Source organism: Lutra lutra, chromosome 8 (genome assembly GCF_902655055.1).
Source record: "Lutra lutra chromosome 8, mLutLut1.2, whole genome shotgun sequence".
Taxonomy (NCBI): Eukaryota; Metazoa; Chordata; class Mammalia; order Carnivora; family Mustelidae; genus Lutra; species Lutra lutra.
Window position 1 is genome coordinate 43,259,971 of NC_062285.1, and position 72,089 is coordinate 43,332,059.

Here is a 72,089-nt window from a genome sequence, read left to right on the forward strand (position 1 = left end):
AGAGAGCCCAATGCGGGGCTCAATCCCAGGACCCTGGGATCATGACCTGAGCTGAAGGCAGAGGCTTAACCCACTGAGCCACCCAGGCGCCCCGAGTCACTATATTGTACACCCAAAACTAATATTACACTGTATGTTAACTAGTTAGAATTTAAATAAAAATGTTTTTAAAAATCTGTTGAGTTTCTATACATTAATATTGAAAAAGTCTAAAAACAAAATTAAGAAAACAATCCCATTGACATAACATTGAAAGAATATTTCCTGGAGTCAGCCTACTATAGAAAGAGATCTATTAAGTTTGTCACTTAGCCCTATATTTAATAATTTTCTATACATTTTCTCTATCTCCTGAGAAAAATGAAAAAAAAAGCCATAAATAGGGTTCTTGTTTCTTCTTCTTAGTCTATTGAGGAACTTCACCAAACATCTATAATTGAAACAGTCTTCAAGGTCTTTGAAACTTACAATTGTAAAGAAATAAATATACCAGAGACTATCTTAAAATATATGGTAAGATAAAGGGATAAGTGGTTTGAGATGAGAACACAAAGAAACAATAGCTTACCATTATTGTTATTGACACAAATCCCCAGAATAAGGCAGTGATTGACCATGAGGGAATTAGGATATAAAATATTCATGCCAAAATGCAAGGATTATCTCCTTGTTTTTCACTGGGAAGTTTCTGTATTATTTTTAATAGCAGAAAAATGCTGCTGACCTCTATTTGAAGATGGGGAACTAAATAGACACTGTAGAACCTTCCCTTTTGCATCAAGACTTTCAGAATGACAAGGAAATTATTTTTTAAAAATCTATAATGGTGCTCAAATTAAGTGGAAACTCAATAGACCTAGATTGATATACAATTCTTGGGGCGAGATAACCTAAGAATAAATTAAATAAGGAAATCAATACCCAAAATGTATACTTAATAGCATATATATTACTACTGCAACATATGAGTGGTAGTTCCAAGAATGCTTCAAATTTAGCACAAGGAGAAATCCAAGGGCAAGTGGCAGGATAATCACATTCATATCCTAAAGTCAGGTTCACAGATAGTAACTCTAGGGTATCTAAAAGACTTAACATGAAAAATTATTGCAGCATCATGAAAGACAAAACTTCTGAAGAAAATAAATATTATGAGAAAGAGACAATAAACACAGCAAATTAAACACTTTATACCAAGGAAATACTTCAAGAAGGTATACAAGATATATAAAATAACTAAAAGTAAGATATTCAAAGAGACATTAAAGGATATTTAATTAATTTAAAAAACCATAGACCAAATAAAAATTTTCCTTGTTGAAACGGAAAACCCCTCAAAATAGTACTTGAAGGGCAAAACGAACACCTTAGAAAAAATATTCCTGACCTGGGAGACATAAATAGATAATTCTCCCCAAGTACAGTAGATAGGGAGATAACAATGATGAAGAATATAAAAATAAACATGAGAGATATCCATCTAATAGAATTTATAAAAATATTAAATGAGAGAACAGAAGATAAGCAGTTACAGTCATAAGGACAACAGATGAGAAATGTCCAGAATTTAGCAAAAACATAAATCCTCACTTAGCCTTCATAGCAGGAAGATAGATGACACTCAAAGGAAATAGAATCATATTGACAGCAGACTTTTCACCACTAACATTGGCAAGAAGGAAATTAGACAAAAATCATTGTTACCTTGACCATACAAGGAGTTCTTCGACATGACAACAAAACAGTCTGCTGGGATGCCTGGGTGGCTCTGTCAGTTAAGCATCTGCCTTTGGATCAGGTAATAATCTCGGGGTCCTGCTGGAGTCCCTCATTGGGCTCCCTGCTCAGCAGGGAGTCTGCTTGTCTCTCTCCCTCTGCCCCTCCACCCTGCTCATGCTCTCTCTCTCTCCCTTTCTCAAATAAATAAAGTCTTTTTAAAAAATAGTACAAAGTGCTAAGTTGGATCTCATAAAAATTAAAAACTTTAGTTCTTCAGAAGACACTGTTAAAGATTGAAAAACAATGATTTCTAGAAAATAATTGCACATCATATATCCAATAATAAACTTGTATCCAAGATACATAAAGAACTCTGATAACTCAATTAAAAAAAATTTAAAAGGGACAAAAAGATTTGGATAGCCACTTCCCCAAAGAAGATACAAATTTACAGATGGAAAATGAACACATGAAGACAGATTTGACATCATTAGTCAGAGAAATGCAAACCATGGTGAGGTATTAATACACACTGATAAGAGTGGCTAAAATTAAAAAAAAAAAAACTTGACAATGTCACATGTTGACAAGAATGAAGAGCAACTAGAAATCAGAGGCAAAATGGCACCACCATTTGAAAAATAATTTGACAGTTTCTTATAAACATAAACCATATGACCTAAAGATCTTACTTCTAGATATTTACTCAAATGAAAAGAAAATTTACTATTCACACAAAAGCCTGTGCATGACTGTTTATAGTGGCTTTACATGTAACTATCCCCAATGGAAAGAACCCAAATATCTTTCAAATGACTAATGAATAAACAAGCCATAGTACAACCATACAATGAAATACTATGCAGCAACAAAAAGGAACAACTAATTACACATGCTAATATATATGGATGAATCACAAATGTATCATGCCACATGAAAAGAAGTAAGACTCACAAGGTTGTATTTTGTATGAATCTACTTCCATGACATTCTGGGAAAGATAAAACCATAGAGACAGGAAACAGAAGGCATGGCAGAAGAGAAGTTAATTACCAAGGGCCATTTTTGTTGTGGTGAAACAGTTCTGTATCTTGATTTTGGTGGGGGTTATACAACTATAAGCTTTTATAAACACTTGCAGAACTATCCACTAGAAATGGAAGAATTTTACTGTATTTTGCCTTAGTACAGGTACTTTTTTAAAAAGTAAAACAAAGTTTTCAGTAAAAAAAGCATTTTCATGATATTGGAGTAAGTTGTTTCTTAAATAGGACATGCCCACCACTAACTTGAAAAGAAATAAACATAAATTTCCACAATCTGTCCATTGAATGATTCTATTAAGAGAATGGAAAGGCATCCCTCAGAGTGGGAAAAGATACTTATAATTCACATATCTATAAAGGACTCGTATCCAGAACACAAAAAGGACTCCTCTAATTCAAGAAAGAAAAGACACATAACTTACAAGAGAACAATGGACAAAAGACTTGGACAAGCACTTCACAAAAGACTACTCAAATAGCCAATGAGCATCATTGAGGGAAATGCAAATTAAATCCATATGCAATACAACTATGGACCTAAACATAGCAGCTAAAATGAAAAACACCTGACACTGCCAAGTGTTGGGGCATATACAAAGGAAACAGATCTCTCATGTTGGGGGAGTATGACTAATATATCAAAATATATGTACAAAATCATCATAATGGCACCACTTATAAAAGCCCCAACTTGAAAATCACCAACACTAAAATAAATCAATAAAACATGACATATTCAGATAGAGGAATACTCTACAGCAAAGAGAAGGAAAGAACCACAACTACAATCAATGATACTATAGGTGGATCTCACAAAACAATATATAAAACAAAAAATCCAGGTATCAAAGATTACATACTTCATGATTCATTTACATGCATTTCTAGAGCAAGCAAAATATATTGTTAGATATTCAGATGTTGGTTCCCAATGGAGAATGGTTCCTGAATGAATGTACAAATGGGGCTTCTGGGATGTTTGTACTGGCCTCTTCTTGATCTGAATGATAATTACTTGAGTGTATACATTCTGTGAAATTCATAGAATTGAACAATGGGAATTGTGTACGTGTGTATTTGATGTTAACATTACATTGAAAGTTCTATCTACCATTTGATAATGGTGTGTGCTTTTTGTATACATTATGCTTTAAAAATTAATTCAAGGTATACTAAAAATCTACCCAAGAAATGAGAAAAATAATTTAAAGTAACCTAAGAAGTTAGGAGGGGGTGCTGGGAATATTTCAGTCTGAATGCATCCCATCCCCTCTCCACTTTTGTTGTTGCTGTTATTATGTTTAGTTAGCCAACATATAGTACACCATTAGTTTTGATGTAGTGTTCAACAGTTCACTAATTGTGTATGACACCCAGTGCTCATCACAACACATGATCTCTTTAATACCCATTACCCAGTTACTCATCCCTCTCCCTTCTGTAATCCTCAGTTTGTTTCCCAGAGTCTCCCTCTACTTTTAATTTCAGTACATTCCCTTCTCCTGACAACCCAGCAGGTCTTCACAGGACAGATCAGGCTCTGTAATAATCCCCATAAAGAAAATTGATGCAAGTCTGTCACTTCTCCATGATAGTTTTTTCAGAAAGTCCCAGGGTAAGGATTAAGTATTATGTTTTCTATAGAATGCTTGGCTTTCCAGTAACTGTGACCCCACGGATGAAGAAAAGCTCTACTATCTGGCTTGTCTCTTGGGCTCCCAGAATCTGAAAAGGAGCGTTGTTGATTGGCTTTTCCAGAAGCAGACATTGAGACAGAATTGAGGGTGCAAATATTTGTTAAGGATTAATGTCTCTGAGAAGAAGCCAAGTGTCAGGGGTGTGAAAAACAAGATGGACTAAAGGAAGAAATTGAGCAATGATGCAGTTCCCCCAAAATCTCAGTCATCTTGGTAGGGAAGGCTGGAGCAACTGTGGACTGTTTGAGTATCGTAATAATTTGTTCTGAAAATGTTTTCATAGGAGGGATAGAGAATTACAGAAACCACAGGTCCCAATAAACTTATTGGAAGAATGCACTCTTCACGCCATCAGATTTTTTTAATTTTTAGTATTGAGGTATATATTCAATATCATTAATCACCAATGAAATGCAAATCAGATCAGTAATTAAAGGCAAGAATTACCTCATTCATTTTTCTATACTCAGAATTGTGTTTGATGCTCCAAATATCTGTGAAGCAATAAAAAGTTCAAATGAGCAGCAGAATATAATGCAAGTAAGAATTTTAAGCTGCTCTCCCATAAACGGCAATCCATGCCTCTTGCCTGGTTCATCAGAAACATATTTTGAAATTAGTAATGGGCTTAGGAAAGTTGGCCTCAGGAAGAGCCTAAAATGATACTGGTGAGTTCAGGTAATCCAGCAGATAATTACATCTCACAGAGAAATGATGAAGACTTACCTTTAAGCACTTACATGCAGATAACTGTGGGAGTTCTATGACAGTTGAAACTGTACTGTTGACACAGGTTGGTACACAGATTATAAAAAGAAGTAAATGCCACAGAGTTTATGATGAGAGCAAACAGGATAACTATACAGAGGATTTAATAAACTGTGGGAAGAGGTTGGGAAATGCAATGGGGTTGGGAAGAGAGATTGGTAAGGAAAAATGAGAAGTTAGCAAATGAAAGAACAGGAAATATTATTAAGTGGGTATATTTATTTATTTTGAATACTCTTTCTTTGGAGTTGTCCTCCCACCTAAGACCACTGAGTACCTTCACAGAGAGTACCTAATAAGAGAACAGCAGAGATTGTACAAAATACCTAAAACACAGCCTTTCCTTTCCCCTGATGCGACTTTGCTTTTGTCTTCTTAGATTCCAAGATGGCCAAGAGTACTAAATTTTGGGGTATGGCACCTATCATACTGAAGATGAGCAAAGACCCCACCAACTTCTACATAGGTCGAGCACTGTGGTTCAGCATTACTTTTTTTTATATTTCAGTTGTATATGTAGTGCAAAACACCTGGCTTCACCTGGATGTAGACTTCCAGTGCCATGGAAATATCTCCAAAACCTGTCTGGCAGAATGCTACGAGAATCACTTCACGAGGCCTGTATTAGGAGTTTGGTATGTGGTTGGCTTTGCCTTTTCCTCCATTTTTTTTGTGATGGAGTTTTTTGTCTCTCAGACTGTGCATAAGCAAACCAAGATATTTAAGAAGGCATCTTTGGAAAAGGAATCCCATGGCTCTGAGAGAAACGCAGACCACGTAGACACAAAGGAAGATGAGATTTTTGACTTATCCCGGGAGAAGCCCCTCCTGATAATGTATCTTGTCTACTTTCTCATTCAGTGGTCTGTACAGGTGATCTTCTTGGTCATTCTCATTCACTATCACCTACCACTGATTAAAAAACCCATTCAGTGCAGTACCCACATGTGTCATGGACCTTATGCATGCGTGCTGTTGGGGACACAGGAAAAGATGATGTCCATCATACTTCTGGCTACACTCTCAGTGGTTATCATGATGTTTTGTATTATGTTTTTCCTGTATACCATTAACACATACATAGTCATGGGACATAAATCGACCTGAGACATACAGAGGCTCTGTAAAATCCTGACAGTAGCCTTGATGATCAGCACTGATGACAAAACATGGAATGATGGCAGAGGAGGCCTGCAGCAGTCTGATACCAAAAAACAGACATTCTGGATCCTACTTTCACATTCCCAGAACATTCTTATCTTAGAAAAATAAACTCGGAGATGGGACAAGCCTGCTTTCTTCTCATCTGGGTAATCAACTCATTTCCCAAAGGAAAAATTGGAATAGGTTTCAGGGTATTTCAAAGGCAGGAATGTGAGGGCATTTTACTCTAGCAGTTTGATATCCTGTCTATGGTGAAATTTTAAGAACTATTCTTTTTTTTTTAATTTTTCATTTTCATGTGTTTATTAGTTGTTATGTTTTCTTTGGTAAAATGTCTACGTTTTTTCCCTGCTTTTATTTTTTGTATTAACATAGAATGTATTATTTGCTTCAGGGGTATAGGTCTGTGAATCATCAGTTGTACACAATTCACAACCCTCACTATAGCACATACCCTCCCCAATGTCCATCACCCAGCCACACCAGCCCTCCCCTTTCTCTCCCTTTATGCCATGGTTCTCAACTTATTGGAGAGGGAAATATCTTGAGCAGAATAGAGTGGGAAAAGAATTTCTCCCTCCTTCTGTTCCAATTCATTTTTATCCCTTCCTGTCTCAACAAAAGATTTATGGAATCAACACTACCATATTCTGGGAAAAAAAGAAAAATTTTTTGCTCCCTTAGCTTTACTGGAAGCTGGAGGGTGCTAGGCCTCTGAGTAGTAGTACACAGAATTTTAGTTTTTTTGTTCCTCCTTCCTCTGTATTGGCCTCAGAGATTATACTGTGTCTCTATGTGAATATGGACAGTTAACATTTACCAACATGTACCTACCTACTTTCTCTTATTTTAAAAAAAGAAGAAAAGATTTATTTTATTTTTTTAAAGATTTTATTTATTTATTTGACAGAAAGAGATCACAAGCAGGAAGAGAGGCAGGCAGAGAGAGAGGAAGGGAAGCAGGCTCCCTGCAGAGCAGAGAGCCCTATGTGGGACTCGACCCCAGGACCCTGAGGTCATGACCTGAGCCGAAGGAAGAGGCTTTAACCCACTGAGCCACCCAGGCGCCCCCCAAAAAAACTTTTAAAAGTGGGGTTATAGTAGGTCAGCAAAGAGTGATTTTGACATGTTTGGGTGGGTTAAGTAGCGATTTTGACAACATGGTTTTTCCTTTGGCATGTTTAATTGGGATGTTTAACAGACATCCTTACAGTTTAAGGTGACACTTTTAAACTCTGTCCTAATGATGACTTGAGCCCTGCCCCTTAATGGAAGAATCAGCAGAACCTATAGAATCATATTTGGAATTTACATTCTCTATTGTAATTTTGTTCCTGTTTATTTTTAAATTTTCTTTTTGTTTCACTGGAAAGGAAAGATGATGTTCAGTTTTAAACATTTGTATAAGTTGCTTTGTTATAGTAGAACTAAATGTGTAAAAAAAAACAGTGAATTAAGAAGATGTGGTGTGTATATATATATATATATATATATCCAGATATATATCTTGCCATTAGCAATGACGTGGATGAAACTAGAGGTATTATGCTAAGCAAGATAAGTCAATCAGAAAGACAATTATCATATGATCTCTCTGATGTGTGGAATTTAAGAAACAAGGCAGTGGATCATAGGGGAAGGGAGGGAAAAATGAAACAAGATGAAACCAGAGAGGGAGACAAACCATAAAAGACTCTTAATCTTAGGAAATAAACTGAGGGCTGCTGGGGAGTGGGGTGGGATGGGGTAACTGATTGATGGACACTGGGGAGGGTATGTGTTGTGAGTGCTGGGTGTTATAGAAGACTGATGATTCACTGTTATATAAGGTGATGAATCACCCAGAATCACCCAAAATATAACATATAACAAATAATACATTATATGCTATATGTATTATTTGTTATATGTTATATTTTAAACATTGTATGTTTAAAAAGCACATACATTTATACAAATAAAAGGTACTTTAAAAAAAGGTACTATTCTATAGAACTACAATGTGCTCCTACAATCTCACTTTCAACTCAGAAGAATTGAAATCAGGATCTAAGATTTTATTTATTTGAGAGAGAGAGAGAGTGAGAGCACAAGTAGAGAGGAGAGGGAGAAGTAGGGAGCCGGATGTGTGGCTCCATCCCAGGACCCTAGGATCATGACTTGAGCTGAAGGTAGACACTTAATTGACTGATCCACCCAGTCACCTGTCATTGAAAGATTTTAAGCAATAGAGTGACATTTTCTGAATTTATGTTTTCAAACTTTGCCTTTTGGAACATAAGGAGGCCAGAATGTAAATGTAAATGTAAATGTAAATGTAAATGTAAATTGAAGGACCTTTTAGAAGACAATTGGAATTTTTCAGGGAAGGTATGTTGATAGGTTGGACTAGGGTAGAAATAAGATATCTTTTCAGGTCTGAGTCAACTAGTCAGTGCTAGATTGGGCTGGGAGGCCCAGGAAAGGGGGAATCAAAAATGACTCCAAGGTTTTGGCTTGAATAGCTGAGTATGTAATGGTATCATTTGCTGAGATGATGATGAATAGAAAGGAACATATTGAAATGGGAAAGAGAGAGAGAAAGGGAATGTTCCATTAGGGATATAGGAATTTTGAAATGCTCGATAGACAGCCAGTTGGGGGTGTTGAGTAGACAGTTTGGTCCATGAGACTGGAACTTGAATGAAAGTCTGACCTGGAAATATAAGTTGGTGTCTGTATATGGCCTCCCAACTATGCAACTAGATGAAGTCCCTTGCAGAGAGTTTGTATAGGGAAGAGGACCAGAACTGAGCCCTGAAGCCCTGAAGCCCTGAAGCGTTCATTGTTTCAGCAGTGGGGAAGCCAGCCAAGGAGCCAGGGAGAAATTGTCCAAAAGGGAGGAGGAAACTAGGACTATGTGGTGGCAGAAAGACAGTGGGGTCAATATTGAATACAGCTGAGGGCAAGAAAGTCCCCATTGAATCGTAACCAGGAGGGCAAAAGCAGTTTCTGTGGCTTGGTGGGGAAAGCTGAGGAGGGACAGGGAGATGAGGAAGAAGAGACAATACGGTTGGAAGCAGGCCCGTGCAAGACCCTTGCAGAAGAGGGAGGGCTGGTTTACCCATACAGTGGAGGGAAGGGAATTTCAAATTATTACCTCAACTGCTTTTCTTACTAAGTGATGGCGAGATGACTCACTTTTTTTTTTTAATCCATACATTGATTAACATTGGATTGGGCTGTGTACGTGCATATACGGCACGTTGTTCATCATGCTGAGTTCGATTTAGTTTGATCAGTTATTCTTTTAACTTTAAAATCTATCTTTATAGACTTCACCATGACAGTAAACATCTGTTTAGTGCCTGCTGAGATTTCTAGTTCAGCTAATGTTCTAAATTGAAAATGACCAGAGCCCCATCTTGTGGACTTGTTTAGTGGGTGAAGGTACAACTGTGTCCTGTTCTCTATTCTCTACGACTCTCTCTGGAAGACAGTCAAGGCTTTTGTGAACTTACTGGCTATCTGGTAAATGAAAACAAATCCAAACATTTGGCCACTTTGCTTTATTTTTGTTTTGCTTATAATTTCAGAGATTCTATGTTAAACCCCATAACTTCATGGGAGAAATAGAGGCTCCCGGGCTAGCGGTGATACAACTGTGAAATCCAGACTCATTCCAATGTCAGGAGGCTGCAGCAGTTTCTAGAAGGTGTCAGAATTCTAATCATCCCTTGGCTTCTGGAGGTGAAAGCAGGACCTTCCATGACACAGAGGCAGTTAGGGAATTTTCTGATTGTGTAAATAATTGAAACTTTTATAGAAAAATTTTGGAGATTAAAGTTAGAAAATGGAAATCATTCATCATCCAATCACTTGAAAACAGTTATTACCATTTTTGTATATTCCATTTTGGAGCATAGGATTTTGACGCTTATTTTTAAAGCCATTGAGATCATTATATAGAGAGAGCTTTGTGTTTGGTTAAGGTTTGAGGGCTTTGGGATTATGTAGGAAGTTACAGATAATCTATCCATTTCTGTTTGTGAATCAGGAACACAATGATATTCAGACTGGTTTCTCTAGAGCCAGGTAATGAGAATTTATGTCCTTAGGAGTTTGCAGTGGCCTATTTTGTGCAGTGAGATTGTAATAATTTTTTTCTTTCTAACTTCTCATGGCCCCTGGCAAACACTTAAAGTCTTAGGCAATGTGAGATTTCGACTTTGGTGAGTCACTGTAATTTATGGCCACTCTGACCACAGGGAAGTGGTTGTTTTAGATGTTGGTCTTGAACTAATGGTGGATGGTCATCGTGCCTAGCAGGGGCTGGCTTTAGAATTTGAATTACGACAGTTTTATTTTGAATGACACTTGTATTTAATAGCTTTACAGGGTCTCACTGCCTGCAGACAAGGGGCCATTAGAACCTCAGCAACAAGTGCATCTGAAGCAAGGATTCACTCAAAAGGACTAGAACATCTTGATTGGGGATAATTAATTGCTGATTTTACAATTTGATTTTTCAACCAGGTCTGCAGGTCAAGAATTTAATGCAGCTAATTCATGTGTGTGAGCTTGATAACTAGCGTGCAAGTAAAGGGCTTGTGCGGTGTGGGTTGGCTGCTCTCTTTTTGTGCTTTTTTTTTTTTTAGACTTTATTTGCTAAGATTTTATTTATTTGACAGAAGGAGAGCACAAGCAGGTAGAGTAGCAGGCAGAGGGGAAGGGAAGCTGCCTCTCAGCTGAGCAGGGACTCAATCCCAGGACCCTGGGATCCTGACCTGAGCCAAAGGCAAATGCATAACCGACTTACCCACCCGGGGAACCCCTTTTAATACTGTTTGAACTGAATTCAGGAGCCAAGGGAGGAAACTATGGAGGGACTAAGCCATGGATATGCATGGTTTATAAACAGCCTTTAAGATTCATTCCCCACTTTCACATCCAGAGCCTGTAACATCTCAAACCCTAGGATGCACGATCTCCAGTAGAAATGACACAGGGATTTGTCCCACAAGGCCTCTAGAGGCGCACTTCATCAAAAGCCCCTTTATTTCAGGAACTTGCTGAAAGTGGTTCTCCTGCTGAAATAGTTCTGGGGATGAACATTTCCTGGGAAGCTGGGTTCACAGACCTAAGATGTTCCACAGCAAGGAGCAGTCTCCATTGTGGCTCGGGACCAAAAACACCAGTTCCTGGGAGAGAATGCAGGCCCTGTCACCACGTGGGAGCCCACACCGACACAGAAAGATGGCCCTCAAGGGGTCGTGGAAACTGAATGGGAAGAGCTGCCTCTCAGGGTCTGATGCCGACTGCTTCCCTTGCCAGTTTAAAGGAAAAGAGAGAGAGAGAGAGAGGAATATCTCAAATGACAATCCCTGAGAAAAGAAATGAGTGACTCCCAGTCCCTACCACATCCTTGTCCCACAAAAGTGGTAAACTTCATATTATCAAATTCAACCTCTTTTGAGATGTTCTCCCAAGGGTTTTAAAAATTGAGCTATAAAAGGACTCATTTACAGAAACCAGGCTCTGAACTATAGAGAGCAATCAGATGGTTACCAGAGGAGAGATGGTTGGGGGGATGGGTGAAATAGGTGAAGGGGATTAAAAATACTCTTATAAAATTTTTAAAAAAAAGGAAAGAAATAGTGCACTTATGATGAGCACTGAGTAATATATAGAAGTGTTGACTCACTACCTTATACACCTGAAACTAATTTAACTCTATGTTAATTACACTGGAATTAAAATTTAAAAAATAAAATGATTGAAATTAAAAATGACTGAGCCACCCAGGCGCCTGATTAAGAATGAATGAATGAATGAATGAATGAATATATATATATATATATATATATATATATATATATAAAATTCATGGTTTAAAAATGTACATATCAGTAATTTTCAGTATATTAACTATCACTTTTGCCTGTTTACCATTAACTAAAACCAGTAACAAATTCCAGAATATTTCCATCACACCAAAAAGAAACCCCACATCTATTAGTAGTCAGTCACATTTCTCTCCACCCTCGCCACATGGTAATCACTAATCTACTTTTTATCTCTACAGATTTGCCAATTCTAGATAGTTCATATAAATGGAATCATACAGTGTGTAGCCTTTGTGACTGACTTCTTTCACTTCAGGATAATATTTTCAAGGTTCATCCATATCGTAACATGTAGCAACTCCCATTAGTTTTTAGCAGAATAATTTTTCATTGCATAGATGTGCCACATTTGTTTATCCACTCATCAGTTGATGGCATTGGATTGTTTACATTTCTTTTTAGACATTTATTTATTTATTTATTTATTTATTTGAGAAAGAGAGAGACAGCAGTGGGGAGGGGCAGTGGGCGAGGGGGAAGGAGAGAAGCAGACTCCCTGCTGAGTGCATAGCCTAGCAGAGCTCAGTGTAGTGACCCTGAGACCAGGACCTTAGCCGAAAGCAAGAGTTGGGTACTCAGCTGAGCCCCCCAGGCACCCCTGGATTTTTTGCATTTTTTTTGGCTGTTATGCATAACGCTATGAACATTTTTTTTCAAATATTTCATTTATTTATTAGAGAGAGAGAGAGCATGAGAGAAAAGAGGTCAGCGGGAGAAGCAGACTCCCCACCAAGCAGTGAGCCCGATGCGGGACTCAATCCTGGGGTTCCAGGATCATGACATGAGCCGAACGCAGTCGCCCAACAAACTGAGCTACACAGGTGCCCTACTATGGACATTCTTGTGCAATTCTAATTGGTTTTTGGGATCATGATCATGGGCCCCAGACAAGCAACATAGGTTGACTAGCAAAGTTGAAAGAAATATTTTTCAGATACTTTTGAGTTTCTATTATGACTTTTGATGACACTAAGTGCTGAGATTTGGAACATAATTATGCTTGGATTAACTATCCTAAGATTTGGGGATTGTTTTATTTTTGTTAATGTGTAGGTGTGAAAAACGATTGCTGTGTAATTTTATATGCTTTAGATCCTTCATAGTGAGGCTGCTGAGCTGTGTAGTAAGGAAACAGACATAAAATCTGAGGTCCTGAACTGCAGCCACTCTAGAGAAAGACAGTACAGGATGCAGCTGCTTAAAGAATGAAGACATGGAAAATTCATCTAACTGAAATTGAGCAGAATGAGCAGTTGATGAGAATGATTATTTAGACTTTAAACTGAAATTTGGGACTTTAATTTCTTGGATTCGCAATGCACAGGAACAGCAGAATTTTAGCCCTTTCCACTTTAGCCGTTTGGGACTTCAACTAAAAGATTTTGGATTTTAATTTTTTAAGATTTATATCTTTTAATTATATCACCAGGAAATTAACAATGGGAGGGTTTTCTTATTGAATTTAGAAGTATCACGGTATGTTGATATATGATTTTTTGAATATTTTAATTTAATTTGGAATATTTGATTTCATTTTAATGTTTTAATGTTGTTATTTAACCTCATTGCGGAAACTCTGAGAGGCTATGTTGGGCAATATAGCTGGGCAAAATGTGGAATAGGAAATAGAACAGAAGTGAACGTTCATCTTTAAATTCAGAACAGCCACTGAGATCATTCAATTAATATACCATTCTGTCCCATTTCAGAGCCCAGAGCAAAATCTAATTCTATTAGCAGTAGGAAAGGTCCTGGAAAGTCCCAGAGAGATCCACAAATGAGTATGGAAGGGCAGTTATTTTCTTCTAACAAATATTTTCTTCACTATGGTAAATGTATATTAGTTCTATGCTAATAATGCCTCATGGACTAATTTTTAGAAGATATCTTAAAAAAAAATCAGAGACCTACATTTAGAATAAAATTTTTTAAAAATGCAGCACAAAATAAGTCTTCTATTCAAAGGCAAAGGAAAAATACAAGGAATGATGGTTGTATTATCACTTACTTTTCCATCTGGGAGATGGAAATTTTCTTTTGCTGTAGATTTTTTAAGCAGTTAGATTACAGAGACATTCAAATGTGAAAAAAAAATAGTTCTGGATTTTCCTCTCTTAGCTGAATCACTGCTACTTCCACTGCCAGGAGTGTAAAAATGATGATTGGGCTTTGGCCCTTCAGTTTTTTCTCCTTGGGCCAAAGTGGAAGATAAATTTGGCCATTCTTCCAAGTGTGGGCCTTGAGCCCTTTCCTATCAGCATGGGAAAGAGGCTGGAAACCAGCTATGCTCTTTCTGCCCCTGACCTGTCAGCACTGAGGGTTTTCCAGAATTTTCCCACTGGCTGCTACTATGCATACTCTTCTCTGGAAAGGGAGTCACTTTTCCATTCCTGGCATTATATCTTAATTTGGTGCAAGGTTGTGGTATAAAATTGGACCTTTTGTTTGTTTGTTTCATCATGGAAGACCTGTTCTTTACTGTTTTTATTTTTTAAATTCATGTCATTCACTTTTTTTAAAGATTATTATTTATTTATTTGACAGAAAGAGATCACAAGTAGGCAGAGAGGCAGGCAGAGAGAAAGGAAGGGAAGCAGGCTCCCTGCTGAGCAGAGAGCCCGATGTGGGGCTTGATCCCAGGACCCTGAGATCATGACCTGAGCTGAAAGCAGAGGCTTAACCCACTGAGCCACCCAGGCACCCCCATGTCATTCACTTTTAAGAGTGATTTCAAAAGGGATTTCAAGAAGGGCGCTGGGGTGGCTCAGTTGGTTAAGCATCTGACTCTTGATTTCCGCTCAGGTGGTCATCGCATAGGTCGTGATCTCATGAGTTGTGGAATTGGGCCCCATGTCAGGCTCCATGCTCAGTGGGAAGTATGCTTGAGATTCTCTCTCTCCTTCCCTCTCCTTTTGCCCCTCCTCCTGCTTGCACGCACACACTCTCTCTCTCTAAAATAAATAAATAATCTTTAAAGAAAGAGAGAGATTTCAAAAATTTGTGCGTATATGGCCATTTTATCCTGTCTTTAGAACATTTAAAAATGTTTCAGTGTCTCCTTTTTAAAAAGTCTGGCATATTTGTTTTGTTTAGTTAATGTACAGACACCATGCAAGGTTCTGAAGCAGAATGTCATATACATTAAAAGCCATCTCTGGAATTTTGAAGTTAGAGAAAAATTCTGCAAAAAATCCCATTTAGCCATCTAATTCTAGTAGTGTTAGGAAGCTCACGTACTTTTTTTTTTCTTTTTCAAAGATGATTAAATATTTCACAGTCAGAATTTCACATTCTACCTGGCATATGGTGAGTATTCAACAAATGTTGGCTTTTATTGTTACTACTCTTTAATTTGCTCAGCCACATGTGATCATCACACAACGATTTTACCCTATGCTTATGTAATACCTTTTTGCTCTCCTTCTCTCTGCCCTCCCTGACTCTTTCATTCTTCACTTTTTTTCTTTTCTTCCTGCTGTGGTCAGCTCCACAATCATCCTCTAAGTCTGCTACTATTTCTATTCTCATTGTTCCTATCAATAACTCCATCAGGCAGATAGTGCAAATTTGTATGTCTACTTTAAAAAAAGATTTTATTTATTTATTTGAGAGAGAGAAAGAGAGCACATGAATGGTGGGGGTTGGGCTGAGTGAGAGAAAGAAGCAGGCTCCTGGTTGAGAAGGGAGTCTGATGTGGGGCTAGATCCTAGGACCCTGAGATCATGACCTGAGCTAAAAAGGCAGATGCTTAACCAACTGAGTGACCCAGGCACCCCTGCATATTTACTTTCTAGTCTTATCAAGTACAAATGTGTTTCTTCTTCTTCTTCTTCTTTTTAAGATTTTATTTATTTATTTATTTGACTGAGAGAGACAGCAAGAGCAGGAACACAAAGCAGCAAAGTGGGGGAGGGAGAAGCAGACTTCTTATTTTCTTATTGAGGTATATTATTAAATTTAAACATAAACTATTTAAATTACTATATCAACTTACACTAGGTGGTCCTATATGTTAGTATAAATGCAGACCACCCAAATATTATTGCTATGGACTATGCCTTTAGTCTTTCATGGACTGATGTGAAGTACCAGATTGCATTTATAATGCAGGAGAAGGCCTGCTTCTGCTTTCCATGGCACCATTTTGTATTTAAAGTAAGGATGCTTGTTAGTCAGCTCATGGCATTTTCCTTTGGTCTAGTCTATAAGATATGGGGCATTTGGGATAACATTTTGGCTCATGCTCATTTTATTTCTTTGGTCACTCCAGACATTTCTGGGAAGAAGGATTTTAACACTTCTTATAGCATCATGTTTTCTGGAAGTCAACCTATACTATCATGGACTCTTCAAAAATCAAGTCATATGTTGTTTCTAATGCTTGGAATCATCTCTCAAAGACATTTGCTGATTACCATGTTAATGCCTAAAAAAATGTTTTGAAGCTCTTTTCCATGAATGCATTACCTTAGTATTCAGAATTAAGATGTGTCTCTGATTCAAAAATCAAAGTATAATCATGGAAACTATTTTTTCAGGAAATTAGATTTTCCTGGCTGAGATAGCAATAACTCTGATTGTCAAGGAAAACTCTCCACATGAACAATATTCTAAAGGAGGAATAAAGAGGTTTTATCTGGGAATTTCAGAACACTGAGGGAAACGATTGTTTAAGGGAGGCCTGATTTTTGGCAATGATTCTTTAATATATTGAAAAAGTGAGATAAAATTTTTATTTTTACTTCTTCATAACCACAAGATGGCACCAGTTTCCTATTTTTAAAAGTTTGACACTGCTGTTTTTCATTTTTTATGTTTTTTTTAAAGATTGGAAGCTGTTTGGGGACATTTGGTTATAACTTTCCCTCAAATACGGGCTCGTAGACAATAAGGCTAGAGTTACGGCATTAAATAAGAATTTGTAGGTGGAGGGTGCCTGGGTGGCTCAGTGGGTTAAGCCGCTGCCTTCAGCTCAGGTCATGATCTCAGGGTCCTGGGATCGAGTCCCGCATCGGGCTCTCTGCTCAGCAGGGAGCCTGCTTCCCTCTCTCTCTCTCTCTGCCTGCCTCTCCATCTACTTGTGATCTCTCTCTGTCAAATAAATAAAATAAAAAAAAAAGAATTTGTAGGTGGAATAAGATTTATGATATACATCATTTATAACAAAGCTTTAATGTGGAGAGAATAACTCATGAATAAGGTGGGGTACTGCAGTAATTTTGTCCACAAATGTTAAATTATGGAGTAAGTTTCAAACTCAAAACCTCATACTGGCAATTTTATGAGCATTTTCTCATACAAAGTCACATAAATGAGTATAGACCAGCAACTAAAATGCAATAAATACCAGAAATCTATTTACATGCTTTGAGATCTGGCTATGTATAGGTCTTGTCTTCATTACCAGAATTATAATGCATTTGTGAGTTTGAATGGCCAAGACCAAGAATCAAAGCAGATTGTATCTGATTGCTCCCTGCTAGTTTTTTCTAGATTACCCTATAAATAGAATTTAGATTTTTCAAAATGACTACAGAATAAATTTTGGCTAAACATTCCATGGTCACACATTTTTTGTGATGTTGCCTTGAAATAACTTGAAGTTGAACTTGTGAGACTCTAAGCCCTAGAGAGTTTGGGATAGGTCCCAGGAATGATGAGATGGCATTGATGATGCATGTCTGTTATAATCGCTTTCCACATTAGTTTACAAGTGTTAGAACTGTTCCAAAGGACTTAAGGCTAAGTTTATTTTATAAAGGGTCAACCCATTATATTAACATGATGACTGTGCTTTTCTTGTGGAAAATTTGGAAACAGACTAATAATAAAATGTCCCCCTGCCCCCCACTATGAAAACTAGATTGCTTTAACTTGAGAGAATTGATCATAGTCTTACAATAACAATTTCTACACTATTTTACACAGCATTCTCAGTGTATTTAACATTTACTTTGACAGCAATGCTGTGGAAAGAAATGACTGAGTGGTTATGAACCAAAAACCAGGTAAGAAGCCCGACTTTAAGGAATAATTTCTACCCTGTTAATTGTCCTATGGGTCTTAAGGAAATGAGATAGACAATAATCCATTCTTAGTGGGCTAATGAGGCACAATGTCTGAAAAGTTAGCACATATATTGGAACTTCCTTGATGATGAATGATGTCCAACATCTTTTGTGTCCAACCTGTTGGCCATCTGTATGTCTTCTTTGGAAAATTGTCTATTCAGAGCCTCTACTCATTGTAAAATCAGACTGTGTTTTGTTTTGTTTGGCTATTGAGTTGTATGAGATCTTCATGTATTTTGGATATCCGCTCTACTCCAAGTCCTATTTCTATGTTCCCTGTTCCTTGACTGGCACCACCATTCATTTGGACAGGCTAGTTTATCTCTCATCCTATCAACCACTGAATTCTGAAATTTTTACCTTTGAAACATCTTCTTCTGTCAGTTTCTGCCATAGTCTGAACAACATTTTTTTTAAATGTGGAATACAGCATTATTAGCCTTAAAAATGGCTTTCTTGTATGCAATCTGACCTTCACTCTGGCAGAATAACCCTTTCAAATAAGAATCTGTTGACACCACTGATTGGACAAGAAATTCCCCTTTATGTTGAGGATAAAGACTCTATTTCTAAACATAAGTCACCAGTGCCTGTATGATCTGGCCCCTCCCTCAGACTCTGGCTTTCTCCTGCACCACCTCCCTAACTCCTCTATGCTCCAACCTCTCTTGACACAGAATCTTCTCACATGAGGCTCCTTCTGTCTGGATCACTCTTCTACCTCTCTACTACTTACCAAGTTGTCTCCTATCTTCCCGCAATATGAGCTCAAGCTTTAGCTCCTCAAGCCTGCCTTCGTGAACCTGCCTTGCAGCTCTTTCTTGGCGCTTATCACTGGAAATTTAACTTTGCTTCTATTATTATTCTTAGCCAATAATGCCTGTCTTCCCTACTGGGCTCAAGCTCTACAAGGTCATGACTTATGTCTGCCAATCATTAATTCCATAGTCCCAGGCAAGAGAATGTAATAGGAGCTCAATAAATAGTTGTTAGATGAAAGATTGCTTATACTGCTTTACAACTTACTTTTCTATCTAAAAGAAAGCGGTGTGTGATTACTGTTAGGTTTGGACTGTCTTGAGCATTGTTGTGAAGTGGCCAGCAGAACCTTCAATGGCATACATGAAAGGGATGTAGCAGGCTACTGTGTATGCTCTATCAGAGGGGGTTGTGGATAGAATAGCCCAATTTCTCAGAAGAAATAGATATTGCTCCCACCTTATTTCCTCTCTAGCCACATAAAAAGCAGACTAAATGGAGCAAGTTAATTTAGCACAGTTTCAGATGAAGTCTCACTGTGGATGGGATAGCATTATAGGATAGTCAAGGTGGTCTGAGATTGGCTTTGGACAATTGCAGTTGGTGTTCTTCCATATACTTTGGGAAGCATGTCAAGGTTTCCAGAAGTGTTACCCAAAATAAAAATCTTGTTTGCTTACCTAAAAGCTGTTCCCACCTTTTCTTGGGATGTAGAGCCTTTATTGCATTCCAGTGTGTAACCCTAACTCATGCACCTTGAGAAAGATACAGTATCCAGACCCCAGCAAGAAATTCTAATGGATCTAAGCCAGTCATTGTGACCCAGTTCCCTTGTCAGTTATTGAATCTGATGCGGGCATGCCACTACATGTGAGAGGCCTTGGAGTGTTCTTGGAGAAAAGGCTCTTCTCTTGTTATCAGAGGCATGTGGATAAGCATATTCTGCTCAATGCTGTTGTGTCTGAATGGGGTCCTGAGAAGGCTGCAGCCAGATGATAACATGGGAACTAGTCTGCAGATGAGAGACACGCTGAGCATGGCAGAGAGGCAAGGTAGAAAGCTCTGAGCAGTAGGCTAGTTCTCTAGACTCCAGCCTCCAGACTGCAACCAACCCACCATCTGTCTAAAATGTTTTAATGTAATAATTGTATTCCCCTGCTTTCTTGTCAGTTTCCTGCTGTAGTATCCATTTGGCCTCTGCCAACCATTTTTCTGTTCTCATCTTTAAATATGGCACCCCCTCTGAACCTCTACTCCGCTTGTTTCTTGGCATTTAAAGTCCTGTCATACAAGATCGCTTACAGTTCCTGAGTGCTAAAGCCTGTTATTTCATGACTCTGTCAGATTGTTTATGCTTTGTTTTCCCTGTGGTTTAGAAATCCTATTCTCTGTGATACCTCTCTTGACTTCTGAGGTAGCATTTATTTTACTACCAGACCTAGAACCTTTTTTTTTTTTAAGATCTTCTTTATTTAAGAGAGGGAATGCATGCGACCAGAGGAGGAGCAGGGTGGGGGAGGGAAAGAGAGGGGAAAGAATCTTCAGCAGACTCCTTGCTGAGCTCAGAGCCTGATGTTGGGCTTGATCCCATGACTCTGAGATGATGACCTGACCTAAAACCAAAAGTAGGATGCTTAACCCAGACCTAGAACTTCTAACATAATATCAAAATGATTTCAAAAAATTAGTTATTTGTTTATCTCTCCCCAGTAGACTGAGAACATTCTGATCATTGGTTATTTATCTTTACATTTTCACAACCTATACAAGTCCAAGTTTGTAAAAGGTACTCAGTAAACATTTAATAAGTTAATGAGGTTTTTCCTCTGTTAGAGATAAAGGGTGTGAACATCAAACCATTGGAACCCTAAGTCCACATGCGACCTACTGTTTCCAGTATAATGTTCTTACAGAGAGTTTCTTTACTAATTGATGGATGGAAGCGTAAGTTCCAGAGTTAGTTTCCTTGCCGTTGATTAAGTAATTTATTTTCGAGTCTTAGTGTAATTCTTCTGATGGTCAACAAAACTAGAAATTCTAGAATTTTTGAAAGGATTTTTTTGTAAGTGATCATTATATTATTGGGCAGTGTTATCTATATAATAAGTCAGTACTGATGCCTTGTTTGTGTATTTAGGGGTTCCTGTTGTGGGACAGGGGATCAGATGTTGAGAGTTTGGACAAACTCATGAAAACCATAAATATACCTGAAGCTCACCAAGATGCATTTAAAACTGGTTTTGCAGAGGGTTTTCTGAAAGCTCAAGCCCTAACACAAAAGCCAATGGTAAGTTGATTAGACAGCATCCATAATTGGAAAGAATATCTAAAAGGAAGTCATAGACCTACCTTTAAGTGGTTACACATACTTTTTCTAACACATATGCACCTTTTCATTGGTCATATTCCATTATATTTATAAGTTAAGCTGTGTCAAAATGGAAATACCTGTTGGCACTCCCTTTTCTCAAATGAGAACCAAAGTCAAGGACAGAAGCATGAGTGCCTTCATGAGGTTTTTGATAATAGGGTGCTGAAAGGAAATCATGGCAATTATACAAAAGAATGCCAGGTTCCAAAATTGCATTCGATGGAATATGATTACCATCAATAACCTAATTCTTGCTTTTCATCAAAATGTCATTTGTCATTGTCATTATTTGACTTAAGTTTTTTTTTTTTTTTCCTCCTCCAGATTCTCTGAGATGAACTCATCTGATTCTCTTCATTCTGCTGCTGTTTGGCATTTATGGACTCTTAAAAAATCCATTTTTATCTGGTAAAGGCTCTTTTTATTTATCTTTTTAATCTTTTAAATACTCGACTTTTTTTCATAGTCTGCCTTAGACAGGAGAGAAGAAGTTTTTGTTTTTTAAAGATTTTATTTATTTATTTGACAGAGAGAGAGAGATCACAAGTAGGCAGAGAGGCTGGCACAGATAGAGGGGAAAGCAGGATCTCTGCTTAGCAGAGAGCCTGATGTGGGGCTCGATCCCAGGACCCTGAGACCATGACACCTCTTTTGGAATGAGCCCAATTCTGATTATGAAGCTAAAGAAGACATATTGATAATACTAGAAAGGGATCATCACAAAGTTTGTAGATTATCACAAAGTTTTCTGTGCTAATCTAAACAAATATTATAATTGCTATTACAATTTTATATTGCCATCATCGTTATAGAATCTAAATTTACATAGACCAATGTAATTTATAACATTTACCAAAATAGGTGGGTCAATAGGTGGTACCTGTGATCAGTTTTACCAACTCTTAAAGAGCTATTATAGGAATTTCATTTCCTTGCCTAGAATTTCTGGTTCTGTAGGAATAATTTTACATATAGTTGCCATAAAAATACTAATAAGGGCTTTTATAACTTCATTCATTGTCTTGATCCCTCAGCTCTATTCTATATAGATTTTATATACCTCAGTTGGGAATTTTTTTGACACAAAGTTTGGGCAGAGGAAATGTAGCTTTAGTAGTAGATGACATCTAATCCGTTTCCCTTTTTCCTACAATTTAAAGTTATTGATTACCTTGGCCAAATATCTTTTGGCCTTTTTTTAGCATATTTAAAAAATGTATTTTAATAGATAAAGGGCTAGATCTCTTTTTATATACATTTTTTTTATTTTGGGGGGATGCTATTTTTTTTAAAGATTTTATTTATTTATTCAAGAGAGAGAGCATGCGAGAGAGCACAAGCAGAGGGAGTGGCAGAGGGAGAGGGAGGATCAGGCTCCTTGCTGAGCAGAGAACCTGATGTAGGGCTTGATCCCAGGATCCTGATATCATGACCTGAGCTGAAGGTAGCCGCTTTACTGACTGAGCCCCCAGATGCTCCCCAGATCTCTTAATAAACATAAATTTTGAAGTTTAGCATTCACACAAAACTGTACAAATCACAAATCTGTACCTTTAGTAAGTTTTCACACAGTGAACTCAGTATATTATTGGCCCCCAGCTCAAGAAATGAAATATTACCAGAAACTTCCTAGTGTCCCTTTTTTCCCACTGCAAGCATATTGTTGTTCTGACTCATAACATACATTAATTGGCCTGAGTTTGAATTCTACATAAACATAGTACATGTAGTGTATATGGCTTCTTTCATTCAAGGTGATGTTTATGAGATCCATCCATATTTTTACATGAAGTTCTACTTCATTCATCCCCATTGCATAGCATTTTGTGAATCACAATATTGTGTATTCTCCATTAGGTAGACATTGGGTTGTGTCTAGTGTTGGCCTAAAGAGTGCTCTTGTGAATATCTCTTATGTTTCTTGGTGAACATATGTATGCATTTCTCCTTAGGGGTCGACAGAGCTTTACTTATAACTGTTAACTTTACAAACATTTTATTAAGTTTTAATAATTTAATCAGTAACTTTCAAAGACCATTCTAAGCCTAATCAAAAAAACTCATTTACTCTTTAACGATTATATACATCCTAGAGAAAATCTTAGAAAATGATTTAGGAATCTAAGAGAGTCATGAGTTTAATTCTAGATTTTCATGATGCCCTTCAGCCCAGAGATGTTTCATGTTTTAGTACACTTCTTGTCAGGTAGTTTCTTTTTAACCCTGACCAATGTACTTGAGTTATTTTTTTCCCCACTGAGAACTATTTAAAGTTGTCTAATACAGGGTTGCAAATTGGCTGCAAACGTATTATTAGACCAGTGTAATTTAAAATAAATACATAAAAGTACACACATAAGTGCACTTTTAATTTAAATTGATAGCTAATATTTTTAATGATGTCTGTTGGATTCTTGACAAATCCACAAAAATTTACTGTGCTTGGAGGTAAACTTCCAAAAGGCAAGGTACCTTCCCTTTACCATGACGATATTAAAAACAAAATACAAGGGTGCCTGGGTGGCTCAGTGGGTTAAACCTCTGCCTTCGGCTCAGGTCATGATCTCAGGGACCTGGGATCAAGCCCTGCATCGGGCTCTCTGCTCAGCGGAGAGCCTGCTTCCTCCTCTCTCTCTCTGCCTGCCTCTCTGCCTACTCTGCGATCTCTGTCTGTCAAATAAATAAATAAAATCTTTAAAAAAAATACAATAATCCATTGCTAATTTAATTTTTACCAATTTAAAAGCTTAAAGTTTAGTTCTTAATGGCTATTTTACAAATAAGTCTTCATTCTGAACATACCATTGTATAACCTTTTTTTGAGAGGAAGAGGATTTTGAATTTTATTACAATTTCAGATTTTAAATTGTGAGAATAGTGCAGAGAACTCTCTGTACTCTTAACCAAACTCAGTAGTTTTTTAGCACTTTGTCCCATTTGCTCACTTTCTTTACATAAATGTATTTTTAAACTGTTTAAGAGTAAATTGTAGATATCATGCTCCTTTAACCCCAAATACCTCATATGTATCTCCTAAAAAATAAGAATATTCTATTACATAACTCCAGTATAGTTATTAAAGTCAGGAAATTTCACACCGTTCCAGAACTAATTATGAAATTTAGTTATATTCAAATTTCTACATTTCTCTTATTAATACCTTTTGTAGTGAGGTCCTCCCATCCCCCACCCCAAATCCAGGTTTAGGACACAATCCAGGTTTACACATTTAGATTTTTCTTTAATCTTTTTTTAAAAATTATTTTAGAGAAAGAGAGAGAGAGAGGGAGAGCAGGCAGTGGGGAGGGGCAGAGGGAGAGAGAGAATGAAAATCTTCAAGCAGAGGGATCATGACCTGAACCAGAATCAAGAGTTGCTGCCTAACTGACTGAGCCACCCAGGCACCCCTAGATTTTTCTTCAATCTGAAAAAGTTCTTTAGCTTATTTATTTATTTATTTATTTGAGAGAGAGAGAGAGAGAGAGCACACATGCAAGTGCAAGAGCCGGTCAGGGGGAGAGCAGAGGGAGAGAATCTGAAGCAGACTCTGCACTGAGTGTAGAGTCCCATGCAGGGATCAATCTCATGACCCTATCATGAAGTAAACCGAAGTCTAATGTTTAACTGACTGAGCCACCCAGGCTCCCCTCCTCACTCTGTTAATATGAGAGTGGGTGTGGATCTTTCATGACCTTAAAATTTGTGCAGTATACATACTAATTTGTGGAATAGTCCTGTTTGTCTTTGACGTTTTCTCTTTTAATGACTGTTTGATTTATAATTAGAAATACATATTTAGGGGCGCCTGGGGGGCTCAGTGGGTTAAAGCCTCTGCCTTCGGCTCAGGCCATGATCCCAGAGTCCTGGGATCGAGCCCCGCATCGGGCTCTCTGCTCAGCGGGGAGCCTGTTTCCCTTCCTCTCTCTCTGCCTACTTGTGATCTCTGTCAAATAAATAAATAAAATCTTTAAAAAAAATACATATTTAGTCTTAGTCCCATTTCTTGTAGTTTTATAGTGATGACAGGAATAGATCTGTCTTCTGTTAATGTAGTCAACATTTAGGGCACACCTAAGGTTAGTAGCTGGTTGCCAGGAGAATCAACCATGTGATAAGAGGGTTGGAAATTTCCACAAATTAGTATGTATTCTGCAGTCTTTTGGGATGAAGTCCTTAACTTACGGTATTTGATGCTATCTCCAGCGGGGTAGCATCAGAATTGATTTGAATATTAGGGTGCCCGACTGGTGTTAGAGAATTGTTTGTTGGTGTGAGGGAGACAATATGCTAGAATTGGGTACAAAATTGTAATGACTTTGTGGTGTCCTTGGACTATATGATGATGCTATGCTGTAATCACTTACATTAAACTTTAATGGTTTCCAGGGTTTTGTGGTTAAAATTAGCAGTGTGAGGGCTGGGCAAAAATGTATGAAGAGGAAAGAGAGAAACATGCTTTCAGTTGTCGAAAGAGTAAGTCTGAGGAGTAAAAGGCATAGGAAATATAGTCAGTGATACTGTAATAGTGTTGTATGGTGACAGAGGGTAGTTACACTTGTGAGCACAGCGTAATGTTTAAACTTATCAAATACTATGCTGTACACCTGAAACTAATGTAACTGAGTGTCAACTATACTCAGACATTTTTAATTAAAATAATAAAATCAGCACTGTGGTGATCATCTTATTAACTCAAGGCTTTGCCTACATCCTTAATTATCTCTTTAGAATAAATTATAGATTTACTCATTTATTTATTCATTATTCTGGATTCTAATTCTAGAAATGGAATTGGTAAGTTAAAGGTGGCACTCATCTTTAAGGTTTGTTTCTATACTGCCCACTATCTGTACTGACAATGCTCAGCAGTATATAAAACTGTTTGCATGAATCTCTGCTAATTTGGATTCATTTATTAAAATCAGTACTATAACATCAGAAAGTTTAAAGTCATAGAATAGTTAAACACTTTTCTTTCTAATCACAAGAGATATTTTGTAAAATTGTGGGAATATTCTCAGTTACAAAAATACATTCTACCATTTAAACCAGTTAAGAATTACAATAACATGGCAATACAAGGGGTAGTCTTAAGGTTATTTTTCAACAACTTTCCTTTAACAATAGTTTTTTATGTTAAAATATAGCATTAGTACAGGGTTTTTTGCTTTTTTAAAATATTTTATTTATTTATTTGACAGACAGAGATCAGAAGTAGGCAGAGAGAGAGAGAGGAGGAAGCAGGCTCCCCGCTGAGCAGAGAGCCCGATGCGGGGCTCAATTCCAGGACCCTGAGATCATGACCTGAGACGAAGGCAGAGGCTTAACCCACTGAGCCACCCAGGCGCCCGGTTTTTTGCTTTTTTAAATGAAAAATGAAAAGTTGTGAAAACCAGAGAAATTTGTTATTCCAACTTATGAAAAACGCACTGCTGTTATGAAAATTTTCTAACATAGGAAAAGTTACAAAGCTTAGACATGAACTACTTTACCTCTACATACTTTGTTATGTGTCACCTAAGACTAAGGACATTATCCTAAAGAGAATAATTTATCCTACCAAATAAAATTAAATACTGTTTCCTTAATATCTTGTACTCTGGAATTTTTTCAAATTTTCATCAGATGTCCAAATCAAATTTTCATCGGAGTTTCTGAAATATGTTTTTTATGGGTCACATTTCGTTGCTTAATCTTTTAATCTGTGTTTATGTGAATTTTATCTTACTTGTTTAATGACAGATAAATTTATTATGTTCCATTCTCTCAAGATATAAATGGTAGAGGGAAATTAGTTTTAAAGAAGTTCCTGAAGTGAATCATTACTAGAGACATGTGTTTTGCTTTGTTTCAAAATAATAGTCATGTGCTTTCAACTGGAAAACAATGTATATATTAATTAATAACTACTTGTTTCATAGGTTCACATCAGGTTTTATTTTTATTTTTTAAGTTGAATCAGTGTATTTGTTTTCTCTTTTAGGAATACTTTTAGTTGGACCACGAGGGACAAGAAAGACGCTTCTTGCTTGAGCTGTGGCTGGAGAAGCTGATGTTCCTTTTTATTATGCTTCTGGATCAGAATTTGATGAAATGTTTGTGAGTGTGAGGGCCAGCTGAATCAGAAATCTATTTAGTATGTTTTAATGTATCTTTCATATAATACGAAATTTTGTTAATTTTAGGGGAAGAGGGATTCTTACCCTTGATTTGTTATTCAATTATGATTGAAAGCTGACCTCACCATTGTGGGGTTTTGGTTTTAGGTAACTTAATGTCTAACCTAAAACAGAACTGTACTTTCCCAGAGGAGCTAGAAGTGTTAGGTGAGGTTGGGGTCTGTTGAAAAGCTGGGTTTTCTGTTGTTGTTGTCCTTTTTATCTTATTCATTAATTCAGTAGTATATAATTAAGGAATAGTTAGCCTCAAATCTGACTGTGCCTTGTACAGTCAGAAGAATGAATACTTGGTTATTTTTATTATATATCATTTTGTATGGCACAGTTTTTTTCCTGAGGCTACTGTTCTTAAATCAGTTTTAAAAGAAAGAAAGAGATCTCATTTTATGTACTTTCTCCTTAATGAATGTCTTTTGTTGCCTTTGACAGTCTTACAGGTTTTTAATACCTACATGATTTTGTTAGAAAAAAAAACATTGATTTCATTAAACTTATTTGTATCTCTTCTCTCTTCCTAGGGGAAGCAAAAACAAATGCTCCTTGTATTATACTTATTGATGAATTAGATTCTGTTGGTGGGAAGCGAATTGAGTCTCCAATGCATCCATATTCAAGGCAAACTATAAATCAGCTTCTTGCTGAAACGGATGGGTAATAGAATCTTCATCTGTCTTTGGGATATGGTAATATATTTGGGAACATTCAAGAAATAGCGGGGCATCTGGCTAAGTCAGTGGAGCAAGCAGCTCTTCCTCTCTGAGTTGTGCATTTGAGCCCCACATGGAGTACAGAGATTACTTAAAAATAAAATCTTAAAAAAAAAAGAAAGAACGAGGAAAAAATTTAGGCAACTGAGTAGTCCCTGTGCATGAAGTCAAGACAAGCTGCATTCTCTGTATTGTGTTCTTTCCATTACTAATGGGGTGACTGAGGTATCAACTCTTCTTTTTTTTTTTTTTTTTTTTTTTTGCTTGCTTGATTTGTTTATTTAGTTTTGTGCAAGGGTGCTCTTTATTTTTATTTAAATTCAATTAATTAGCATGCAAATTATTATTAGTTTCAGAGGTAGAGGCCACGGATTCCTCAGTCCCATATAATACCCAGTGCTCATTACATCATGTGCCCTCCTTAATGTCCATCACCCAGTTACCCTATCCCCCCACCCACTTCCCCTCCAGAAACCCTCAGTTTGTTTCCTATGATTAAGAGTCTCTTATGGTTTGTCTACCTCTCTTTCATCTTCTTTCATTCTTCCTCTCTTCACCTATGATAAAACGACTGTTTTGTTTTATAAATTCCTAAGATGAGTGAGATCACATGATAACTGTCTTTCTCTGATTAACTTATTTTGTTTAGCATAATACCCTCCAGTTCCATCCACATCATTGCAAATGGAAAGATTTCATATTTCTTGATGGGTGAGTACTCACCCATCAACTCTTCTTAATTGGTGATCTCTATACCTTTTTTCATTGATTATATCATGACAGGAAAGTGATGATTCCCATTGAGAATACTAGTCTGTTTGGAGACGTAAAGAGTGTTTGCTGGTTCCTACACAATTTGTGATTCGCTTTTAGTGTTGTGGTAGATTAAAAGTTTGCATCAGTTTTTATAATATAAAGAGCAAGAAGTGGGGTTGCTTTGGAAGAAGGAAAGACTTCTTAAAACCAAACAGGAAGTCTAGGAGCAAATAATTTGAATTGGTAAGCTTGAGAATATTTTCTCACAAGTTAGGTTCCCTAGCCTTTTCCATCAGGTCATGTCTTCCTAAGTAGAACAAATACTGTGAAGGCATGTAATCATAGATGACTTTGTGATTTATTGTTAGCAGTTTTATTGAAGTGTACTGGCCTAGTAACATTTGTTCTTTTTAAAAAATAATAGAGATGTCTTATCACTTTGGGTATAAAAAGGATCAGTCCCTTTTCTTTACTGTTATGAAATTTATGATAGTTTTGTGTAGAGCATTTCTATATGTGTATTGTTTTAATTTTAAGTGAAATGTTACTTTCCTTCTTTTTTACTAGCTTTAAACCCAATGCAGGAGTTATAATAGGAGCCACAAACTTCCCAGAGGCATTAGATAAGTACGTATTAAAAGACTGTTTTTACAAGTACTGGTACATACTGAAATGTGGATGAACTTCAAAAGAGAAGGAAGCCCATCACCAAATATCACATATGATTCTGTTTATGTGAAATGTCCAGAATAAGCAAATCGGTGGCAACAGAAAGTAGATAAGTGGCTGCCAGAAGGAGGGAAGAATGGAGCGTGACTGTTGGTGGCTATAGGGTTTCTTTTGGAGCGGGGGAATAAAAATATTCTTAAATTAGATTGTTGGTAATTGCACAACTCTGACTATATTAAAAACTACTGGATTATCTAAATTCTGTGATGTATTAATTAAAATTCAGGAAAGTTGTTAAAAGAATCTTCTGACAACTTTATATCACAAAAGTTTGGGGGTGGTGGAGAGCATTTTTAAAATAAAATTTATTACAGTTTTAAATTTTTTATTTTATCATAGAAGTTATTCATATTTTAATTTGATCTAATAGTTTTTTTTAATCTTGTCTAAGTCTGTGGTTTAACATTTTATACTTATAGCAGTTGTGATAGGAAGCTAACACAGTGTCGCTCTCATAATAGACTGCTTCAGAATTATTGTTCCTTGAGTGACTAGCTTGCATGTTTTTGTTTATGAGGGTTGCATACTATCTATCTCTATCAACCTTTGTTCTGCCTTCTGGTTATTGAAACTGTTACTTGAGCCATGTTTTACAAGGAGTTATCTGAATATTTATATGCAGAATTCCAGTCTAGGGTGGAATAGGTGATGGGGGATTAAGGAGCACACTTGTGATGAGCAGTGGGTGACATGTGGAATTGTTGAATCACTATATTGTACACCTGAAACTAACATAGCACTGTATGTTAGCTGTCCTGGAATTAAAATAAGAAATAAAACTCCATCCAAGATAAGAATCCTTCACAAATATTTAATGTTAATGGATATGAGAGGCATTAACTTGCAACATTTAGTCATATTTACTCTTCCAAACATGAAAATGTCTATCAAATAATACTAGAATTTTTATTTTTTACTTTTTAAAATTTTTTATTTTTTTAATTACTTTTCAGTGTACTAGAGTTCATTGTTTTTGCACCACACCCAGTGCTCCATGCAATATGTGCCCTCCACAATACCCATCACTAGGCTGGCCCAACTTCCCACCCCCTATACCTTCAAAACCCTCAGGTTGTTTTTCAGAGTCCATAGTCTCTCATGGTTCATCTCCCCTTCCAATTTCCCTCAACTCCCTTCTCCTCTCCATCTCCTCATGTCCTCCGTGTTATTCCTTATGCTCCACAAATAAGTGAAACCATATGATAATTGACTCTCTCTGCTTGACTGATTTCACTCAGCATAATCTCTTCCAGTCCCATCCATGTTGCTAAAAAGTTGGGTATTCATCCTTTCTGATGGAGGCATAATACTCCATAGTGTATATGGACCACATCTTCCTTATCCATTCCTCCGCTGAAGGGCATCTTGGTTCTTTCCACAGTTTGGCAACCGTGGCCATTGCTGCTATGAACATTGGGGTACAGATGGCCCTTCTTTTCACTACATCTGTATCTTTGGGGTAAATACCCAGTAGTGCAATGGCAGGGTCCTAGGGAAACTCTATTTTTAATTTCTTAAGGAATCTCCATACTGTTCTCCAAAGTGGCTCCACCAACTTGCATTCCCACCAACAGTGTAAGAGGGTTCCCCCTTTCTCCAAACCCTCTCCAACACACATTGTTTCCTGTCTTGATAATTTTGGCCATTCTAAGTGGTGTAAGGTGGTATCTCAATGTGGTTTTAATTTGAATCTCCCTGATGGCTAGTGATGATGAACATTTTTTCATGTGTCTTAAAGCAAAAGTATTTTTATTCTAACAAACACATTTTTCAGCATTAGGCACTTATGATTTCATACTGTCTGTAGATAAAATAATACTAATTTAAAAACCATGAGAGACTTAACTATAGGAAACAAACCGAGGGTTTCTGGAAGGGAGGTGGTTGGGGGATGGGAATTAAGGCAGGCACTTGATGTGATGAGCACTGGGTGTTATACACAGCTGATGAATTATTGAACTCTACATCTGAAGCTAATGATATATTGGTATGTTGGCTAATTGAATTTAAATTAAAAAAACAAAATAGGTAGAAGTATTAAATACATGTATATACTGAACTAAAGGAAGATCTATAATCTTAGTAAAAATTTAAAAGCAAAGTTCAAATTAATGGATATAGTATGATCCAATTCTTACAAAAGTAACATAATCTATGTATATATTACATATCCTACTTTATGTATTATCTACAAATCCTTATAGCTATAGATGATATATGTTTGTACATATAGGAATCAAAGTCGTGGCTATCCAGGTGTGTGTTCGGAATCTTAACTTTTTTCATATGCCCCCCCTATGGTTATACTTGTCACTGAAAACATGTAATACCTTTGTAATTTAAAAAAGTAATAAAGAAAATATAATCAATTATAAAACAGAGAAGAAGTGAAAAAAAAACTCCATCCAACTTTTGGTTGTCATTATCTTTCCATCTTGTCTTCAGAGTGTCAGTCCTATTTAATTTGACCTTCAGTACTCAGATTATTAATTTATATTTTCTTCTCATATTCTCCCTTTAGTGCCTTAATACGTCCTGGTCATTTTGACACGCAAGTTACAGTTCCAAGACCAGATGTAAAAGGTTGAACAGAAATTTTGAAATGGTATCTCAATAAAATAAAGTTTGATCAGTGTAAGTCTAATTCTAGTAACAAACTTTATTATTATCTCTATGTAATGGTAATATTTCATTCCGCCCTATTTGTGGTCCTTACTTGATAAATGTCTCAGAAGACCAGTTTTTTCTATGTCCTTTTTTCTCTCCATTTGTATTTCCCTTTTTATTTTTTTATTTTTTTTAAGATTTTATTTATTTATTTGACAGACAGAGAGCACAAGTAAGCAGAGAGGCAGGCAGAGAGAGAGAGAGGAGGAAGCAGGCTCCCCGCGGAGCAGAGAGCCCGATGCAGGGCTCTATCCCAGGATCCTGGGATCACGACCTGAGCCGAAGGCCGAGGCTTTAACCCACTGAGCCACCCAGGCGCCCCTTATTTCCTTTTTTTTAAAAGTTTATTTCTTGATAATTACATATGTAGGACATTTGTCATTTGAATCCTCATTCTAAAGGATGTTTTCTTGGGGGTCCTGGGTGGCCTAGTTGGTTGGTTGCCTTTGGCTTAGGTTGTGAGAGTCCTGGGATCAAGCCCCACCATCAGGCTTCCTGCTCAGCAAGAGAGTCTGTTTCTCCTTCTCCCTCTCCTCCTGCTCATGTGCTCTTTCTTGCTCACTCTCTCAAAAATTTTAAAAATTTAAAAATAAATTTAATTAATAGATTAATAAGTTTAAAATGATTAAATATAAATAAATTATTATAAATATAATTATTATAATTATAAATGAATTAAATAATTTAATATAAAATAAATTAATTAAACATAATTAAAAATAATAAATTAAATTTAGTAAATTTAATTAATAAATTCAAATTTAAAATTTAAGGGGCGCCTGGGTGGCTCAGTGGGTTAAGCCGCTGCCTTCGGGTCAGGTCATGATCTCGGAGTCCTGGGATTGAGTCCCACATCGGGCTCTCTGCTCAGCAGGGAGCCTGCTTCCTCCTGTCTCTCTGCCTGTCTCTCTGCCTGCCTCTCTGCCTGCTTGTGATCTCTCTCTGTCAAATAAATAAATAAAATCTTTAAAAAAAAAAACAAATTTAAAATTTAAAAATTTTTTTTAAAATTTCTTTTTTAAAAAGGAATGTTTTCTTGAGAGTATTCAGATAATACTTGAAGATAAATATAAGTGGTTTTAGATGAATGTAAAATATGAGATAGTAGAAAAAGCACATAAAATATCATCACTTTGGACCCAAAAGAAGCAAACTGTAAAACAAAACGTATGAAAATATTATGGACCCACTTGAGTAATAAATGCAGCTATTAAATTAAGCTGTAGTATTTTCAAGGATAGGTGAACCAATTTATAAAACCTGATATGTTGGGGTGCCTGGGTGGCTCAGTTGGTTAAGCAACTGCCTTCAGCTAAGGTTACAATCCTGGAGTCCCAGGATCGGGTCCCATATTGGGCTCCCATCTCCATGAGGAGTCTGCTTCTCCCTCTGACCTTCTCCCCTCTCCTGCTCTCTCTCTCTCTCTCTCAAATAAAAATAAGTAAAATCTTTATAAAAAAAAAGCCTGATATGTTTCCTCTAATAAGGGGAGCTTTTATAAATGTACATATAATACTAAAGACTTAAGAGTAAAGTATCTCAAGATGAAATTCAGAAAACAAAATGTTGTCTATGAGTATACATTCTCAGTTGTGCTTAGGCTAGTAACATTTTAGGTCATAATTTGAAGGTTTATAAATCATGTCTGGCAACTCTGCATTTCTTTATTTTTCACAGTTATTTAAATTTAAGAACTTTTGGAATGTGTTCCAATGGGATTTTAATGATCTATTTAATGGCAATTTTGGTTTTCCTTTAGAAAAAGTAAGTTTATTTTGTATTTACAGTGATATAAATATTTTAAGTTCTAGTTCAGGATAGCTGTTTTCTTTTTTCTTTTGGAATATGAGTCATTTGTGAAGAGTTGTTTTGGAATTTTAATATTGTGTTTATCTATGTAGCTGTGGATCCAGAAATTATAGCTCGAGGTACTGTCGGCTTTTCTGGAGCAGAGTTGGAGAATCTTGTGAACCAGGCTGCATTAAAGGCAGCTCTTGATGGAGAAGAAATGGTTACCATGAAGGAACTAGAGTTTTCCAAAGATAAAATTCTAATGGGTAGGTTTTCTCTCTTTTTTATTTTCCCTGTCTTACACTGTTGATTATGTTAGGGAATAAATTCTTTTTGAGAAAAATGTTATAAGAAAGAAAGGTATAGGAGCAAGAAAATATTTACTCAAAAGTAGCCACACAACTGGGCCTCTTACAGAACAAATATAGTTTTTATGATTATATAGTTTGGGGGCAGGGGTTGCCCATGTCTTTACTCTTGTCTGGTATTGATGATAAAAGAATAATTGTACTGATAAAAGAAAAATTTGCTAATTTTCAGTATTTGATTTTAAATCTTGAATCGGCTTCAGAACAATTTCGTTGTGACATTTCTTGTTTAAATTTATATTCTGGAAATAGAACTAAACTTTCCCGGTTGATAGTAAGGAGTAAGAGGACAGCTCTTACAATTTTGGTTGTCAGTTGGCAACTTATTTTGGCTTAAAATAACTTATTAACGATATTAAGTCATGCCACTCTAAGAATTACTTAAAGGCAAGTGGGTTTCATTCATCTAAATATACCTTCTTAACATAATAATTTTATGCAATTAAATTTTTATCCTTAGGGCCTGAACGTAGAAGCATGGAAATTGACAATAAAACAAAACCATCACAGTATATCACGAATCCGGTCATGCTATTATTGCATATTACACTAAGGACGCAATTCCTATCAACAAAGCTACAATCATGCCAAGAGGGCCAGCACCTGGACATGTAAGTATCTTGTTTTTTTCTTTTCCTTCAAATAACACTCTCCAAAAGCTTTTGTAGGAAACTGTTGAGGAAAATAATTAAAAAGAAAATTCAACTAAGTTCTAAGTTTACCGATAAGTTTCTTCTTTAACCTTCTGAACCATTGTGAGATCAGAGATACTCGTGAAACTTATCTGCTAATAAAGAATACTAATAGTTCAAATGTTATATATTTACATAATGAAATTTAAGTCTGGAATGACAACAAAGTATCATTCTTAAATATGTCATTGCTTTTTTCCCTCCTCAAAGAAACTAGGTTAGTGGTTCCATAGTCTTTCTAAGATTTTTCTCACTGAGTACAAGTTTCATTTTCTTATCTTTCTAACGATAGACATTTTAAGCCCTTCTTGGCACCTGGGTACAAGTCCATCCTGTTGCAGCATGATCCTATAGCAGGATTATATAGCTATGACATGTAAAATGAACTTTTGCTTTATAAAGAATTTTTCTTCCTTTGTATAATGCCACTTTTGCCGTTAGTTGCCTGCAACCATCTCTACTAAATGTCTCTGAGCTGTCAGCATTATGATATTAAGTACTATAGCAAGAGCCAGATGATAATTCTGATCATTAATGTAAATACTTCCAACTGTGTCTGGAGTTTTTGTTTTCAATTGTCTAGGTGTCCCTCTTGCCTGAGAATGACAGATGGAATGAAACTAGAGCTCAGCTGCTTGCGCAGATGGATATTAGTATGGGAGGAAGAGTGGCTTGAGGAGCTTTTATTTGGAACTGACCATATCACAACAGGTTGGCTGTAAAGAATGGCTTTAGTTCAGATTGTGCTTGCTGATTTAAAAATATTTTTAAATATTGAGTCTATATATATTTTTAAATTTTAGCTGCTTCCAGTGATTTTGATAATGGAACTAAAATTGCAAAGTGGATGGTTACCAAATTTGGAATGAGTGAAAAGGTAATAGCTAATTTTACCCTTCCCTCATGTATCAAATGATGACTGCCAAGTGTCTCCTTATGAGACAGGGTTCTTTTTTTTAAGACTTTATTTTTTTATTTGAGAGAGCGAGCATGAGAGGGGGGATGGTCAGAGGGAGAAGCAGACTCCCAGATGAGCAGGGAGCCCAATGCAGGACTTGATCCTAGGACTCTGGGACCGTGACCGGAGCTGAAGTCAGTCTCTTAACCCACTGAGCTACCCCAGGCACCGTATGAGAGAGGGTTCTCGTTATAAATTGGTAACATTTACTTTTCCCCTGTCTCATTCCGAGTAGACTTGTCACAAATCTAGATTTGTCTAAACTAAACTTTTTTTTTTTTGAGTACTAAAATATAGTATTCACTTTCCATTCTGGCTTCTTGGACAATAATAGTGTCTCATGAGTTAAGCAAATGATAAGATATTCTGTTTCTGTTCATATGACCTAAAACTTCTGTTTGCGGAGCTTGCTTATTTTACCCTTCCCACGTATTTCACTCTCCTACGTTATCACTGTGACTTCATACAGCACTTCTAATACACTACATTGTGGATTTCTGGGTTTGGAATAGTGGCAAAGTTTTTCTAAGAAGGTACTCAGAACCATACTTAGGATTTTAAAGTTTCTCTCTTGTTCATACTTTTTAGTCTTACACTTTCAGAAGAATGAAATTTCTATACTGAATTTCTTCCTTGCCCTTGATGAGGTTTCCTTAAGTATAGGATAATACTTCCTCTGTTAACATTTATTAGTGGTTTGGGGTGTTTCTGTTCAATTTCTTTCTTTTCGTTTGTTTTAGTTTGGAGTTATGACCTACAGTGATACTGGGAAACTGAGTCCAGTAACTCAATCTGCTATTGAACAAGAAATTAGGATCCTTCTAAGGGTAATAATTCTGTTTTTCTGTGCTTATTCATCTGTCTAGTCATTAATGTGCCTAAATAGTTAGGTGCTACCAGAAGATAATAGTTGTCCCCTGTTTAGAACTGTCACTATATATAATCAATGAGTGCACCATTGAAGCCATATTTCAGTATGTAGTTGGGAGCCTCTGGTCATAGACTGAATCTTTATTTTATTCTGGCAAAAGGCTACGAACAGTTAATATCAGTAATTAAAAATATTCTACTTCAGCTGTAAAACCATAGTGTTGTTAGAATAGGGGGGTTATTTGATTATTTGAGTCTTTATTAGTTTTTCACTCTGACATATATTTTATTCAACAAATATTAGTTGCTTTGTGCCTCGCTGTGTACATATGCTGAGAATGAAGCATAAAGGGCTTTGAAAACAAAAGTCTTTGGATTGCAGGGCTCAGTAAAGAATATGTGAGTGTCGATTCAGTGAGATGAGTTACTAGGTACTGTGGAATCTCCTTAAGGTACAGCAGATGCTTGGATTAGGGCAGTGAGAGGGGAAATTGAGAAAAATGAATGCATTCAAGAGATACTGATCTAGTGGAATCAAATGCCTTTCTGATGTTTGGGTGAGAGAGCAGCTAAATTAAGTAACAAAGCTGTGTTCTCAATTTCTGCCTGGGGCAGCCATCTAGTTGTGTGTGCCATTGACTGAGAAAACACTGATGATGGCCTAAGGTGGGGAAGTGTGTAGATTATGAGCTGAGTTTTATACATATTGAATTTGAAGTGTTTTCTTTTTTTTAGGTTTTATTTGTTTACTTGAGAGAGAATGAGAGAGAGTGAGAGAGCATGAGCATAAAGTGGGGTGAGTGAGGGGCAGAGGGAGATGCAGACTCCCGGTTGAGCAGGGAGCCTGAGGTGGGGCTCGATCCCTGGACTCTAGGATCATGACCTGAGCCAAAGGCAGACACTTAACCAACTGAGCCACCCAGGCGCCTCTGAATTTAAGGTGTCTTAGTGAAGATTTCAAGTGGGGAGGGATACGTGGGTCTGGTGCTTAGTGCAGAGGTTGGATATGTGCATTCCATTTGGATGTACATGAAGGCAGGTCTTGGAATGGAAAAGACTGAGCTAAATGGCAGAAAGTCTAGTGAATGAGAACTGGAATTAGGGTTTTAGATGGCAGAATGAAGGATGTTGAAGTCAGATGGTGTAAACTTCAAAGGAATCATGCTTTATAGAAGAGGGTGGTAAAGTAGTTGTCAGCAGTGAGGGGAACAAAGAGCTCACCTCTTTACCCTGAAATATCTGGGATAGGAGTGAATCACCTGAGGGATTCAGAGTCTTCCCAGGAGGGCCAGGTTTGATTAACTCAAGGAGGAAAAATGACTTTTAAAATGACTTTAAAGTCATTAAGTTTATGAAAAGTTTATATGATGGAAAGGTTTAGAAGGTGTTTCAAAAGAGGAATTCTCTCTCCCTTGCTTGAATCTTCATTCTCTCTCTCTTTTTTTTTTTTTACTATTTATGTTATTTCGAGTAAATTATCTCTTCTAGTATTAGAGCATTGAAAATACTCTTTCTTTGCTCTTAATACTTTTCTGAAATGTTAAGCTTGCGAGGGTGGTAGGTACTCTTTCCACTAGATGGCATACTTACATTGTTATTAAGGAAAATGATGATTAGCTAGTGTACATTTTAAGTTCAAATTCATATGAAACTTAAAGATATAAAAACCTTATCATAGTCTTACATGTTACAGTGTAAGGGTTTCATTCCAATGGAGTTTTTTTGTTTTGTTTTTTTAGATTTTATTTATTTATTTGACAGACAGAGATCACAAGTAGGCAGAGAGGCAGGCAGAGAGAGAGAGAGGAGGAAGCAGGCTCCCTGCTGAGCAGAAGCCCCATGCGGGGCTCGATCCCAGGATCCTGGGATCATAACCTGAGCTGAAGGCAGAGGCTTTAACCCACTGAGCCACCCAGGCGCCCCTCCAATGGAATTTTTAAAGTCAATACTAATTCATCCTAGGTTATTAGTTTCAATATTCCATGACATATTTATAATACTTTATAAATATTATAAGTATAAATACTTATAAATATAAGTGTTATATTCATAAAAATATAAATTTATAAAATTATAAATATTTTATAATTTTATAAATTTATAAAAATATAAATATAATACTTTATGTTATCTTTAATTTTATATTTCACTTGTCCATAACAGTTTTGTTCAGAATGTCTAATGATGTTTATTTTTAATAATTGTGTTATTTTTATATGATGTATGCTTCTTGGTGTTGGTAAACTCATTTTACAGTGGTATAGTCACTGACTGACAGGTAAGTTGTTACCAAATAAGAATAGAAAAGTAGATCTTTTCTCACCCTTTAAAGTGAATAAATTGGTGAAATCTCACAAGGCAAAAGGAGCAAACCTGCCTTTCCTTTTTAACATGTATATTGAATAGAGAAATAGATTTCTTTGTTCTCAGACCTTATTTAAAAAGCAGATAAGTATATCTTATATACTTATATAGTATATACTTATACATCTTTAAGTAGCTGCCTAAGTAGTCCTCACTTATCCATGTGATACATTTTGAGGTTAAATATAGAACGTTTGCAAGTATGAAACTAATCTTTGAGAACTAAGCTTGCCTTATCTATCAGTCAATCAATCAAGTAGGTTCCATGCTGGGTGTTTAAAAGCTCCATGCCTTAAGAGACTCTTAACCTCACAAAACAAACTGAGGGTTTCTGGGGGATGAGGGGGGAGGGATGGGATGGTTGGGTTATGGACATTGGGGAGGGTATGTGCTATGGTGAGTGCTGTGAAATGTGTAAGCCTGATGATTCACAGACCTGTACCCCTGGGGCAAATAATACATTCTATGTTAATTTTTTAAAAAGAGCTTCATGCTTTTATCTTTTATAAATAGAAAAGAATATAGTTCATATTTTTTAAGGCATATACATTTTTTTTCTTATTGATGATTTTTGCTTCTACTAAGTTTTCTGCCTCTTTGATACCTCCTTTTTTTCATTTCAGGACTCATATGAACGAGCGAAACATATCTTGAAGACTCATGCAAAAGAGCGTAAGAATCTATCAGAACCTTTACTAACCTATGAGACTTCAGATGCCAAAGAGATTCAAATTGTTCTTGAGGGAAAAAAATTGGAAGAGAGATAATAACTCTTAAAATGGATGCATTGCTGGTTTTGCTGCAGGAATATATAAGTAGCATTTCAGTAGTTTCCTTTTGCAATGCTTTTCTCCCATTCTTGCCTTGGTATCACTCAAGAGTGTGAAACACTTTGTCTCTCTTTTGTCACATTTAATCTAATTCTGGTTATTCTCATGATGACACCTATGGCAAATTATCAGCCCATAGCAAATATGTTAAAGAAAATAAAGAACTATTAGGATTGGAAACAGCGTATTTGAGAAATGTGAATCAGTTATTCAGTTGAAAATAAGTAATGATTTTATGGTTGGCTCCACTACTAGATGTGAATAAAAATTGTGCCTTTAGCTCTTGGGATGTACTTTTACTTGGCAACGTAAAATTATTGAAGGATTATCTTTGTTTTTAGATAGTACCATTTATCTTTGATGAAGAAATGCTGCCATTTGGCTCAAGTGAAGCATATTTCTATATAGGTCAGTGGAAACTTCATTAAGATGCATTTAATTATTATGCTTCAGATTGTCCATATATAAAATAGTTCTGTTTTTGTCTATCTAAGAGAGAATTGTAAACATACAGATTTAATCAGAATTTAAATGATTACAACCTTTTAGAAATGCAGCTTTCATTTTCATGTTTTTTTTTATTTTATTTTTTATAAACATATAATATATTTTTATCCCCAGGGGTACAGGTCTGTGAATTGCCAGGTTCACACACTTCACAGCACTCACCATAGCACATACTCTCCCCAATGTCCATAACCCCACCCCCCTCCCAACTCCTCTTCCCCCATCAACCCTCAGTTTGTTTTGTGAGATTAAGAGTCACTATGGTTTGTCTCCCTCCCAATCCCATCTTGTTTCATTTACTCTTCTTCTACCCCCTTAACCCCCCATGTTGCATCTTCTCTCCCTCATATCAGGGAGATCATATGATAATTGTCTTTCTCCAATTGACTTATTTTTTTTATTTCATATTTTTATTTTATTTTATTTTTTTTTATTTATTTTTTTTAATTTTTTTATTTTTTCAGCATAACAATATTCATTATTTTTGCACCACACCCAGTGCTCCATGCAATCCATGCCCTCTACAATACCCACCACCTGGTGCCCCCAACCTCCCACCCCCCACCCCTTCAAAATTCTCAGATCGTTTTTCAGAGTCCATAGTCTCTCATGGTTCACCTCACCTTCCAATTTCCCTCAACTCCCTTCTCCTCTCCATCTCCCCTTGTCCTCCATGCTATTTGTTATGCAACACAAATAAGTGAAACCATATGATAATTGACTCTCTCTGCTTGACTTATTTCACTCAGCATAATCTCTTCCAGTCCCGTCCATGTTGCTACAAAACTTGGGTATTCATCCTTTCTTTTTTTTTTTTTTTACAGCTTTATAAACATATATCTTTATCCCCAGGGGTACAGGTCTGCGAATCACCAGGTTTACACACTTCACAACACTCACCATAGCACATACCCTCCCCAATATCCATAACCCCACCCTCTCTCCCAACCCCCTCCCCCCATCAACCCTCAGTTTGTTTTGTGAGATTAAGAGTCTTTTCGCTAAGCCTGATACCCTCTAGTTCCATCCACGTCATCGCAAATGGCAAGATTTCATTTCTTTTGATGGCTGCATAGTATTCCATTGTGTATATATACCACCTCTTCTTTATCCATTCATCTGTTGATGGACATCTAGGTTCTTTCCATAGTTTGGCTATTGTAGACATTGCTGCTATAAACATTAGGGTGCACGTGCCCCTTCAGATCACTACGCTTGTATCTTTAGGGTAAATACCCAGTAGTGCAATTGCTGTGTCATAGGGTAGTTCTATTTTCAACATTTTGAGGAACCTCCATGCTGTTTTCCAGAGTGGTTGCACCAGCTTGCATTCCTACCAACAGTGTAGGAGGGTTCCCCTTTCTTTGCATCCTTGCCAACACCTGATGTTTCCTCACTTGTTAATTTTAGCCATTCTGCCTAGTGTGAAATAGTATCTCAGTGTAGTTTTGATTTATATTTCCTTGATGCCAAGTGATGTTGAATACTTTTTCATCTGTCTGTTGACCATTTGGATGTCTTCTTTGCAGAAATGTCTGTTCATGTCTTCTGTCCATTTCCTGATTGGATTATTTGTTCTTTGGGTGTTGAGTATGATAAGTTCTTTATAGATTTTGGATACTAGCCCTTTATCTGATTTGTCATTTGCAAATATCTTCTCCCATTCTGTCAGTTGTCTTTTGGTTGTGTTGACTGTTTCCTTTGCTGTGCAAAAGCTTTTGCTCTTGATGAAGTCCCAATAGTTCATTTTTGCCCTTGCTCCCCTTGCTTTTGGGGATGTTTCTAGGAAGAAGTTGTTGTGTCTGAGGTCAAAGAGGTTGTTGCCTGTGTTCTCCTCAAGGATTTTGATGGATTCCTGTCTCACATTGAGGTATTTCATCCATTTGGAGTCTATTTTTGTTTGTGGTATAAGAAGATGGTCCAGTTTCATCCTTCTGCTTGTGGCTGTCCAATTTTCCCAACACCATTTGTTGAAGAGACTGTCTTTTTTTCCATTGGACATTCCTTCCTGCTTTGTGGAAGATTAGCTGACCATAGACTTGAGGGTCCATTTCTGGGCTCTCTATTCTATTTCATTGATCTATGTGTTTGTTTTTGTGCCAGTACTATACTGTCTTGATGATGACAGCTTTGTCATAGAGCTTGAAGTCTGGAATTGTGATGCCTCCAGCATCAAGCCCTGCATTAGGCTCCCTGCTCAGCAGAGGGCCTGCTTCTCCCTCTCCCTCTGCAGCTCCCCCTGCTTGTGTTCTCTCTGTCTGTCAAATAAACAAATAAAATGCTAAAAAAAAAAACACAAAAACTTAATTATGTTGAGCATCTCATCTTTTTATGTGTGTTATTATCCATTTCTATATCTTCCTTAAGGACTGAATCAATTACTTTGCCCATTTCTTTATTGGATTGTTTTTTCATTATTGTAAGAGTTATTTGCATATCGTAAATACAGATCCCTTATCAGATACAAGATTTTCAAATCTTTTCTCTTATTCAGTAGCTTGCCTTTTCACTTTATTGATGGTGACATTTGAAGCAAAGAAGTTTTTAATTTTGATGAAATATACTTAATCTTTTTTGTCTTTTAGTGTCATATCTAAGAAACTGTTGCCAAATCCAGTCACAAATGATATACCTATGTTTTTTTTCTAAGAGTTTTATAGTTTTAGCTCTTACGTTTTGAGTTAATGTTGTATATATGCTATAAGGTAGAGGTCTAATTTTATTACTTTGCATGTGGATATCCATTTGTCCCAGTACCATTTGTTAAAAAGACTATTCTTATTCCATTCAATTGTTTTATACCCTCGTTGAATGTCAGTTCACCATAATGAAGCAATTTCTTTTTAGACTGTCAATTCTAATACATTGATCTATATGTCTATCTTTATGTCACTGTCCAATCAAATTTTATGATCTTTCCTAGTTGTCTTGCAAATTACTCAATCACTTATGTAATAATAAAAATTCACTGTAGTAGAACTTAATTTTACTCCTGTAGACATTTTTTGCTTCTTAAAAATGAGACTTTCACCAATTAAGCCTTGCTGACTCCATGATATGATGAGAAGTTAGGCTCAAAAAGATAGAGTCCTGCTTCTTTTCTCCATTCATATCTTTAGTCTCTCACTCAGTGCCTAGCATATCCATTTTCATCAAATCTTGGTTGTAGGATCTACTGTCTACTATTTACTTCATTATGTTTTATGAACTTGTTATAAAGTGTAGACTCATCCATAAATTTCACCATCTAGGAAGGAAAAGATGAACTCTGGGCCTTCAGCTTTTCTGTTTTGAAATCTTGCTAATCCAAAATTGCAACTCACAGATACTCTTTTGACCTGGTTCTTGTGTATAACACTGGTTTTGATCCTGTCCTTGGCACAGATCCTACATTCTCAGAAAACACAGTTGTCTTTATCCGTCTTCTTTTAGTTTAAATAAAAAAAATATGTACTTTAATAGCTCAATACACAATTAATGGAATAAACATTTATTACATTATTTCAAGAAAACAGCTGTAAATTATCAGGTTTTATTTAATGGAGTTATCAGAGACAAATAGTAGATAATCAGTTTGAATTCCAAAAGAAATTTCAAAGCCTGTTTGTATGATATGGGAAAGCTTTGTGGCACAACATAAAGACGAGATGGTCTTAGTTACCTCCCCACATAAACAAACTTGGACTAAGATAAAGGAGAAGTTATATTTAATTTAAATAGTGCCAAAGGACAGTACATTTGGTTTGCTACTGAAAAGATTAAAAATGATTCCATAGAAAGACAACTATCATATGATCTCCCTGATATGAGGGAGAGGAGATGCAACATGGGGGGTTAAGGGGGTAGGAGAAGAGTAAATGAAACAAGATGGGATTGGGAGGGAGACAAACCATAAGTGACTCTTAATCTCACAAAACAAACTGAGGGTTGATGGGGGGAGGGGATTTGGGAAAGGGGGGGTGGGGTTATGGATATTGGGGAGGGTATGTGCTATGGTGAGTGCTGTGAAGTGTGTAAACCTGGCGATTCACAGACCTGTACCCCTGGGGATAAAAATATATGTTTATAAAAAATTTTAAAAAAATGATTCCATAATGTTCTCTTTATTTCCTCACTGATGAAAGCAGAATAAAGATTGAGTATTAGATTGATTTTAAAATACTCAAAGCTGCCTATTTCTTTTAGAATTTCAGTTAATGGAGATCAGGCAAAAGGTCAAATTTTGGTTATTAAACTATATCTAGTTCTTCAGCTATTATATTTCAAATCATATTTTTGCAACTGCCCCTCAGAACAATGTATTACTTAAACTATAACCCCTAGAGGATTTTACTGGTTACCAAGCACATTTAGATATGGCCTTAAGAAAAACACATACTGGCAATAGGTCTTTGGGGGAAAAGACGATATATGACCGTGCAGCTGAGCAGCTGGGGATGCCCGGCTCACTCAGGGCGGAACGCTGCCCGCTTCACAGAAGCCGAGCAGCTGGGAACGTCCGGCCCACTCAGGGTGGAACGAAATACCACCTGCTTCCCTTTTCCGTTGTCTCTCATTTCTCTTCCCAAAAGCACCCGTTGTTTGTTTGATGAGTCCTTTGAATGTGCTTGGTTAACTATAAACTTTACCCTCCTTCTTGTTTGTCCACAAGACAGGCGACTAATGTTTGACCTTCATCTGCTCTTCTGTGGGCTATTGTTTCTATCTTTAAAAGTGAGACTGAGGAGTTGCTTGGTGCAGCAGTCTTTTTGACTGTTGTCCCCTCCTCCCATTCTCTTGTGGATGACTTGTTTGTGCCTAATTCTTCTCCTGTTGGCAGACTGGAAGTGGCGTATTGTCTCTCTGCTTGCGAGTTTTTCTTTTCCCCTAACTTGAGGGGAAATCCTGTAAAGGTGTTCCTGCCAGTTGTAATAATTTGTAATTGAAGGGAATCTTAGAAAAATATCTTAAGAGAAAGGAAGATGGTAGCAGAGTAAGAGGAGCCTAGGTTCACCTAATACCTGAAGACTAATAGAACAAAGTTCACTATTAGAGAGAAGATGCCACATCAAAGAAGGTAGGAAGTACAGAGATGTGCTTTAGGAGAGAAACAGATCCTGACTGCTGCAGAGGAGAAGGAGTCATGGTCATGGAGAAGGGCAGGAGCGAGACATGGGACTGCACAAAGAGAATGTTTCCCAGTAGCCACTGGCTTGGAAAGTGAGAGGAGCTTAATTTCATGAGTTCTTACATAGGGGGGCTTAAAACCCGGAATTCTAAAGGTCATTGGGCATGGCTGGGATAGAGCCTGTAGGGCGCTGTGCTGCTCTTGGAGAGAAGGCAGGCAAACAACCTGGGAGCATACAGCATGGAAACAGTGATCTGAACAGTGTCTGGGGCATACAGTAGGGAAATTACTCACTCTTCTCAGAGCATTTCCCTGAGAGGCAGTGTTCACAGAGACCCCTCTCTAGGAACAAAGGAACCAGCTGGTACCATTTCCCTCCACTGCCCCTCAGCACAAGTTTACAGAGCCATCTGTGGGAAGCAGTGCAGCTCTGACACTGGCTGCCTAATCTGCTTACACCTTGCGCTCCAGTGGAACTGCCCTGCTCGACCATTCTTGCCTCAGTTCCACCACAGCAGGCCTTTCCCCCAGAAAATCAGCACAAGCCCCTGCCCACACCACATCTGACCAGATTTGGGAGGGCCTCAGTTCCAGTGGAGGTGGTGACAGGTCTCATTTCACAAGCACACCAGAGCACACCTAGTTAAAAGTTGCTACATTCAGGCCAACTACCAAACACTGCCCACAGCAGTTAGGGAGAGCCTCTGCAGATGTGTGGCCTGAAGGATAGAGCAGCCAGAACACAACAGCAGAGTGCATGCAGCACACACTAAAGATACTCCCCTAAGCACGAGACCCTGGGCACTACATGACATCTTTTTTCATAAGTCCATTACTTTTGGGAGCAGATGACATAACTGGCATTTCTAACACAGAGAAGCTGGTAGAGACTTAGATAAAATGAGAAAACAGAGGAATTTATCTCAAATGAAAGAACAGGATAAGGCCACGGGTCCAGAGATTGAAGTGAGACAGATGTAAATGTCATGCCTGTTGGAGGATTTAAAGCAGTGATCATAGGGATACTCACTGGACTTGAGAAAAGAATGGACAACATCAGTGAGACCCTTACAACAGAGATAAAAGAGTTAAAAATGAATCCGAGATGAAGAGTGGAATAAATGAGATAAGAAACACACCTAATGCAATGAACAGCAGGCTGGAAAAAAAAACAGAGGAACAAATTAACAACTTAGAAGACAAAGTAGTGGAAAGCAATGAAGCTGAAGAAGGGAGAGAAAGAAGAATTATGCAAAATGAGACCAGACCTGGGGAACTCAGTGACTCCATCAAATGTAATAACATTCATGTTATAGGAGTCCCAGTAGGAGAAGAGAGAAAAAAGGCGTAAGAAAATTTATCTCAAGAAATAATAGCAGAAAACTTCCCTAATCTAGGGAATACAACAGACATCAAGATCCTGGAGACACAGAAAACTATCAAAATCAACAAAAGCAGGCCAACACCAAGACATACTGTAACTGAATGTGCAAAATATACTGATAAAGAAAACATCTTAAAAGCAAGAAAGCAAGTCAGTAACTTCCAGGGGAAACCCCTTAAGGCTAGCAGGAACTTTTTCAGCAGAAACTTTGCAAGCCAGAAGGGAGTGGCATTATCTATTCAATGTGGTGAATGGGAAAAATCTGTAGCTGAGAATTCTCTATCTAGCAAGCCTATTACTCAGAATAGGAGAGATAGAGTTTCCCAGATAAAAACTAAAGGAGTTTGTGACTACTAAACTAGCCCCACAAGAAATATTAAAGGGGACTCCTTGAGTGGAAAGAAGAGACCAAAAGTGACAGTATAAAGGCAGGAAACACAAAAGTAGCAAAAATGAACATTTATATAAAAAATAAGTTAAGGAACTCAGAAAAAGAGGATATAAAATATAATACCTTATCTAAAGCATGGTGAGAAGAAGAGAAAAGAATGGGCTCAAACTTAAATGACCAGCAGCTTAATATAGACTACTATATGCAGAAGAGGTTATATACAAATTATATATCAAAAACCACTAATAGTGGTGCCTGGGTGGCTTAGTTGGTTAAGCATCTGACTTGATTTCAGCTCAGGTCATAATCTCAGGGTTGTGAGATTGAGCCCTGCACTGCACTCTATTCCAACCATGGAGTCTGCTTAAGATTCTCTTTCCCTCTCCCCACTCCACTCGTGCCCTCCCTAAAAAGAAAACAAAACCACTGATAAACACTCAAAGAGGAGAAAGAAGTCCAAATATATCACTAAAGAAAACCAGTAAAACATCGAAGACACAGAAAATGATCAGAGAAAATCTCCAGAAACAACTACAAAGCAAGTAGTAAAATGACAAATACATATCTATCAATAATTACTTTGGATATAAATGGGGTGAGTGCTCCAATCAAAAGACATAGGATGTCAGAGTGGATTAAAAAAAAGAAGAGGGGCTCCTGGGTGGCTCAGTGGGTTAAGCAGCTGCCTTCGGCTCAGGTCATGATCTCAGGGTCCTGGAATCAAGCCCCACATCGGGCTCTCTGCTCAGCAGGGAGCCTGCTTCCTCCTCTCTCTCTGCCTGCCTCTCTGCCTGCTTGTGATCTCTGTCAAATAAATAAATAAAATCCTTAAAAAAAAAAAGAAGAAGAAGAAGAAAAAACAAGACCCATCTATAAGCCGCTTGCAAGGATTTTATTTTTGTCATAAGGACACCTGCAGATTGAAAGTCAGGGGATGGAAAAAACGTATGTCATGCAAATGGATATCAAAAGAAAGCCAGGATAGTAAAACTTATATTGGACAAAATAGAGTCTAAAAGAAAGAGTGTAGTAAGAGACAAGGGCACTATATCATAATAAAGAGGACAGTCTAACAAAAAGAAGAGCTATCAATTGTAAATATTTATGCACCCAACACGGGATCACCCAAGTACATAAAACAATTAATGACTAACATAAAAGAACTAATTGATAATAATACAATAATACTAGGGTACTTTATTTTTATTATATATGTTTTAAATGAAATTCATTGCTTTTATTCCTAATTACAAAAGTATCCATGAAGACAATGTACAATTTGGATATTTTAGGAAGGAATAGAAATAATCAATAGTTGGTACTTTAACACACCACTTACATTAATGGACAGATCAGAAAGTCAACAAGGAAACAGTGGCTTTATATTGATGCACTAGACTAGATGGACTAAAGAGATATATTCAAAATATTCCATCCTTAAACAGCAGAATACACATTCTGGAACATTCTGTAGAATAGATCACATATTAGGCCACAAAACAAGCCTTTTTTTTCCTTTAATTTTATTTTTTTTTCAGTGTTCCAAAATTCATTGCTTATGCACCACACCCAGTGTTCCATGCAATACTCGACCTCCATAATACCCACAAAACTAATCTTAATAAATACAAGAAGACTGAAGTCATACCAGACACCTTTTCTAATCACAAAACTATTAAATTAGAAGTCAGCCACAAGGAACAATCTGAAAGACCACAAATACGTGTTGGTTAAGTAATATCCTACTAAACAATGGATGGACCAATGAGGAAATAAAAGAATAAATGTAAAAATACATGGAATCAAATGAAAATGAAAACACAATTGCCCAAACTTTTGAGATACAGTAAAAGTGGTTCTAAGAGGGAAGTATATAGCAATACAGGCCTACCTGAAGAAACAAGAAAAATCTACAACAACCTAACCTTCACCTAAATAAGCTAGAAAAAGAACAACAAATTAAGCCTAAAGTCAGCAGAAGGAAGGAGAATAAAAATTAGAGCAGAAGTAGGGGTGCCTGGGTAGCTCAGTTGGTTAAGCAGCAGACTCTATTTTTTTTTTTAAATTTCTTTTCAGCATAAGAGTATTCATTGTTTTTGCACCACACCCAGTGCTCCATGCAATCCATGCCCTCTCTAATACCCACCACCCGGTTCCCCCAACCTCCCACACCCCGCCCCTTCAAAACCCTCAGATCGTTTTTCAGAGTCCATAGTCTCTCATGGTTCACCTCCCCTTCCAATTTCCCTCAACTCCCTTCTCTTCTCCATCTCCCCTTGTCCTCCATGCTATTTGTTATGCTTCACAAATAAGTGAAACCATATGATAATTGACTCTCTCTGCTTGACTTATTTCACTCAGCATAATCTCTTCCAGGCCCGTCCATGTTGCTACAAAAGTTGGGTTTTCATCCTTTCTGATGGAGGCATAATACTCCATAGTGTATATGGACCACATCTTCCTTATCCATTCGTCCGTTGAAGGGCATCTTGGTTCTTTCCACAGTTTGGCGACCGTGGCCATTGCTGCTATAAACATTGGGGTACAGATGACCCTTCTTTTCACTACATCTGTATCTTTGGGGTAAATACCCAGTAGTGCAATGGCAGGGTCCTAGGGAAGCTCTATTTTTAATCTTGAGGAATCTCCACAGTGTTCTCCAAAGTGGCTGCACCAACTTGCATTCCCACCAACAGTGGAAGAGGGTTCCCCTTTCTCCACATCCCCTCCAACACACGTTGTTTCCTGTCTTGCTAATTTTGGCCATTCTAACTGGTGTAAGGTGGTACCTCAATGTGGTTTTCATTTGAATCTCCCTGATGGCTAATGATGATCAACATTTTTTCATGTGTCTGATAGCCATTTGAATGTCTTCCTTGGAGAGGTGTCTGTTCATATCTTCTGCCCATTTTTTATATGATTGTCTGTTTTATGTGTGTTGAGTTTGAGGAGTTCTTTATAGATCCTGGATATCAACCTTTTGTCTGTACTGCCATTTGCAAATATCTTCTCCAATCCTGTGGGTTGCCTGTTTGTTTTGTTGACTGTTTCCTTTGCTGTGCAGAAGCTTTTGATCTTGATGAAGTCCCAAAAGTTCATCTTTGCAGCAGACTCTTGATTTCAGCTCAGGTCATGATCTCAGAGTCCTGGGATTGAGCCCTGCTTCTGGCTCTGTACTCAGCGGGGAGTCTACTTGAGGATTCTCTCACTCCCTCTCCACTTGACCCTCTCCCCACTCTCTCTCTCAAATAAATCTTTTTAAAAATTAGAGCAGAAATAAACACTATAGAAACTTTAAAAAGACAAAAATAGGAGAGATCAATGAAACCAGGAGCTGGTTCTTTGAAAAAATTAATAAAATCGATAAGGCTTTAGCAAGAGTTATCAGAAAGAAGAGAAAAGGGACCCAAAAAAAAAAAATCACAGATGAGAGAGGAGAAATAACAATCAACACCACAGAAATGCAGACAATTATAAAAGAATATTATGAACAACTATATGCCAACAATTTGGACAATGTAGAAGAAATGGATAAATTCTAGAAACATATAAATTACCAAAACTGAAACAAGAATGGAAAACTTGAACAGACTGATAACCAGCAAAGAAATTGAATCATTATTCAAAAAACTATTAACAAACACAAGTCCAGGACCAGAGGCAAATTCTACCGAGCATTTAAAGGAAGAGTTAGTACCTTTTCTCAAACTATTCCAAAAAACAGAAAAGGAAAAACTCCAAATTCACTCTATGAGGCCAGTATTACCCTGATACCAAAACAAGACAAAGACACCACAAAAAGAACTATAAGCCAGTATCTTTGGTGAACATGGATGCAAAAATCCTCAACAAAATACTCACAAACTGAATCCAACAATACATTAAAAATATCATCACCATGATCAAATGGGATTTATTCTTAGGTTATGGCGGTGTTTTAATATCTGCAAATCAATCATTATGATACACCAAATTAATAAAAGGAGAAGAATCATCTGATCATTTCAAAAGATGTAGAAAAAGCATTTGAGGGACACCTGGGTGGCTCAGTGGGTTAAATCCTCTGCCTTCGGCTCAGGTCATGATTCCAGCGTCCTGGGATCTAGCTCTACATCGGGCTCCCTGCTCGGTGGAGAGCCTGCTTCCCCCTCTCTTTCTCTGCCTGCCTCTCTGCCTACTTGTGATCTCTGTCTGTCAAATAAATAAATAAAATCTTAAAAAAAAAAAATTTGACAAAGTGCAACATCCATTCATGATAAAAAAAAAAAAGTACAACATCCATTCATGATAAAAACCCTCAACAAAGTAGGTTTAGAAGGAACATACTTCAACATAATAAAGGTAATATTTTAAAAATGCACAGGTAATGACATCCTAAGTGGGGGAAAACGGAAAGAAAAACTTCTTAGATCTTGCTTCTAGTTATGTGCTGCTTCTCATTAGCACTGTTTGTCATCATTAAATTAATCTCAGGGGCACCTGGGTGGCTCAGATGGTTAAGTGTCTGCCTTCGGCTCAGGTCATGATCTCCAGGTCCTGGGATCGAGTCCCATGTCAGGCTCCCAGCTCAGCAGGGAGTCTGCTTCTCCCTCTCCCTCTGCCTTTCCCCCTGCTTGTGCTCTGTCTCTCTGTATCTCTCCCAAATGAATAAATTTTTAAAAAATTAAAAAAAATTAATCTTAACATTTATTACTTCCCACTTTAAGGAGACCAATTTCTGCTATGTAAATTATGTATCTTTTTAATGCTTTTTGTCATCCATTTTTCTGTTTCTCTTTTTGTTTTTTCTTAACAAACTCCCCAAAGTTTAGTGGCTTAAATAAATAACATTTATTTTGTTCACAAATCTAGTGTTAGGAAAAGTGTGGCTAGGACAGCTTGTTTCTCTTCCCCTAGCTTCAGGTGGGGCCGCTGAAAGGCTTGGGGTTGGAACTGTTTGAAAATTTGTTCACTCACATCTGGTGTTGTCGATGCTGGCTATTGCCTAGGACTATAGTTAGAGCAGGCAGCCGAAACACTTACACTGGAACAGCTAGACTCTTTGTGGCCTGAACTTTCTTACAAGATGGGGGGCTAAATTCCAAGAAAGCTGCCTGAGCTGCAGAGCAAGACAGAAGCTCTATTGTCTTTTGTAACCTAGCCTTGGAATACACAGAGCATCACATTCACCATATTCTGTTAGAAGAAAGTCACTAAGGTAGGCCCATGGTCTTTTTTTTTTTTTTAATGGATTGAATATTTAAAAACCTATGGACACATTTAAAAAGCAGCACTATTTACCCACCGGCCACAATTTTTTGTTTTCCTCCCACATGAAAAATACACTCACCTCCCCCCCACCATACCTCCCACAAATCTCAGTTTTCCTGGCATTGGGTTTAGGCTTGAGTCCAAGATCTTACCATCTTAATCAGGTACAGCAGGGATAAGGTGCCTGAAGTATAGTCCCTTGAGTGCAAGTCCTCTCAATCTGAACACTCGGGAATTAAGGAAGACAGTTCTCTACCACTCAAAATGGAACACTCTGGTAACCTGCTAAGGATTCTCCCATTGAAAGAAGGTGGGAGGCACACTAGTCCATAGCAATTTTGAAACACACCCTGAAGCATGCTGTCAGTTCTTCAGTTCCATGGGAATGCTTCTCCATGGCTGTTTGCTTTACTCTTTGAGCTCTTGGTTCTGTCCTTTTCATAATGAATGACCTGTGTTTGTAGCTGCTTTTTCAGCCTGCTTCCTCCTCATGGGACTTCTCAGACTCAAAGGCCTATTTCTAGTTTGTACTATCTTGGTCTCTTTTAGTCCAAGCTCGCAAACAGTGTTTTTGCTACTATAATTCTCTTAGTTTTTGAGTTTTCCGTGAATATGATTGGATTTCATGCCATTAGAAAAGCCATTCTCCTAGGTCTTTTTGAGATAAGTTTTCACCTCAGGTTTCCTGTGAAGCTCTCATGTGATAATGCCTTTAAAATTCTCATACTCTTAAGATCCTTGAAGAAACTTGAGGCACACCTTAAATCCTTCTGAAGTCTTAATAAAAGGTTTATAGTTTTGGCTTCACCCATAGGCCATGTCTTCCTGGATTTGCTTTTAACCCAGAAGCCATTTCTTTACTTTAGCGTTATTTGACAATACAGCAGGTGGAGAGGCTGTGAATGAGGAACAGATAGATGAACCCAGTAAGTCCTGGTTCCTTCATATTGAATAGTCTTTCTTTAAGCTTATCTCTCCTATCGATTTTACTTTCAAGTGGTTTGTGGCACGAGTTCCTTTTCCCTCTAGTGTCATTTTCTTCACTTATCTAGAAACCTTTACTGTAAGCCTCTTCAAGGGCCATCAGGTTTCCACTAACAGTCTCTTGGAAGCCCTTTTGGTTTTCATTCTTACTCTTCTCTACTTCTCACTCTTAATCTTCTTTCAGGTTCTGCCCACTTCCTGGTTCAAAGAAGGTTTAGTTTTAGTTTTTTGGGGTTTTTTTATGGAAGCACCCCATTTTTAATATCAGTATCTGTGCCAGTTATTTATTGCTGTATAATAAACCATCTCAAAACCTAGTGGCTCAAAACAGCATTTATCTTGTTCACAAATCTTTGGACAAGACTGAGTAAGGCCAACTCATTTCTTCTTCATTTGCCATCACGTGGGATGACTGGAAGCTGGGAACTAGAATCATCTAAAACCTTGTTCATGCACATGTTTGGCTGTTGAGGCTGGCTTTTGGCTAGGATGTTAACTAGGGCAGTCTCAGCTGGAATATTTCCATGAAGACTCACTAGATAGCCTGGGCTTTCCCACAACAGCTGGATTCTAAGGGTGAGGTTTCCTAGAAGAAGAAAGTCAGATGGAAGCTATATCACATTTTCTAACCTTGCCTTAAAAATCACACAGCAGGGGGCACCTGGGTGGCTCAGTGGGTTAAAGCCTCTGCCTTCGGCTCAGGTCATGATCTCAGGGTCCTGGGATCAAGCCCGCATCGGGCTCTCTGCTGAGCAGGGAGCCTGCTTCCCCCTCTCTCTCTGCCTGCCTCTCTACCTACTTGTGATCTCTCTCTCTCTGTCAAATAAATAAATAAAATATTTTTTTAAAAAATCACACAGCAGTTCTGCCATATTCTGTTCACTAGGAACCAGTTACTAAGGCCAGCACATATTAAGGGAAGGGATTGTCATGGGAGAAGTGTCAATTTATAAAACCACCACATCCACTCACCTTGTCTTACCAATCATATCTAAAGGAAAGGAGTTCTTCCCAACTCAGCATCACTGAAACTCCAGCAAGTTTTTTGGTTGTTTTCATTGCTTAATATATTCTCTTATTTTGCGGGAAGTTACAAAGGATTGCAACACTGTTGAGTTAAGGAATTTTTTTTTTTGGTCCAAAAATATATGGATCATCTCACTAAACTTTTTTTTCCCCACTAAATTTTTTTACTGAGAGATGTGATTTCTTAACCCTGTGAATCATTTCTCCTCAAAATGCAATTAAAATTAGCATAAAGCATTTGTAATTCAGAAAAAGGCTGATGGCATTAGAATCAGTATTTATAGATTCATTAATTAAAGTCTTATTTTCAAAGTCTTATTTTGGTAAGCATTTATTGGCTCAGACCTACATAAGCCAATATGGTATTCCTAAAACTTCTTTAAAAATTATGGAGTACGAGGGCACCTGGGTGGCTCAGTTAAGTGCCTTTGGCTTGGATCGTAATCCTGGGATGCTGGGATTGAGCCCCATGCTGGGCTTCCTGATCAGTGGGGAGTCTGCTTCTCCCTCTCCCTACTCTTGCGCTCTAGCTGTCTTGCTCTCTCTCCCTCTCAAATAAATAAATAAAATCTTTTTAAAAATTACGGAGTGTTAAGATGAGGGAAGGGTTAAGAGACTTTCTACTAAGAGGTGACTTATGGTTATTTTATGGAGGAAAAATATGAAACAATCATAGAAAAATAAAAGTATAAAAATCAAATACAAATGTGTGGCAAAGAGGATGACAGCAGAGATCGATTTTAGCAACTCCTAGTGGTTTTAATTTTGTTCTTGATTTTCTGAGTTATTTGAGGTTCCACATTCCAAGACTGTACTACAATATAGATACCATTTTGTTGAAAATGAATTTATTTTAAAATTTGAGCACCTGGCTGGAGCAGTCAGTAACGTATGTGACTCTTGTTCTTGGGGTTTGAGTTCAAGCCCCATGTTTGGTGCAGAGATTTAAAATCTTTAAAAAAAAATTTGGGTCTTAATTTTGCATTAGACTATTTTCAGTCCACTTCCAAACTGTATTATTTTATTCATGCAGGTTGATGATCTTACAGCAAAACTGGAAACTGTGTTTTCAAAAAACCAGGTTCTTACTCAGGAATTATCATCTATGAAAGAAATACTGACAAAATGTGAAAAGCTAGAGAAGAAAAAAAAGAAGTTGGAACAATAAGTAGTAAACCTCAGAAGTCGTGTAGAAGTCAACATGGTAGAATACTGTGAAATAGAACAATATAAATGGGAACTTGAAGAAAGAGCAAGATTGAATATAGCAGAAAAATTAAAAGAAGTCAATCTGTTTTTACATGTTAATTTATTAATCTATAATATGCTTTAATTCGTTTCACTGCAAATTACATTTTGGTTATATGCAGTGTAGAGTTTTCCTCTACTTCCTTTATAGCAATTTGGCAAATTTCTGGAAGCTTTGTTCCTTCCCTCTAAAAATTTCAGTTTTCATCATTATTCTCACTAAATTGATCTTTCAGAATGATTCACAGTGGAAAGTCATTTTATTTTTTAAGACCAGTTAGTATAAAACAAGGCTATTGAGAGGAAAAGAAAAAATTGTGCTTTAAAAATTTTTACCATGGGGTACGTGGGTGGCACCGTCAGTTGCTTGTTTGGGCTACATTCTGAACATGCCTACATAAAAAAAAAAAAATTGTACCATACTTGGATTATTCCTTTTTTATATATTAAATATCTTAATTCTTTATTTGGAAAGCACGAGTGGGGGATGGACAGGTAGAGAGAAAATTCCAGCCATACTTCATGCTGAGTACGACACAGGGCTTTATCCCAGGACCCTGAGATCACTATCTGAGCAGAAACCAAGAGTCAGGCACTCAAATGAGTGAGTCAGCCAGGTACCCCATGTACTTCAATTATTCTTAAGTTGTATTGTTCACTTTTTTAAAAATTTAAATGATTTTATTATTCTTTGAATTATCAGATTGTGTGAGTTCTAATGTAAGAATGAACATTATTCACATTTAATTCAGTTTCACATTAATGATAAATATTTTACATTTCAGCTTTTTTTCACTTTAAAAATTGCTCTCTGAATCATTGACACAAAACTAAAAGAAAGAAATATACTGTAGTTACCCAGGTTGTAACAATTTTAAAACTATGCTTTTAATTTGCTTTAGACACAAGTAGCATCTCAAGAAAGCTTAGCACAGTTAAGAGAAAATAATAATGCTTCACTAAGAAGTCAAATGGAACTCAGAATTAAAGAGCTGGAATTTGAATTATTCAAAATGGAGAGTTCTCAAGAAGATCTTATTAAAACAGAATTGGACAGATACAAGCACCTCTACCTAGAAGAAGTAACACATCGAATGTCATTGACAAACGAACTGAACAAGTTAAAACAATCATAGAAAGTAGAGTTAGCTTATTAATTTGCCCCTAAACCATAGTTTTTATGGAGCCACATTCATGAGATCAGTAGTACGTGAAAGCCAACTACATAGTATAATTTTGAAAAATGATATTTGTAAATGAACTTACTGTTGAAATGTTAGTCTAAGACAGTTTGCATCTCTCTTTTTTTGGTTTTAAATAATGATTTTATTTTTTTCCCTTGAATATTTTCAGTTAATCTGATCTCCTAGTCTTTAAGCTAATTGTTTGAAGGTTTATAATTTAGACAGCATATTATTATAAAATTGTCAGAATTACCCTGAATAGAAATGAGTTTATTAATATTTATTTATTAATGTTAGTTTATTTTTGGAAGAGTACATCTTTAACCCAAAAGGTCAAGACAGAAAGGGCAGATTCCACCTCCAGTACCCTGGTATCTGTGTTATAACCTAATTGCCTCTGGAGCTGTTTCAGTTCATTCTGATTGCAACTCTGCCATCTACTTCTCCCCGAGCAATTGTTCGTCTAAATTATTCCTCAGTGCAAAATGCTCAATTTCTCTGAGGTAATGTGTGAAATGTACGAGAGTGGTGAAAGCCAATGCTTGAAAAATGTCTTTGAGGGATCTTTTTTAATTTTTATTTTCTTTTAAAGATTTTATATATTTATTTGATAGAGAGAGCACGTGAGCACAAGCAGAGGGGAGCAGCAGGCAGAGGATGAGGGAGAAGCAGGCTTCCCGCTGAGCAGGGAACCCAGTGTGGGGCTCAATTCCAGGACTCTGGGGTCCTGACCTGAGCTGAAGGCAGATGGTTAACTGACTGAGCCACCCAGACCCCGCAGGATGGTTTATTTTTGCAGCTCTAAACTGGTTTACTAAATATAAGTATGTGTCATGGCATCCCCAAGAATCTTTTAAGTACAACCATTCCAGAAGGCAGTAGGTATTACCTGTTAAGCCATGGACATCACTGATAGCCATTTTTCTCCCTCCTTAATTTGAAGTTCTTATTAGTTAGGAACCCTAAAAATATATGTACATCTTTAGAACAGTTTTAAACCTATAATTATACATAGTAGATCTGCTCTGTCACATTTACCATGTTAAAACACTGTTTAATGGCACATTCTGTTTACTATTATGGAAACTTAAAAAAATGCAAGTAATTTAGAAATGATTTGGGGAGAAATGAAATATGAAGCATTGTGTTTTGTAACCTTAACAGGACTAGTGAGAGGCTGGCAGAGACCAGTACCAAACTTCTGGTGGAGAAGCAGCAGAAGCAAACTTTGCTTGACACTACTAATATGAGGCCAGCCCTAGAACCGCCTTATGGTAGAAATGTTAGTAATAATAGTTCACTATTCAATAGAAATGTTGCTCTAAGAGAAAATGTGGTGATTCATACCTCAAACTCATGGCGTTCAAGTAATGACATTGGGACTTTCTTGACCAAGGTTTGTTATATTATCTTACCTTTTTTTCCTTGGGTTTCAGATTTCTGATATAATTTTTGTTTTTAATTTGGTAAAATTCTGAGTTGTTTAGCTAGCTAATACACACTAAGTAAAAGTCATAATTATTTGTGCTAATAAAGAAATGAGACAGAAATTTTCATTTTTTTTTCTTAGTTCCTGGAGCTCTTACTTTCAAGAGATACATAACTATTATTACCTTTATTCAATAAATATAACTAAAATGACAAATTTTATTATTTTTTCAACATTCTATTTATTTTAGAGAGAGAGTGTACAAGAGGCGGAGAGAGTGTGAGACTCTCAAGCAGACTTCCTGCTAAGTGTGGAACCCTACATGGGGCCCAGTCTCACAACCCTAAGATCATAACCTGAGCCAAATACAGGAGTCAGACCCTAACTGAGTTACCCAGGCACCCCAAAACTGACACATTTTAAATTTCTTGAAAACCTACATCTAAATTCGATTTTAGAAGGTAAGTATTATTGCTCACTAATGAAATCTATACTTAGATGCTTTGACTAATTTCCTGGTTGACAATGGTTCATAACAATTTTAAAGTTCGCTGTTACCCATTTTTCCCACCCCTATGTATAAGTGAACAATAAGAATCCAAACACTTAATCACATATGGATATTTATTATTTTAAAGAATCCATGATAAGTCCTTTTTATGAATTTAATAAACTTGTAACGCTAAAAAGATTAATTTTTTTTGAGTTATAATTGTTGTCATTTTCTTCCCTGAGAGTACATCCTTAATTGTTTTCTTACTTGGAGCATTTTTTAAAACTTATAACACTTCTATTCCAATTTTTACAAAATGTCTTGCTGAGCAATTGTAGAGCATTTTCTAAATCGCTAAATCAAGCAAATACTGGATTCTTTTTTTTAGAGAGAGAGAGAGAGGGAGAGAGAGAGTGTGTGCAAGCTGGCGGTGGGGGGTGAGGTGCAGAGGGTAAACAGGCTCCATACTCAGTGCAGAGCCTAATGCAGGGCTCAGTCTCAATGATCCTGAGATCATGACCTGAACCAAAGTCAAGATCAGATCCTTAACTGACTGAGCCACCCAGGTGCCCCACAATTGGAATTTTTAAAATGAAGTTCACATGTATCTACCTTGCCATCACTTGAATGACTGATGACTAAGATGGGAATAATAGGGAGTCTTTAAGTAGCAGCTAGTTTCCATTGTGTATCATTGTTATTAAAATATCCATTTCAATCAATATACATAGGTTTATGGTTTTGAAGGTATATTCATGGTCTTATTAATGTAGACAAAAGTAGCATAGGCTCATGGTAAATGAGGCCTCAATCTTGTTCTTTCATTTGGTTTCCTTATTGTCTTGCTCTCTTCCCTTCTAATTTGAGGATTTTCTTTAGTGTAATGCTTGGTTGCCTTTCTTTTTCTTTTTTGTATATTATAGATTTTTGTGATCACAATGAAGTTCATATATAACATCCCATGTATATAGAAGTCTATTTTAAGTTGACGGTTACTTAAGTTCAAACACATTTTAAAAACACTACATTTTTCCACCCCACCTTGTTTTATGTATTTGATGTCTTAGTTTACATCTTTTTATTTTGTGTATCCCTTAACTAATTACTGTAGATATAATTGTTGTTATACTTTTGTCTTTTAACATTCATACTGGCTTTATAAAAGTGATTGATCTATTACTTTTATTGTATGTTTGCTTTTACCAATAAAACTCTTTCTTTCATAATTTTCTTATTTCTAGTTACGACCTTTTCTTTCTTTCTTTTTTTCTTCCTTCTTTCTTTCTTCCTTCCTTTCTTTCTTTTAATCTGTTTTTGAGAGCAAGAAAGAGAGAACACAGATGGGAGGGGAGGGCCACAGAGAGAGGGAGAAGCAGACTCCCTGAGCATGGGGCCTGGTGTGGGGCTCAATACTAGGAGGTCCCTTAACCTATCCTCATTTTTAAAATTCTTTTATCTTTTTATTTTTTGGCTTGGATGATTTCTGCTACCCTGTCTTGTAGATCACTGATCTGTTCGTCTGCAGCTTTTAATCTGCCGTTGATTCCCTCCGGAGTATTTTTCATTTCAGGTGTTGTATTTTTCAGCTCTGATTGGTTCTTCTTTATATTTTCTCTTTCTTGAAGTTCTCACTGAATCCATCCATTCTTCTCCCAAGTTTGCTGAGCGTTTTTATGACCATTACTTTGAACTCTTTATCAGGTAGATTACTTATCTCTGTTTCATTTAGTTATTTTTCTGAAGTGTTGTATTGTTCTTTCATTTGGAACATATTCCTCTATCTCCTCATTTTGTCTGACTTTCTGTGTTTATTTCTGATATTGTTCTTTTCAACTTTTTCCTTCTTTAAAGTATGTTGCTTTGAACAATGAATGTTAGTTATAAAGTCAAGGAAGAAGAAACCATTTCTAAGTATTGTCTGTTCATTTTTCTTGTCGGAACTGTGGTGGAGTAGGTGGCAGATGACACTGTTCTTTTTTTTTTTTTTTAATTTAATTTCTTTTCAGTGTAACAGAATTCATTGTTTATGCACCACACCCAATGCTCCATGCAATACGTGCCCTCCACAATACCCACCACCACGCTCCCCCGCCCTCCCACCCCCTGCTTCAAAACCCTCAGATTGTTTTTCAGAGTCCATAGTCTCTCATGGTTCATCTCCCCCTCCAATTTCCCTTAACTTCCTTCTCCTCACCATCTCCTCATGCCCTCCATGTTATTTGTTATGCTCTTCTTTTTCTGAATTGAGAACACAGGAGTCAGGCAGATGGAGATAAGCTTAGTAACTTTAATACATACTAACAAATTGGAGGACGTGGCTTAGGTATGTAGCCACAGCGAACTTCCTAATAGTTTATTCCAAATTAGGCACTTCCACACACATTTGTAAATGGAAGGAACAGATGTTTGATGCCCATCCCACAAAGATGAAAGCAGACCTCAATTCATGTTACTATGGCAGGCATAGCTTTTCAAAGAAGAGATTTGGAAGCATGTAGGCACTGCTTAGTGCCTTCTCCCAAATTCACCCATTAGGTAGATCTCCTTTCCTGTCTTGAAGAAGGTAGAGAAATGTTCTCACATGGAAATGAAAGTTTACCTATAATTTCTGAGTGGATTTAATTTATAATTAATGTTAATCGTGTCTTTTGTACATATGAACTAATGGAGAGGCTAGATGGCAAAGAGAAATCTGTTCTGTGTTTTAAATTTTGCGATAAATAACTCACAACATAGGTAACTCATTTGTTGATTGATTTTGATAAATCAAGTTTTATTTGAAGGAAATGAATAATTCTTTCAAGGAAGAATTTCCTCAGTTTCAGGTTCTTTGGTTCAACTAAAATTTTCTCCTTCAAGTTCCCTGTCCCTTCAAGTTAAAAAAATTTGTGCTTATAACTTGAGTATATTGACTTGATAGTGCAATTGCTGGGTCATTGGGTAGCTACTAATAGGAATTAAGATAAATTCTCTTCCTTTATTTTTGTTTGTGACTGTAAAAACTTATAGTTTAGTTAGAAAGCTGTTTTCTGCCTAATGCCTTAACTTTATTGAGCCACGTGACAAAGTTATATGTATTCATTTTCTCTGAGTTCTAGTTAAAAATGCATGTATTTTTCTTGAATATGAGGAAGTAACTGGCATAAAACTCTAGGCTCAGTAAGACCTAAAACACATTCCTGGCCTGCAACTAGGTGGTTTTTTGGCTTCAGGCAAACTACAATCTCTCTGAGGCTTTTGTCTCTTATGTAAAATTAGGACTTCGACTAAGTCAGTGACTTTTATACCTCTGGGGAAAAATTTTTTTTCCCAAAGAATAGAACTTAACTTTTTTTTTTTTTGCATTAAACTGTATTATATAAAACAGAGATAAGTAGAGCTGTTTAGCTAAAGGAGAGATGAGACTACACCTGTAGACTTCCTTGTCCCTCAATCCTGCTGTGTCCTGGTGGAACCTTAGATTTCTATGAGCCATAGTTTGAAAACTAACAGTTATGAGAAAATCCTTCTAGTTAATAATTCTTTGAATTAAAATTTGCTGATACATTGCACATTGTTTTTCTGTGTATAATTTTCTTACCCTCCTATTTTTTTGATAAATGGAAAAGTATAAATAAAATTGCAAATGCATTCTCCTTATTAGTGGACTTCAAGCTATTTCTACCATCTACACACAGTTCTCACCTGGAAATAAAGGTCACAGAAGTAAATATTTAGGAAAAGCTTTTGGGGAAAAGACAGTAACATTACATTGGTAATTCCTTAAGTCATGTCATATAAAAAAGTGTTTTATATTTTATATAGTATTTATTAGTGGTATTATAAAGTTACTTCAATAAAATTTTCTCCCATCAAGTGGTATTGAGTTATTAATTTTACAAGGCTGTCTAGAAATGTTGTCAGATTATTAATTTTATAAGGCCTGAATATAATGTTATTTTCAAAAAGTGTTATGATTCCTCAAAAAATTAAAAATAGAAATGCAGTACAATTCAGTAATTCCACTACTGGGATCATGACCTGAGCTGAAGGCAGAAGCTTAACCGACTGAGCCACCAGGTGCCCTCTGGAGATCTTCCGTGCAACAAATATAGTGTAAGTAACTATACAATATTGTCTACTTCAAAGTTTGTTAAGAGGGTAGATTATGTTAAATGTGCTTCACACACACACACACACACACACACACAGGAGCACAAGGAAACTTGGCAGGCATGAGATATGTCTTTTGATCATGGCAATGGTACTGTGGGTGTTTGCATATGTCCAACTCATCAAATTGTACACATCAAATATGTGTATTTCTTTGTATATCAATTATGCCTCAATAGAGATGTTAAAACTTTTTAAATAAAAAATAAGAAGCTATGGTAGAAAGAACATCTGGCCACCCGTAAGTTCTAGATTCTATTTATAGCTAAAACACAAACTATGTGATTAGGTAAATAACTTATTCTCTTTGTTTCTTTATGTGTAAAATGATTGGATTGAGCCAGATTAGCAAAAAATATGTATTGTTTATCTAAAATTCTAATTTTTTGAATAGTTTGCATTCAAATTGTAAGAGTCAGGAAAGGCAAGAAACTCTCAGCAGAATTCTATGTGTCTTCATTACTTACCAGACAATTTATTTTTTTTTTTAAGATTTATTTTAGGGGTGCCTGGGTGGCTCAGTGGGTTAAAGCCTCTGCCTTCGACTCAGGTCATGATCCCGGGGTCCTGGGATCGAGCCTCACATCAGGCTCTCTGCTCAGCGGGGAGCCTGCTTCCCCCTCTCTCTGCCTGCCTCTCTGCCTACTTGTGATCTCTGTCTGTCAAATAAATAAATTAATTAAATGTTTTTTAAAAATTAAATAAACACTTTAAAAAAAATTATTTTACAGGGGAGGGGAGCACACAGAGAGGAGGGAGAGAGAGTCTCAAGCAGACTCAGTGCAGGAGTGGGGCCGAATCTCATCACCCTGGATCACAACCTGAGCCAAAACCAAGAGTCTGATGCTCAAATGACTGTGCCACACAGACACACCCCAGATAATTTGTTTTAAAGTATCTGGACCTACCTTGTTTAAGCAGTGAAGAAATATAAATTAGAAATATCTGGGCTATGTTAACCATTAAAATTAAATCCTTGGATCTTGATAAATGATAAATTACATAAGGTCAGAATCTAAGTTCATATTCATTGGACAAAAACATTTTGGACAGTGCAATGTCCTCTCAGCATGTGGAATATCAAGCTCATCTTTAAGTGATCAATGACATAGACGAATGTTACAAATCTATGACATCCCAGCTCTTCCATTGCTAGGAAAGATCGCTTTTAAATATTCACAGAAGCAAAACTTCCTGCCTCAACCAATATGTCCAAGGGAATTACATCCGACCATTAAAACCACTTCTTTGGGCCTTCAGCATCTGTCTAAAATACAGTGACAGAAAATACAAAGAGAAGTCCTTGTTAATTTCTAACAAAGTCATGTGAAGTTACAGAGGCAGAATGAGACAGGGAGGACAGGTGGGATACAGCTACCAGAAACAGGTATGCCTTAAGGTGACGTAACCATGGTGATCAACCAGAGGTATTGGGGGTGTTTAGCAAAGAATGGGCATGGCATGTTTGAGGGGATGGGATGAGTATCAGGTAAAGATGAGCAGAAAAATGACAGGGGCAGGTGTTGCTATAACAAACTTCAGTAACTTCATAATTGTGCCAAGTACATTCCTGTTGCCATTCTGAGACCTGACACCAAAGATAGCATCTTCTAAAGGGGTTCCTGTTTTTATTGTTCTGATGAGAAGCTGGAGTCCATTCATTAGCACTGTTCTCACTTCTCTCCTCTTTCACTCTCAACCAGAAATTAGGGTCCATGAGAAGTTAATGGCCTCTGGTTCTGCACCTGCCCCCAATTAGTACTAAGGCAATAGGTGAAAAATATGTTTGGAATCATGCAAACCTCCAGAAACAGGTAGACGTCCTCATTAAGCCTGAGAATTCAGAAGGGTTCTGAGCTGTGCAGTTGCACTCTCTGTTGAATGATCCACAAAACCAAGGCCCCTGGCCATTCAGATTATTGCCTGGACCAAGAGGCTGAATAGATTGGGAAAGTTAAAAAGAAATAAGGAGTAACTCCAACGAGTGACTGCTAGCAAGAAATCTTCACAAGGTCAATAATGTAACAAACTGTCCTCAGTTAAGAGCAGTAAAAATAAAAACCAAACTACGGATTTCCCAGAATATATTATTCTAAAAGTCTTCATGAGAGGCTTTTTTAAAAAGTAACTCTAGACTTTTTAAGATAAATTGTGAAAACAGCATTCCTATATATACTTCTCTTTGTGTTACTATCTTACAGAAACATCAAATATTTATCCAAAAAATGATGGTACATCGTAATATTGCTATAATACTGTTAAGTAAATTCAAAACTTAATCAAATTTCATCAGTTTTTCCATTGCTTCTGTTTTAGGACCAATCCAGAATGGCATCTTGGGTTTAGTTTTGTCCTGTCTCCTTGGTTTCTTCCAGCCTCTAACGATTCCTAAGTTCCTTCTTGTCTCTACAATTCTGACTATTTGGAAGGGTGCCCATCCATTATTTTGTATAAGTACCTCAGGGTGGGCTTCTCTGGTGATTTCTCATTATGAGATGGAGGTTCAGCACTGTTGGAGGCATGCCGTAAAGACAATGTGCTTCCCAGTGTGCCATATCAAGGGACACTTGATGTCAGTATGTTTTACTGATGATATTAGCATTAATCACTCTGCTAAGATCAATGGTAGGCTTTTTATCACCTTTTTTTTTATAGATGAAGAAGGAGAAGCTTAAGGAGAAAAACAAGTTACACACCCTAAATATAGGGTCTGACTCCAAAGTTCATGGACTTTCCACAATTTACCACATTGTCCCACTTTAATTGGAACTATAGTGAAAATTCCAGCCCCCCTTTTTTACTTCTCCTCTAAGATCCCTAGGTGAGTAAAGTTGACTAAAACTGTTGCCCATTCTGTGTTTCTATGTGCTTTCAGAGTTCTAAAAAAAGGTGAGGGACACCTGGGTGGCTCGGTTGGTTAGGCGACTGCCTTTGGCTCAGGTCATGACTCCAGCGTCCTGGGATAGAGTCCCACATTGGGCTCCTTGCTCGGCGGGGAGCCTGCTTCTCCCTCTGCTTCTGCTGCCACTCTGCCTGCCTGTGCTTGCTCTCTCTCTCTCTTTCCCTCCCTCCCTGGCAAATAAATAAATAAAATCTTAAAAAAAATAAAAAATAAAAAATAAAAAAAGGTGAAAATATAATTCAAATAAAAACATTAGAAAATTAGCATTTGCAGTCTCTCAGTGAAAAAGGATATTAAACATCAGGGTCTTGTCTTTTCTCCTGAGCCAGATTTGTTTTCTGATGATCTGAGGCAAAAATAATTTTGCATATTGGGCAGCAAAAACCAACCAACCAACCAAAACAACATTGTCAAAAGAGAGTATTAATATTTTCATCACAGAGAGATTTGGACATAGGCTGAGAAAGAGAACTAAATAGTTTTGAAGGAAATTTTCTTCAGAGAATCACTAATAATAATCTCAATGACTATATTTGGCCTCCAAACTAGAAAAATAAGAATTTATTTTCCTTACTTTACCTCACTCCCCTGTCTTCCCACATCAATGATATATCTGAAATAATCATCATACCTGCTCTTAGAAATGTTTCACATAGAACAGACTTCATATTCTATTAGAAGGAAATCTAGTCAGTGAAATTAAAATGTTATACAAAAAACTAAGTGAACATATTATATGGTAAATGTAAAATTGTTTTCAATTAATTTGTATCTGTTTTTATATTTTCTCCTAGCCAGAATATATTTCTTACACTGGAATAAATTAATATATGAGTACACCATCTCATATGAAGCTTCAAACTGTTCCTAGGTGTTTCTCTCATTTGGACAAAGCTATCCATGAGTCACTGAGTTATGGGCTTCATAATGGGAAAAAAAGACTGGCCAATCTCTCCAGAGTATCCTGATAGAATTTGAAACTACAAAGGATATGAAAGAATGTGGCCAGTTCATTCATTAAGCCAAAAATATTTTTCAATATTTTTATTGAATTTTTTATTTATAATATTTTATTTATAATAATTTTATAATAATTTATGTATAATATTTTATTTATAATATTTTTATATTTTTAATATAACAGAGCGATCACACGCACTGAGGCCAAACTACCTGAGCTCAAACCCGGGCTTAATATATTAGTTGTGAGGTCTTGATTAAATTATTTAGTCTTTATGGGGCGCCTGGGTAGCTCAGTCAATTAAGCATCCAACTCTTGATTTCGGCTCAGGTCATGATCTCAGGGTCGTGAGATCAGGCTCCTCGCTTAGGAGGGGAGTCTGCTTGAGATTCTCTCCTTCTGCCCCCCCTCCCCTCTAAAAAATTATTTAGTCTTTCTACATCACAGTTTCCTCATTTGTAAAATGGAGATAGCAGTGTTCTATAGCTCATCTGTAGGATGGGGATAACAGTAATCTCTTCAAATGTTGTAATGAGGAGTAAATGAGGAAATATCCATAAAACACACACACAGGTTGTGTTACACAGTTATACGCAGAGTAACTGTGAAATCTACTATGTCTAGGACACGTTTGATCATTCTTGTTGTCCTAGCATAATTATTAATAGGTCCTCCCATTCAATCTAAAAAGAGTCCCAGTTTGGAAAATAAAGTACATAGCCATCCTTGTTACAAAGCATGAAGTAAATACTATATAACCATTGGTTTATTATCAAAACTTCGTTCTAAGCATTGGGGATGCTTAGTAGAGAGCAACAACAACAACAAGGACACCATAATCTCTGCCTTCCTGAAGTTTTTATTCTAGTTGGGAGACATAACTAACCATCAAAACCAATCAGTAAAATATATGTTAGATGGTGATAAATATAATGGCATTCAACAGCAACTCAGCTTCTGGAAACTGCCATTTAGCCTATCCTCTCAAATGTATCAGTGGAATTTTTTAAAAGATTTTATTTTTTATTTTTAGAGAGAGAGGAAAAGAGGGGAGGGCAGAGTGAGAGGAAGAGAATCTCAAGCAGACTCCCCACTGAGCACAGAGCCTGGCATGAGGCTTGATCCCATGACCCTGAGATCACGACTTGAGCAGAGACCAAGAGTTGTGTGTCTAACCAGCTGCACCATTCAGGTGCCCCTATCAGTAGGATTTTTAAACTTGTCTGAATAAAGAAATATTAACTCAAAATGGGTTAAAGACTTAAATGTAAGACCAGAAACCATAAAATTCCTCTAAGAAAAAAACAGGAGAAAAACTCTTTGACATGGGTCTTGGCTTTTTTTTTTTTTTTTTTTTTTTTTTTTGGAAATGACACCTAAAATGCAAACTACAAAATAAAAAATGAACAAGTGGGACTACATCAAACTAAAAGGCTTCTGCACAGCGAAAGAAACAAAGAAAAGGAAAAGACAACCTGAGGAATGAAGGGCAAATATTTGTAAGTAATATAGCTGATAAAGGGGTTAATATCCAAAATATATAAGGAACTCACACAACTCAAGTAAAAATAAGTGATCCAGTTTAAAATGGGCGAAGGACCTGAATAGACATAAAGATACACGACCTAAAAGATACACGAGTGGCCAACAGGTGCATGAAAAAGTGCTCAATGTAGCTAATCATTAGGGAAATGCAAATCCAAAGCACAGTAATACCTCACGATCTTATCAAAAAGATGAGATAACATTGTGTAAGACTGATGATTCACAGAACCTGAAACAAATAATACACTATATGTTAATTTTAAAAAGATAAGAGATAATAAATGCTGGCAAGGATGTGGAGAAAAAGGAATCTTTGTGCACTGTGGGTGGGATGTAAACTGGTGCAGCCACTATGGAAAGAGTATGGAGGTTCTTTGAAAAATTAACAGTAGAACTACCCTATGACCCAGCAATTCCACTTCTGTGCTTTTCTGTTGGTGAGTTCACTATCTAAAAGGCTCCCCATGGGGCGCCCGGGTGGCTCAGTCGTTAAGCGTCTTCCTTCGGCTCAGTTCATGATCCTGGGGTCCTGGGATGGAGTCTCACATGGAGCCCCAGCACCGCACTGGGCTCCTTGCTCAGCAGGGAGCCTGCTTCTCCCTCTGCATCTGTCTGTCGCTCCCCCTGCTTGTATGCTATCTCTCTCTCTCTCTGTCAAATAAATAAAATCTTTAAAAATAAAATAAAATGCTACCCACGTGCAATGCTGATGCTGACGTGCTCTCTGTTATTCATAAGTGCAGGAAGGCTGTGTATGATGTGCCTAATGGAGAAAGTACATGTTTTTGATAAACTTCCTGTTAGCTGTCAGTGAATCTTATAATGTTAATGAACCAACAACAATATACATTGAATATAGTATCTTTAAACAGGAAATACTATAAAACAGGTGTACTGATCAGTTGACCAAAAAAGTGTTACTTGAGGTTCACAGATATCTGACTCTATATTTTTTCTGAGAGTATCAGTTCAATATTCACTGATTTTGTGTTCTTAGTGACTTTACACTATATAAGTATCATAATAAACCACACACACACACACACCAAATTGATGTTATTTTCCCAATAGAAAAGAAAAAAGCTGGATTAAAGGTAAATTTCTTCTTGGAAATCTATATCCTAGAATAGAAAGTAAGTTGAAAGTTTACTTAATGTGAATTTCTATGTTATAATTTAATGTTAACGTAGAAACATGTCATGGCATTTTGTAATTAGCACCCTGAATTCCAGAAGAAATGGAGAAGGAATGATCCTTGTAGATCTAGAGTCTAGAGCCACAAGGGGGCATCACTACCTCAGGAATGAGACTTGATATTCCAACTAATTGATAAGAAAATATTTTCCCTGCATTTAGAATTTATCCTCTTTTCATTATTTACTTTCTCTTGTTCAATCACATAGTGTTCATAATTCTTAAAAAATTCGTTGGCACATGTTAGCCATGCACCATTATTGACTCAGTGAATAATTTACGGATTCAGAATGACATAGAGTTAAAAACATTGAGCCAAAGTTAAGAATTACTTTGGTCTATGAAACTTTGATTTCCTATTTCTTGTGTCTGTAAGCAGATAAGAAATGCAGCTCAACATCACACATGTGAAAGGAAAATGGAGCTATTTCAGGACAAATTGGGACCTTGGTGACCTTGTGAGAAAGGAGATCTCCACTGTGAGACACCCCGACCCTGTAGAACTGGGTTTCGTCGATCCCATCAGACAGGACCCTGTCCAGAAAAAAATCACAACAAAATTTACTCTGGCAGGAAAGCTCATGCAACCAACAAAATCTAGAAAATCGAGATGTTACTCTGTTGCCTTCATCAGTCAAATTCAAATTTTCACACCCATTTAACAAGACTGAGCAGAGGAGCATTTTATAGCCAGGGAGATCAATTTTCTAAATGTTGCCCTGCCAGGTTTTGATCTAGGCTGTTGGAGTTATCCTTAACTCCTCCTTTCCCTGATCATTCATACCAATCCACCAGCACTCCTCCTGGTTTATCCTTCAAAATATATCTGGTATTTTAAGACTTCTTATCATCTTTACCAGCTGGGCCAAAGACGGCATCATCTCTCATCGGGATTATAATTCTTAGGCATAGTATAAAAGATTTCCCTGATTTGTCTTTTTTCCCCACTCAGTGCAGTAGCTGAAGCAATCTTGTGAAAAGCTAACTTGCAATATAGCACTGTTCTCTGCAAAAGGTCCAGTGGCTTCTTACCTAAGTCAGAATAAGGCCAGAGAGAATCGTTAAAATGGAGGACAAGGCTCTCAGAGATCCTGTCCTCCGTGACCATGACCTCTTTGACCTCATTTGCTGCAGCTGTACCCCTCCCTCTATCACTTCCTGCCTTTTACTCTTAGCTGTTGCTCTAACCTGCTGTATATGCTTCTGATCTGATTGTTATTCCCTCTGCCTCTTTCCCAGACATCTTCATGGTTTGCTTCCCCACTTCTTTCAAGTGCTGGCTCATTATCTCCTTCTCAGTGAGGCTTTCCTTGATCACCCTCTTTAAAATCTCAACTCTCTTCCAGGAAGAATTTCCTGTTTCCTTTCCTGCTTTATTTTGCCCCACATTATTCATCATCTTCTAATAGACTACATAATGTACTTAAAATTTTCATGACGCTGTTGTTTTTCCAATTCCTAGAAAAGAGCTACCATAAAAGCAAGGATTTTTGTCTCCTTTGTCATGTCAGTATTCCTAGAACCTAGAATATTACCTGGATCAATAAATGCTTTGTTGAAAGAATTAATGGTAACTCTCAGCTGTGTGTGTGTGTGTGTGTGTGTGTGTGTGTGTGTGTACTAATGTGGGTAGGAACCCATTTCCCAATCCCTTGCATATCCCTAATGAAATCTTCTCTGGCAGAACGTGATTGACATTAAGTGTAGGCATTTTCCTTTGGTCACCCTTAAACTCTCTTAATTCAAGCAGAGTAACACAACATAAAAAGTCCAGATGGGTTTGGTTGTTTATGCAACTAAGCCAGGGCAGACAACTGTGGAGTGGCACATCCAGAAAAATACCAGGACCCAGGCACCCATGCACTTTCAGTGAGTAGATAAAAGCCAATAGTTAGCCCGTAAAACTCATACTGTGAGGTCTAGCTGAAGATAAACGACAAC

General features: G+C 37.0%; 1 protein-coding gene and 1 pseudogene across 1 annotated transcript; both read left to right on the plus strand.

The window, feature by feature from the left end:
• The first annotated feature begins 25,907 nt into the window (after window positions 1-25,907).
• On the plus strand, window positions 25,908-40,574 carry LOC125106856 (ATP-dependent zinc metalloprotease YME1L1-like; annotated as a pseudogene).
• Window positions 40,575-56,076: 15,502 nt separating this feature from the next.
• On the plus strand, window positions 56,077-59,025 carry LOC125106823 (ankyrin repeat domain-containing protein 26-like). The gene is made up of 3 exons (XM_047741448.1): window positions 56,077-56,244; window positions 57,191-57,408; window positions 58,637-59,025. The coding sequence occupies exons 1-3, from the start codon at window positions 56,242-56,244 to the stop codon at window positions 58,914-58,916; spliced, it is 501 nt and encodes a 166-aa protein (XP_047597404.1). The 5' UTR covers window positions 56,077-56,241; the 3' UTR covers window positions 58,917-59,025.
• Window positions 59,026-72,089: the final 13,064 nt, after the last annotated feature.

What these genes read in the sequence shown, in the direction of transcription:
- LOC125106823 (XM_047741448.1), top strand. An exon ending in TTGACAAACGAACTGAACAA is followed by an intron (nt 57,409 to 58,636) that starts GTTAAAACAATC and finishes TAACCTTAACAG; the next exon opens with GACTAGTGAGAGGCTGGCAG.